Source organism: Telopea speciosissima, chromosome 1, assembly GCF_018873765.1.
Source record: "Telopea speciosissima isolate NSW1024214 ecotype Mountain lineage chromosome 1, Tspe_v1, whole genome shotgun sequence".
Classification (NCBI taxonomy): domain Eukaryota; kingdom Viridiplantae; phylum Streptophyta; class Magnoliopsida; order Proteales; family Proteaceae; genus Telopea; species Telopea speciosissima.
This window is the reverse complement of record NC_057916.1, coordinates 69511070-69583158: the sequence shown is the minus strand read 5'-3', so window position 1 is coordinate 69583158 and position 72089 is coordinate 69511070. Positions and strand designations below refer to the sequence as shown.

General features: G+C 38.5%; 2 protein-coding genes across 2 annotated transcripts; both read left to right on the top strand.

Moving 5' to 3' along the window:
- Positions 1–16361: 16361 nt before the first annotated feature.
- Positions 16362–61418, top strand: LOC122644582 (O-fucosyltransferase 29-like). The gene is made up of 9 exons (XM_043837964.1): positions 16362–16662; positions 21745–21835; positions 27542–27618; positions 35223–35311; positions 35429–35618; positions 37886–38067; positions 46217–46319; positions 52539–52867; positions 60565–61418. The coding sequence occupies exons 1-9, from the start codon at positions 16417–16419 to the stop codon at positions 60980–60982; spliced, it is 1725 nt and encodes a 574-aa protein (XP_043693899.1). The 5' UTR covers positions 16362–16416; the 3' UTR covers positions 60983–61418.
- A 4069-nt stretch (positions 61419–65487) lies between these two features.
- LOC122648596 (SKP1-like protein 1A) lies at positions 65488–65940 on the top strand. Its single transcript, XM_043841810.1, has one exon. It carries the CDS (start codon positions 65569–65571, stop codon positions 65938–65940), a length of 372 nt encoding a protein of 123 aa, XP_043697745.1. The 5' UTR covers positions 65488–65568.
- The last annotated feature ends 6149 nt before the right edge of the window (positions 65941–72089 follow it).

Genomic DNA, 72089 nt, shown 5'->3' with positions numbered 1-72089 from the left:
CAAATTTTTAAAGTCTTTATATTATCACTTGACCAACTCTATTTGAGCTGAAATTTGATGTGTGTAAAAGACATTTGAATCAACCTATTCACAAATACCCACACTTCAATGGGGGCTGATTAGATAGGCCTCTCTCAATGGATGATCTGAAAACATTCAATAATTAAAATTAGAAGTGTGGGGATTCAACTGCCCGACCTATCTATTACATGGTAATGTCTAACTATTTATCGTGGACATATCTTCCATATCATCATCTAATCATAGATTTATTTTTAGTCCAATTTGACATTTATCATATATTATATCAAAACAATGGTTTAAGATTGTTGGAAACACACAACTCTTTCTTTTCGTTTTCTTTTTTTTTTTTTTCTTTTTTTTTAAGTGATGTGAAAAATCATCATGTATAAAAAACTTCCCATTACATGTCTTTTATTTGAAAAAAAATTATGCAATTATTGTTGTTTCCAATTGAACACTTTGAAATTTCAAGTGTATTATAATTATGGAAAGCAGTTTTCTGTACGGGAGTGTGGCCTACGCCAGCACTCCCATGAGTCTATCTCTCTCCTCTTTAAAACAAGGTGGCGGAGGTGTCTTTTCACATGAGGAGGAGAGAGATAGACTCATGAGAGTGCTGGCGTAGGCTACACTCCTGGACAGAGATCTTTTTCCCAAAATTTAAGACTTAGTTTTCCAATGCAGATGTTAAGGAATTAATTTCTTTAATGGATTCCTAAATTTGTCAGGTGGTAAGCAGATGTAGCTGAAATTTTGTGAGCAGATATAGATGAGGATTTATTGTTTATATGTAAGAATTCATACGAATCTAAATATGCCAAGTGGTAAAACAAGGAATTAAAAAAACCTGAAACTACAAAATAGATGTATTAACATACACAGGATGTTAAATGGTTGAATTTTAGACTGAATTTTTTTTTTTTTTGGTAAACAATATTGACTGAAAGTTGAGACATGACTTGTAGACCATTTCTTAGATATCATTTGACACTCGAGTTTTATTTTTTTTTTTAATTTTACCTAATATTTTATTGGGAGAGATAAGCACACCGTTTGGGTACAACATCAATGGGGAGTGGAATGGGGCATCATATAGAAAAGCAATGGGTCATTTCGAGAAGGGGGAAGAGAGATAGACACAACAGGAGTGAGCTTGCAGTACATGGGTCATGTGCCAAGCTTTTTCCCTATTTTACTTAAGAAAGGGGTTTGCTTTGAGGGTTCATGGCCCCTGCACTAACCCATGACCAAGGAAAACACGCACACGAGCATCAAGGGGAGGGGAAGGGTGGTTATATCACTGTCCTATACTCCTATGTAAGAGGTTGTATGAGACACTACCAGGCAATGTTCTTTTTCCCTTAAATTTATGTAATTTAAAATTCAACAAAAAAAATGTAAAACAAAGAGAAAGAGAGTGTGCCTCTTTCAAACAGAAAAATTAAACATTGCAAATTAGTTTTTTTTTTATTTGTTTAGGAAAAAACATAAACTTATTAACAAAAGTCTAGGGGAGAAAAATTCCTCCATAGAAAAGTAGAATTAGATGTCCATGAGGTGGGGTCATGAGCCTCCATATTAGAGTCTTAGGGTAAACAAAAAAAAAAGCAACAGAAAAGAACAACAAAATGTCAAAAACAATATATCTTTTATGATTGTATCAGTTAGGGGGTGCAAGTTTGGCCCTGTCGGCCCGAACCCGCCCTGAGCCCGAACAGGGTTTGGGCTGAGATATTTGGCCTTGAGGGCGGGTCAGGGCTGGAAATTTTTGGCCCTAAGTCAGGTTCGGATCGGATCAGGATTGAGGCCTCAGGCTAAGCGTGGCCCAGCCCGGCCCTACCATATTTTAAGTTATAGTATAAAATATATATTGATAAAATATATATATTATAAACTTTAAACGTCATTCACATTTTGTTATATAATATATTATATATGAAAATAATAAGTGATATAATATATTTTATTATATTGTTAATTTACGTAAAATTGATAATTTTCTCCCCGGCCCATTATAGCCCATGCATTTTCTTCCCCCTCCCCATGATCAGGGCCAATCAGGGTTAGCCCGGCTTGACCCTGAGGGCGGGTCAGAGTTGGATTTTTCAGGCCCTGAGTTAGGGTCGGGTCGGGCCTGGGCCCAACTAAGGGGACTCAGGGTTGGGCTAGGGTTCTATAAAGCCTGGTCCAACCCAACCCTGTTGCAGCCCTAGTATCAGCAGACCTATCGAAGACACAAACAGAATCCCACAGTCTTGGAAAGACTGCCAAGCAAACGCTGATATGATCAATAGTGCCAAGAGAGAAAGATCTCGATCGAGGAGAATCTCATCTCTAATTGCTTCTGTTTCCATAGCATTAACAGAAAGGCCAGAGCTTGTCTTTTATTTCGCAGCAACTAAAAACCCAAATAAGATTTGATGAGGACTCTCCTGCTGAATTTTTATCCGCTGTTGTAATTGGAGTGCTCTTGTGTGCATCGTGCGGTACAGTAGTGATCATTTGTGCACAACAGGCCCCATTGTGCACACATGGTCGCGGCATAGCAGCGCTCCAATTACAGCAGCGGATAAAGGTCTCTCCCCGGTTTCCTTATCGAAAAGAGACATGTCGTGCCCCATCAGTGAAGATAAACAAACAGGGTTTTAGTAATCTGCATCGGTCCAGATCGGTCTTTTTTTTTAAAAAAAACTTAATTTTTTTTATAATTTATCCTTATTTATACCGATCCACCAATATAAGATCGACCAGAAATCAATGTCGCTCTTCACTGATACTGATATAAATCAATCGATACGACCGATCTAATATCGATTCCTCAAACCATGCTCGCGAATTGAAACAGCAACGGCCGCCTTAGTGCCATGTAAATCAAGATCATTGAAAAGAAGAAAATCTAAGAGTCTTATCAGAAGAATTCGTCCATCACAACTTGCATTTGTAATTTTTTGGTCTTATTTTCTTACATTTTCTTATGAATCAATTTGTTAGTGGCAGCTTTCATTATAACACCTTGACTTTAAAATTTAGACGAGGTGGTTTCAATGTCTCATCCTTCATCTTAGAGTCGGAACCTACTTAATTGCTAGATAACAAAGAAACTCGGCCATTTGATACTATATTAGAGAGTTTAACCTAAAACTGATCTTAATTGATGTGAGATTTTACCTCTATAATTCTTAGGAAAATTTTTTTAGATCTATGGGATTAAAAAAAGAATTACAAGATAAGTATATTTTAAATTTATTTTACATCCATAAATTTATATTTTAAAAAGATCTACCTGATCCCCAAATTAGTTAGTTTCCGTCTCGACCAACAAAAAAATATAATTAAACTTCCTAATATACCCTTCCTAATATAATTAGGAAGTTTAATTATATTTTTTTGTTGGGCGGGACAGAAACTAATTAATTTGGGGATCAGGTAAATCTTTTTAAAATATAAATTTATGGATGTAAAATAAATTTAAAATATACTTATCTTGTAATTCTTTTTTTAATCCCGTAGATCTAAGAAATACATCTTGACACAACATGATTAAGATTGTTTGGCAGATTGATTCTACTTTGACGGTTGAGAACCCTTTTTCTCCACTTTGTCATGTGTTCTACATATTTGTTCCTACAATGAAGAGAATGATTTTACCAAAAGAGAGAGAGAGAGAGAGGATTATACCTCATTTGAGTGAATTATGTTATGAAATTTCACACGTGACTAATCCAAACCTAGTTTTAATTATCCATGAGATACAATGAAGATGGACCACTTTAGTAAACTTACCAAACCCATGGCATTCAAATGAGTTTCACGCAATTTTATAACTAACTCTTTTTTTTTGTTTGGTAAGAATTTTACAATTAACTTGAATACTTATTAAATGTAGTGGCGAAAATTTTCAACTAAATCCGTTATAGGTTTTTTATAGTAATTATCCCATTTTTTAATTAATATCTGAAATAATGCTATTTGTTTTTCTTTTGGACAAAATGAAGGAAAGAGGGAGGAAAGGGAAGAAATGAGGAACTGGAATTTCAATAGCAACTGAGGTAAGCTACAAGAGGGTCAAGTTGGGCTACGTTTTTTAAAACCTTAACCAAAATCTGAGTCCCTTTAACTGACCCTGGGCCTAAAGAATCTAACTTTGACCCACCCTCAAGGCCGAACCAGGCTGATCTGATTGGCCTTGACCATGGAGGCATTGGGTGGGCCGGACCGGGTCAGGAAGAAGAAGAAGGACAAAAAAAAAAGAAATAACAAGAGGAGGAGGAGAAGAAGAAGAAGAAGAAATGACCTTGACTTTCAATTCTTCAGCATAATCCATTGGGGTGTTAATTGTATTATGGACATCACAATCCATATCTATAAAGATCTGAAGGCATGACCTTCCCTTTCAATTCTTTATCTTGGGAGTGCACCCTCAACACGCCTTATATGGAGAGTGGAAAGCACCTTCAAGGCTTTTGTCTCCTCCCACTGGATACTAGATTTGCCAAGGCTTTTGTCGCCATCATCTTTTTCTCTCTCTTTCTGTGTGAAACGAAAATGTAAATGTTACGTATAACTTATTTAATATTTAATTAATATTAAGTAATTAATTAGTAATAGTAAATTTAAGTAATATTAAGTAGTTAATTAGTAGTGTGTAATTAGTTATTAAGACTCGGATGAATTGAAGAGAAAATGTAGGAGAAGTTCTAAGAGTGGGAAGTGGGTAGTTGTGATAACCAATTACTCTACATGTAATTGAAACAAATCTTGAGAGGAATCATCACCTCCAATTCTTGCCCACTTCAATTCCCTCTAATTCCTCACATAGGAACGGAAATGACCACCTTACTCCCTATCCGAACACACTGGCCAAGGTGGGGTAGGGTGGTCATTTCTGCTCCTATGTGAGGAATTGAAGGGAATTGGAGGGGACAGCGAATTGGAAGTTATAAAAATTCATCCGGCTACCTCTTAACAAACCAAACGTCATTACTTCGTCTGTAAAACAAAACTCTATCCTAAATATATTTTTTTCTTCTTCTCTTTTTATCCCTATTATTTTTGGCGTCAGAGATCGGCACCGCAGAGAAAATCGACCGTCACGGGTTTATACAGATATATCCTCCTCTGTTCAACAGTTAGATTTAAGCGATTTGTTCAACAAAGATTGACTGTCTCGGACCCGTACGAGATTTTTATCAGATTATTCAAATATTGTTGGATCGACGAGTTTGTGGACGTAACATTAGCAATCGATGGAAGCAACTTGGGAATTACCCCAACAAAATTTAGGATCTGGGTGTAATTATTTTAAATTTTATTTGTAATGTAATGGTCTTGAGGACAAGATCAATTTTAATGGGAATGATTATTACGTAGTTAATTAGTAATAGTAAATTTATTTAATATTAAATAGTTAATTAGTAGTAAGTGTGTAATTAGTTATTAGCAACGGGATGAATTGAAGAGAAAATGTAAGAGAAGTTGTAGGAGTAAGAAATAGGTAGTTGTGATAACCAATTATTCTAATGTATTTATTTGTGAATGATGAAATATAAATTAGATTTTCAAAAATTAAAACAAATCTTGAGTTTATCTTGAGAGAGATCGACTACCTCCTAACAAGCCAGACGTCATTGCTTCATCTGTAAAGTAAAACTTTATCTCAAATTTATCTCTCTGTTTTTCTTTTTTTCTTTTTTTCTTTTTATCCCTTTTTTTTTTTTTGTTTCTTTTTTATTTTGTAGATTATCTTGCACGTAAAAAGGTTAAACGAAATGAAAAGTTGGGAATTGGTTCCTAAAGAACTTAAAAATTAAGAGTTAAACGTAATATGGTAATAGTGTAAATGTTAAAGGTGTCATATGTTATACCGTAAATATATAAATATAATAATTGATAAAATCAGAGACGGATTAGGCCAGGCCAAGCTCAACTCAAGACCTCAACCCTAACCCTACTTAACTTAACCTCGGGCTTGAAAAAATGAAACCTTAGCCTGCCCTCAACATTGAAAAACATTAACCCAGGCCATATTCGGGCCCAATGCAAGTCAGGATGATTTCCGCTCCACAGGGTCAACTTGTACCCTACTGAGGAGAGAAAGAAAGATAAAGAGGAGAGAGTCTGAGTTTAAATGTGGCTTTCACCTTTTATGGCATGGATGGGTATGGATGGTCAGAGAACCTAATTGTGTGGGGTCAGTCGTTGCAATAAATGATAGCATCACGTGCATTGTAGCCATCAATCTCCATCTCATGTGGATCCATAATTCCATGTGTTAGTGTGTTTGGGCAACCAAATAAAATAAAGGATAAATTATGTAACACCACCTGAAAATTGAACGATATTCAATTCAACCCCATTTATTTAAAAAAACTCAACCGTCTCCCTCTAAAATAACGGTGTTAACTTAAATCAAATAAAAAATGTGATGACAAATTTAATCTCAACTTATTTCCCCAATTTCCCACCTTGGATGCTCGACATGTGGCAAGGAAGATTCCATAGCCAAAATTGGCTTTTCATTTTCATTTCCCTTTTTTTTTTGTATTTTTCGTTTTAATTTTTAATCTCTCTCCTCTTTCACGATAATCTCTTCCCTCTCTCTCTAGATGTTGCCGCTGTGAGCGCAAGGATAAACCAGAGAAGTTGTTGGAGACAGAGATGTTGTCATTGTAAAAGAGGCCAAAAAAGACCTAATGGGGAGTGGGGTCGGGCCAGCCTAAATCGGACCACCAGATTGGGATTCCAAGCCAATAATGCAGGTTCCCAACTTCTTCTATTGCAACGAATCAGGCTGAGAGCTTCTCGGGGAACGAGGATTTAAAACTCCCGCCTTCGGGCTCCGATTTGAAACTCTCTTCTCCCAAAATAAGAAGATTAAAAAAATGGGGAAAAGAATATTCCGATTTCTGTTCATTTTATGATCATTGCAACAACATTTAAATTGAAACAATTCCAATCTAATGGTCTTTCCACAAGAACCAGATTCTGAGTTTGGCCCATCATTTCAAATAATTGAAGCTATGCTTTTGATAGGGTTAACCCACAACAATTCATTGCAAGGTAAGATAGGTTGCTTAATGGGTTTTCTTCACCGAACTGGGAAAAAGGGTTTCGGGCTTTTTTTGTTTTTTTTTTTGGGGGGGGGGGGGGTTTATCGGCATCTAAGGCCAGTGTTATGGCCGTCGAACCCTAACGGTCGTTCATTGTGTCTGAGCTTGGCCTCCGGCTTCTGGTTCGGTTGACACAAGAGACCGCGGTGGTGGTTATTAAAACCCTAAATGGTTTTTCTCCATTCGTTGTGTAGTGATTTGAGGAAAAAGGAGAGAGAATATTCCCTCTCCAATTCCTTGTTTTAATTGTAAAAAAAAGTTGTAATATAGTTGGGGGTTTTAGATTAAAGGGTAAAATGGTAACTATACATTGGTCAAGCATAATTTAGGGATTAAAATTTATTTAACTTGCTGACATCATAAATTAACCACATAAAACAAACGGTGGGGACTAATTTGTATTATAGGGCTCTAATACAGGGGATGGATGAGTATTTTCAAATAAGAGGGAGTGAGTTGAGTATTGTTCGATTTTTAGGGGGTGTTACGTAATTTACCTTAAAATGAAATACATTATAAAATGGAAAAAATGTTCTCAATGGAGGGCGGGGGGAAATGACCATCCTGCCTTCATAAAAGGCGGAAATTCCGCCCTTGTGACGCTAGCACGTGTTCTCATTGTCTGTCATGCACGCATGGCCTCTATGCTCCAGTCAACACTCTCGCTTATAGAATTTAGGAAAAATTGCCTAGATCTACTTTTAATATAACTGGTACACATAAATTTTGTTTTGCAATTACAAGTTATTATGTTGAAAAGATTTATGTGATTCCCATCAAAGTGTAAAAAAAAAAATTACACTAATTGAATAACCTAAAATACCCCTAACAACACACTTCTTCTTCTTCTAACGAAAAATTTTGCCCCTTTCTTTTAATTATGTTCCCTGCCCAAACACTCAGAAGCAGCAAATGCAACAAAAGGAGAGAAGCTCAGGGTAAACCTACGGGCTTCACGATTCAAAGAGAGGGAAGATAGGTTGCGATACACAACTATATATGGGGAAGACAAACGATATCTACCCTCATTCAAAAGCAATGATTTGAACCCAATGGAAGAAGTCACTGAAGGAAGTAAACAAGAAATCGGGCACTATCTGAAGATTATGAACAAAACAGCTGAGGGAAAACTAGAAAAAGTGAAGAATTCAAACTGTCTAATTTTTCGTGTGATAAAAAAAAGTGAAGTCCGCTAAAGAACCTCTCCGAACGAAATCTGAATAAAGCACTAACAGTCAATTTCCAAAGAAAGGGAAGTCTGTTCAACAAACCCTCCAACGAAACCTGAATAGAGTAGGGGTACAAGTTTAGCCTTGATGACCCAAACCCGCCCAGAGCTTGAACAGGGCCTGGGTTGAGATATCTTGACCCTGAGGGCAGGCCAGGGTTGGAAATTTCCGGTCCTAAGTTAGGGCCAGGCCCGGTTAGGGTTGATGCCTCGGGTTGAGCCCAGCCTAGCCCAACCCGACCCCGTCATCTTTCTTTCTTTTTTTTGTTCTTCTTCTACTTCCTCCTGTTCCTTCTTATTCTTCATTCATTCATTCTTTTTTTCTTTATTCTTCTTCTTCTTCCCAAACTGGCCAGCCCATGCACCTCCCTTTCCTTCCCCCATGGTCAGGGCCAATCAAGGTCAGCCCAACCCTGAGGGCGGATCAGGGTTGGATTTTTTCTGGCCTTGAGTCAAGACCAAGCCAGGCTTGGCCCCAAGTAAAGGGACTTAGGGTTGGGTTGGGATTTTTAAAGACCCAGTCCAACTCGACCTCGTTGCAACTTTTTTAGTACACCAGCTTTGTCTAAAGTTCTTTATTAACAAATTTTGTTCTGCATCGTTCATCAGTCCAAGTCTTTAATCTCACATGTTGATCTAAAACTGTTAATGGTAGAATAAAAAATAAACACTGCACAACAAGTACAACACAAGTAGAGGCTGTAAGGTATTCGTGGTTAATGGTAGAATAGAAAAAAAAAAAAAAACTGAAAAATGCTATGGAAGGAGAATGCTAATAGAAAATGAAAAAAAAGATGGTATCATCTATATGGGATCCACATAATCAAAATAGGAGAGAGAGTGTCAATGAATGTGAGAGGGGTATATTATAATTTACAGAAGGGCGGTGTATGCATCATTTTCCAATAATTTTAATGGAAAAATGATCTATGCACCAGGGGTGTATGATCGCCCTGCCCCCTGAATGGCTGAAATGACTGCCTTGCCCCCACCCCATGTGTTTGGGGCATCCTGCAACCCCATGCGTTGTTGTGCAGAGAACATCACCCTAATTTTAATTTAACTTGGTTTCAATGAAGCTGTTATTATGCATTAAACATTGCAATGAGGTTTTTGGGTATGCACACATCATGTAACTATTATTTGATCTGTATAGAACATCTGGATGCACCTGTTCAAATGGGACGAAAATTTGTGGACAAGTAGACCTCAAGGTCCCCTAGTCACATGTCAAGTTTCTATTCAAATAAAGTTTATTAAGTGACAAAATAGTGAAATCTCCAAGGCTACCAAAGAGATGCATGGATCCCTAGAGGTGCATATACATCAACGAAAGGATAAATAATTGAATCTAGGGTTGAAATTTGACACATGATCAATTTAAATAAGAAAAGGCGAAAAGATCTCTACTTGGTGATGTTTCCTACACCCTCTCACAGGGCACCGTGAGATGACGCCTCTGTCCCATGGGTAGATACCCAGACGTGCTCCCCCATTCGCCTACGCTTGTGTAGAGATCATGCGACCATGTGGAGATCTCTTGCCCATAAGAAATATATTATTGTAACCAAAGTTAGTTAGAACAAGATTGTGACTTTACTTTTTTGCATTTTTATTATAATAGATTTTTTTTTAGTGGGAGAAAGAATATCATCGAGCTGCATAACAGACACTAGTGCCTCATTGTGTCTCTCTCCTCCCTAGTAGGAAATGACATATTTGCCCCCAACTTTGGGAGGAGAAAACAAAAGAGGAACTAGGTACGCTATGTAGTCGGATATAGAACTTCATCCCTTTTTTCAACGAGGTAAATCCTATTATTTCACATAAAATGAAAATTAAATTTTACATTAATTAACTTTTAACTTATTAAAAAATATTTTTTTATATATTAAATAACTTACAAAAAATTTAAAAAGATTATAACTTTTTAGTTCACCAGAAAAATTTTAGGAAACTGAATTGATTCGTTTGTACTTTTTTAATAGTGAGGGTCTCTTTCTCAGACCATGTAATTTACATGATTTACACACTCATCTAATGTCACATGGAAATATGAAATATGATAGGAAAAAAGTTCTCTATCCAGGAGTGTGGCTGCCAGTACTCCCATGAGTCTATCTCTCTCTTTCCCATGTGAAAATACATCTCTGCTCCATTGTTTTGAGGAGGAGAGAAATAGACACATGGTAGTACTGGCGTAGACCACACTCCCGAATAGAGAACTTTCTCCCTATCCTATTTCATATTTCCCTGTGACATTAGATGACTCTGTAAATCATGTAAATTACATGATCTGAGAAGACCAAGAAACCCTCACTATTAAACAAGTACAAACTCTACCAAAACCAAAAAAAAAAACAAGTACAAACGAATCAATTCAGTTTCCATTTTAGATGGCGTTATTCATCCACTTAAGCCCGTTAATTCGTATGTTTGTTCTCTAGGCGACTATTTCGAGGAAATAATGCTTCCCTTCTTTTAATAAAGCGGCGGATTAGATGGGAAAAGTTACATGATTTTCAATTCAAAAGATCGTGTAACGTCAAAAGTGGCCCTACCATTTCTTCCTAGAAGGGAAAAGTGATCGGTGCTGTAAAGTCACGGATCCGACTCCTCTACTTCCATTTATGGTACTTCCATTTTATATCTGAGTCTCCATAGATTGCCACGTGTCAAAACAGTCATTCAACGTTTGAAAATGAAAGTATTCAAAAAATTTCAAATTTTCATTCAAACTCTTATGAGACTATTGAACCGTGACTTAAACCCCTAAACAACCCAACCCAATCCAACCGGCTCAAAGTTTACTCAAACCAAACCCCAAACCCATCTTCTCTCATATCCCTAAACTCTACGAAACCCAAACCCTTCTTGTTTCTCTTCTTCTTCTTCTACCTCCCAAAAACTCATCTGCTCCGCTCCGCTCTAATCTTCTGCTTTTCTTTCGGAAATTTCAAAGAAACCTTGCAATCGTTCCGGTTGGGTTACGGAAATTCAAAGAAGCCTTATAGGTGTTCTTGCTCTCTTTCTGTTTCAAACCCAACAAAACTCTGCCTCTCCACTTCAAGCTTTTCTTAATGGCGAGAGAGAATGAGAAGCCAGTCTAGCATCGACAACATGATTTATGCGGGCCCCCCCATCCTATACCCCTAGCAACCACGTGCGTCTCCAAACTCCATTCACACCAGTACACCATCTCGCTATTCCTCATTTCCTCTCCTCTCTTCTCCTCTTCTCCCTTTCTTTATTCACTTCAATCTTTCCTTCTCCTTTATCTCTTTTATTATTCCTTAAACACAATCCTTCCTTTCTCCTCGATTACAGAGACTGAATTCAAATCCAGCCTTGCCTTTCCTTCTGTTCCTATTATTTTCAATTGGATCGAAATTAAATTGGAGATTGTAGATCTGTTTTAACCCACCACCACCATCTCTCTCTTTCTCTCTCTGTGTGTGGTCACATTTCACACGAGAGAACAGACAGAGAAGATAGAACAAAGTGTGATAGTCAATGTGATTGATCTTGGAGGAACGATTTACCTAAGTTTATTGTTGGAAACAGACGTTTTGGATGACAATTTTGTTAACAATTTAATATCTCTATAGCTAAAACAAATGAAGCAATTAGCGGGAAAAGCAGAAGAGAGTAGCAGAGCAGAGCAGAGTAGTTGAGTTTTTGGGAGGAGGAAGAAGAAGAGGAACAGGAGAAACAAGATGGGTTTGGGTCCTTTGGGTTTCGTAGAGTTTAGCGATTTGAGAGAAGATGGGTTTGGGGTTTGGTTTGAGTAACCTTTGAGCCGGTTGGGTTGGGTTGTTTAGGGGTTTAAGTCACGGTTCAATGGTCTCATAAAGGTTTGAACGAAAATTTGAAATTTTTTGAGTACTTTCATTTTCAAACGTTGGATGAGGCTTTGACACGTGGTGATCTGTGAAGGCTCGAAAGTAAGATGGAAGTACCATAAATGGAAGTAGAGGAGTCGGATCTGTAAGGTCACTCACTGAGTCGTTCAAAAAAAAATATAATTTGGGACTAAAGAAAAGAATAAATTAGTAAAGAGAATAACAACCTAAAATAATAAATGACCCAATGCATCCTTATGCACAAGATCCAAAAGTCCCGAAGGCGGACTATCTATACAAAAGTGAACTTCCTGAGAAGAACGCATAAAAGAAGCCAAAAAATCATCACAATAGTAATTATTCATTGGTCACACGAGGTTTTCGTGTGGTCTTAACGTCTTATTATCGAATCGATATATTCCTAAATTCGATAAGATACACTCGATATGTATCTTGATCCTAACGTTTGTACATTGTGGTGACATACATTATGACTCTCTCAGGCACGTAGTGGTCGGAGCCTCATACACTGGATACATTTTTTTCAGATGAAAAATATTAAAGTTTCTGACATGTAAACAAGTTTTCCTTCACTGATGGGTGAAGTGGAGTGGAAAATTTTCTTCTTCACTAGCTTATTAAAGATGTTAAAAGTATAAACCCTAAACCCTAAATTAAGGATGTCAACGGATATTCGAAAATCCTTATTTGATCCGCATTCGTATCCATTTAGGAGAATTCGGATCCGTCCGAAAACTTATCGGATATGGATATGATACCCCCTATCCGACCAATTATCCGATTCGTTTGATAATCCCACAGTAATAAAATGTCTGAAATATATTTTTATGTTCGTCTATCCGATTAAAGTTATTTTATTGGATTTTATTTTTTTAATTTTATAATTTTATAAATTAAGATAATGTGATTCTTTTTCTAGATTTTTTATTAGATAAAATAAATCAAAACGTAAAAAATGTAAGAAAATCAAAGATTAAGAATAATAGAAGAAAGGGTAGTTGTTGAACTCTCAACCCTCAACCCTCATCAACAAAACAGTAAAGATGTCAACAGATAGTCCAAAATTAATATTCGATCGGTGTTCATATCCATTTAGGAGAATCTGTATTTAAAAAATCACTATCCAAAAGTTATCCGAATCCATCCGTATATAATCTAATACGAATATGATAACACCATTATTTGACCGATTTTGATCAATTTACATCCTTACCCTAAACCCTAATCGATGAGAGTTTGGGTTTTAAAAAAACCATAATGTTGTTGTAAGAAAAACCAGCATTCAAAGTCACCGAAATCCTCCTAGCTCTGTGTGATACCTTTTCCTATTATCATTTTCTTTCCATTTTAATTTCAACTTTAGAAATCATTACATAGATCATCATTTATCCAAGGAGAAGAAACAAATACATTAAGCCCCACAAGATTCAGACGGACCTAATAGCTGATTAATACATAGGGATCTTCCATCTTATGTAATTTGTCCTAATTGCCCATACGAGTCCTCTGTGCCGTTTAATTCAAGCTACCTACCCTTTTGCTAAGATGAGCTATCCTTCTCTTGTTTATCCAAAAACAAAAAAAAAAACCTATCCTTCTCCGCAAGGGTACGCAAGAATTAAAGACGGCCGTCCTACAACAACCAACTTATATGGTTCTCTCTCATAAATTATAGTACACACTTATGGAATATGGATTTAAGTTTTTCCCCAAAATAGCTTTGTCCCCTCCCTATTGATGTGAAATGTGAATTTTGAATTAAAATCCTCTGCAGTACCCGGCGGGGCGGCAGTGCACATCCGATGACATAGCAGAGGCCATGTGTGCCACGTGAGCTCTACTGTGCCATTGGATGTGCACTGCCGCCCCATCGGTACTACAGAGGATCTTGGTCCGTGAATTTTTTGGTCCGTGCACAACCTGTCTAAATTCCAAAACTTCGATACCTACGGTATATGGGATCGATCAAGGTCAGGATTTAAAAGATTGGGTCCATGGGTAGAGATCACCTGATACCGATAATAATCGGCCTTACATTGTTTTTCTTATAAAAAAAATTGATTTAAAAAACAATGTTTTTACCCTTGGTCCATACGATTACACTGATATGGAATTGGTCAGGAATTGGTATCAGCCAATATGCTCTACCAATTTCTAGATCCATGTTGGGGTTGGGTCGAGACTGATCTTGACTTTGGTTGATTTAGATTGATCGATTCGTACTAGATTTTTAGGATTAGGATATATTTTAGCTGATTCATGATCGACCTAGTAAGATTCTAATCCGATTAGAATCGGTCGGGATTGATCTGAATCCCAATTCCATTAATTTGAATCCTAATTAGGATCCGACAGGTATCGACCAAATTCTAATTGAACCTAAACAACTTGATTGCATCCATGCTTTAGAATGGCAGGAATTAGGAACAAGCTCGGCCAATTTCTCTTCGATTTGATCATTACTTTTCAACATATTTCCCCCCCCTCTTTTAGCTAAGGATGTGAATGGATCAAATACGAATCGGATGTGATCATATCCGTATATCTCCTGACTGGATACCGATACCCCTAATTGGATGCGAATGCAAATCGAATTCAGATTTTCTTTTACAACCTTGATTGTGTGTAACCTAGACCTTCCTCCCCCAATAGATATGATTTGCTCTCAATCTATGGCTCTCAGCTATTTTAATTATTTTCTTCATTCCTTAGAACTTGTTGAATTTTCAAGAATCTTCACCAATAGAGAATGAGATCCCATTCACCGAGGGGCGAGAGAGAATGGCAATGAGTATCAAGAGGGTATTTTAAAACATACAAAAACCATAGAACGGGTTTGTGAACCCTAGGATGGTGGGTGAACCATCGTCCTCGATGAGTGGAAGAAAACTTTTTCCTGTAATTTTTTAGGGAAACGGAATGCCACCTAGTCATGCGTCTGGGCGTGTACTTGCGCCCAGACATAGTCGGACACAAAATGACCACCTCACCCCCATGGAAAGGCAGGGGTGTGCCGATCATTTCGTGCCTAGCAGTGTCTGAGCGTAGGTATATGCTCATATGCACGATCCGGTGATATTCTTTCTTCCAATTTTTGATTTGAACAAGAGATCGCTACTTGGTTGCATGGTCTCTAAACAAGCGTCTAGGCCAATGAAAGAGCACACCTTAGTATCTACCTAAGGGGTACATGTATCATTTCACAATTTTTACTTCATCCTGTGAGAGGGCCTAGGGAGGAAATACCACCAAGGAGAGATCTTTTTTTCTTTTTCATATTAGTTGATAACTATTCAGATTTTCTTATCAAAAAAAAAAAATAAATTCTATTCAGATCGGATGATATAGACTATTTAAATTCGTGGGATACTCCTAAACAGATACGGTTGCGAATTGAATTCGAATTTTTAACTTTTAGCGGATACGTTTCTTTTTTCTGATCATTCCTTTACTCGTGTCGCGTGCTCGTCGTGGTGCGTAAAGTGCGCTACCATCTCTTTCAAGAATACCGTGAATGGGGTGCGCACTGTACCTAATAACTACCATTTCATTTAAGTTACCATTTTTACCCTTCGTCTTTATTGTATATTTCCGGAAAAACGGAGGCAAAGACTGAGCAACGCTGTCGTTGGGTTATGAATACAGGAAAGGGAAATATCTCTATCTCCATCTCCATCTCCATCTCCATTTCTCTCTTGCTGCAACGAAACACACATAAAACCTCCGCATTTTCCATTTTTTCCTTCATTACATTCTTAATTACCAATTATGGATTAATAACTTTGAAAAGGTTAGTTAGTCCATCTCAGCTTTCTCTTTCTTTCTAAAAGCTTCTATGGTTCTCTCTAGTATTTAAGAGCTATGGACCTTCTAGAGTTCTCTGAGCTCTGCTACTCTGCATGTCAGTAGCCCTCACCAAGTGGTAAGTTTAGGGTTTCTAAAATGGAGTATTAGCTCAGTTGCTAGTTAGTCTCCATTTGCCAGCAGAGATATTTATTCTAGTAACTGAACAGCTGGTCCGCCACGATCTTTATTGGCACTGTATCAGATGCCAGAGCTTGTTTGCTACTTTAATGAAGAAAGAATTTAAGAGCTCAGTAATAGAAAAAAGGTGTTTAATATGGTTTGGGATTTAATGTGGGGATTTGCCGTGGTTTTTATCCCGTTATTATGTAATTGAGACTAGAGTTCAATGGGCGTGGAAAAGGTGAGGAGATGTACTCTTCAAAGATTGGGCCTCTCTGAAGCTAACCTTCCCGCGTTACATTCGGAGACACAGTTCTGCTGGAGATCGTCGAAGAAATCGATCTCTTGGCCATATGTGTGCGGGCTTTTGCTCTTCGCCTTGGGTCTAATTTCGCTTTTCACTGGTCATGTTGCCTCTCATCTTGAGTGGTATTCTCAACGTTTAACTAAGCGGTCGCGGCACTCCAGACTGGTACGATTTTGCGCAAAACACACTCTTATCATAATTATGTCTTCCATATTTTTCCACTTTGAGTGTCAATCAGAAGTAAAATGTGGTATGGATTGCATTTGCATCTTTGGTTTTGTTGAACTTGATGAAGTGGATGATGGCATTTCCGTTGGAGCAGCGAGCTCTTGGAATTATCATTTGGGAAAGTGATTTGACCGTACACTCGTGACAATTTTTTAATTCCCATTCATCATGGGGAATGTGGCTGCTATAGGCTGTAATTTGGTATACTCTACTGTTTTTTCATGTTTTCAGACATCATTCATGTGTCTTCCCTCGAGGAACCTTTGTTACTGTTCAAACAATCTGCATAGAACTGGCTGGTTTCTGTTTCTATGTAGCATGTCCATTCATTTTCTATTGTTTTAAAAGGCGAAGCCATCTCCTTGGCTTTCTGTTGGAACCACCAACTGCGCACCGTAGATTTCTTAAAGAGAAATTTTGTACTAGGCGAGTTGACATTCTTTTTCTCCTTCTCGAATATCTTTTTCTGTGGTGAATTCATGTTAGGTCGACCTCAAAATTTAGTTCTTATACTCCCATGAACGTCGGCATCATACAAGCATCTTTATATCTTGGTCAGAAAGGTAAAATTGTCGATGGAAGTTTGGCATAAATGTTGCTTCTGATTGTAAAACCTATTTTACTGACAATTTTTATTATTCAAAAGAAAATTAAAATATAGAGTCATGCCCAACTGCATGTCTAAAGGATAAAATGTACTTCTGGATCTAAGGAAACTAAAGTTTGGCAACCATGGAAATGGGATCGTAAAGCTTCTTCATGTGTTGCTCCTATGAAGCACAATCCTCAGTTGATGTGGCCCATTACTTGACAAAGTTTAATGAATCCATTGGTGCCCACTAAGGTAGCTTTCCCCCCCTTCTTCTATGAGCTGCTCCTCCAAAAATGCTTACAGTGGTAGGTCTTTGCATTCTATCAGTGTATGGGCTCTCAAGTCTCTTTTTTCTAAGTTATTACTGGCTATTTGGTAGCATTTTTTGAGTCTTTTTGGGCTGTATAAGGTCCTCTTGAATGCATTGAAAGAGTGTCATCTTCAGGTGGTTTTTAGTGAGCTCAAGCCAAGGTGAAGCTTTCCTTTAGGATGGTTCTATCTATAATCATTTGGAATATCTAGAAGGAAGGGAATAGGTGAATATTTGAAGCTAAAGATGTATCCATGAATTATTTTTTTAGTCGGGGGCTTGAAAACAAGGGCAACACTCTTTCGCAAGATATAATTTTTTTTGGCCTTCTAGTCTAAGAGAGGTTTTGTTTAAAGTATGATATATTCAATGCAAAGTACTCGCACTTTAAAAGGATTTTGTTAGTCTCCATGTGAATGTGTTCTGTAGTTTTTGTATCTACAATCCTTTGATCCTTTTTAGTCACCCTTCCTTGGGGAGGGGGGGGGGATATTGTTCTCTATGTTAGGTTTGGTAAAACTCTGTGTATTACTGTATTTCATTATAGAGATGAGTATAAATACACAAGAATGCCATCTAATATGGTAATATGTAAACAAGGAAAGCCAATACAAGGAAAGAGAATATTTATAATATTACAACTGACACCCCCTCAAACCCAAGGTGTATCAGAGAAAATGCTCTTGAGTTTGGATACCAATGAACGAGAACGACCAGGAGGATGCGTTTTGGTAAACAAGTCTGCAGGTTGATGCACTGATGGAACAGAAGGAAGAGTGAGAACACCACAAAGTAAATGATGATGAACAAAATGTCAGTCTATCTCATTATGCTGGGTGTGTTCATGAAACACATCATTGTGAGCAATCTGAGCAGCACTCTTGGGACCTGTTTGTTTAACGGGGCTTATGGGGTGGGAAACCTGGTTGGGTGGGTCCCATGTGTAGTAGGGTGGGAGAGCAGGAAAGGAAAGGGAAAGGAATCACAAGGGAAAGATACTGTAGCATCCCACCCTTGTCGTTTGGTTGGGTGGGAATGCCCAAGGAAGGGAATCACAGACTCACAGTGAAGTGGAAGCAGAAGAAGAACAGGGGACGAGAGGTCCTGAAGTCTGATAAGGGTATCTACTTCAACATGGGCTCTTGTGTTTCAATGCATAAGAACCCAGATTCTGCCATGAAACTGGGCTCTTGTGCTCAACATTTGCAAAGAGAGGGGATGGGTACGAGGAAGTTAGAATCGGGTGAATGTGGGCCTTAGGATCGTAATTGTGAGCCAACCGGACAGTCGAGTTAGGTCAGTTACAGCTTTGATGATAGTTTTGTAATCCAATTTCCATACCCTTCTGAGCAGCTAAAGACTCGGAGAATGCTATGGACACAAGGTTACCATTGGAAGAAGAAGAAACCACCGGACAATTTTGGAAACCCAAGTTGTTATTTCTTTCGAGATTGAGATTCTGTAACTGCTGCATATGTTGCTGTTAAGGATCGTGATACAAGTCATGAAACCCACCACCATAGAACAGAGATAGATGGAAGAAGGGAAGGAAGAAGAGAGAGTTACCATGTTACCGTTGCAAATCTCGAGCAGAAAAATAACAATGAAAATCACAAAGACGAAAGAATTGTTCTCTTATTCGGTCTAAGATATCAACGAGAAGGGCCAACAAAGGAATCTAGAGACGGGTTAGGACCATTAGGTAGGAGGCAAGCAGTCGACGAGTCTGCATCCGGTGAGTATGTAGGCGGGATGACAATGAAGGAGTCAAAAGCAGGTGGTGTGGTTGTAGGAATGCCATGAACAATGGGCAGATGGAGGAGGAGGAGAGCTAGTGGGTGGGATAGACGGAAGAAAAAGGTCTAGTACAGGGTCAGGCAAGAAGGCGGAAAGGTGAGGAAAATTCAGGAGAACTCTGAGAGACAGTAAAGAAGAGTGTTCTCTTGAAAGACAACATGAAGAGATATGTGGAGATGACCTGCAACAGGTTATAACATCGATTTCCCTTTTGTTTGATGCAATGACTAAGGATACAACATTGTGTAGTATGAGGAGAGGAGGAGAGAGTTTATTACGCTCTCTGTCAGGAAGAAGAACGTAACAGAAACAACCCAAAACACAAAAGGATAGAGTAATCAGGAGTATCATATAGATGTTCATAAGGGGAGATGTGTTGAGTTACCGGAGATGGAGTACGATTGATAATGAAGATAGAGGTTAGGGCAGCCTCTCCCTAGAAAGATGAAGGTTTGGAAGAGAAAAGAAGAGCTTGAATTGTGTCTAAGATGTGATGGTGTTTTCGTTCAGCGACACTGTTCCGTTGGGATGCATCTATGCAAGAGAGTTGACTAAGAGTTCAATTTTGTTGAAGAAAAGTACGAAATGGGTGGCAAGTGTATTAGGGACAAGATAAACATCTGAAATAGATAAGTGATGTATGGAAACCTGACCAGTGTGACTATCGTGGAGAGAGGACCCATTGGCAGTTTGGATTTACTGAGTTGGCAGAGAGGGCAGTGACAGAAGGGATTGTACCAGAATGAGAGAGAACTTGGTTGAGCATAGCCTGAACGTCAGCAACAGAGTAGCAAGTGGGTGTTGAAGAAGCAGATTTGACTGCAGGAACAATGGTAGTGACAGTAGGGTGAGATCCGTTCTGGTTCTGTTGACTAGACATCGAGGTGGTTAAAATCTCAGATAGTGGCAGGGTAGGTTCCATCGTAGGCAGTGACATTGGCGATGGAGATCTCAAATAGTAGCAGATCTCAGAGCACAGGAGGATCAATCTCAGTAGATCTCCGCAGGGCGCAGGATTGGGACATAGGGTGCACGAGCACGTCGTTGTCAGGGCAGGTCGTGACGTACGGAAAGCTCGAGCAGGTGCAGACCGTGACACACAAAATCACAAATAGGGTGCGAACTTGTGATGAGAAATTGGTGATGCGGTGATGAGCTTAGGTGGGTTTTTGGAGACTAGTATAATTACACAAGAATGCCATCTAATATGGCAATATACAAACAAGGAAACTCAATACAAGGAAAGCTAATATTTACCCAATATTACAGCTAACACTATACACCTAATGATGAGATACACCATAAAGAGGGGGGGGGGGGAGAATGTGACTGAGTGGGGTAATTTTATAAATGACTTGGTATCTTGTCTATTCTCTCATTTTCTTTTTGTCCAATCCCCTCTTTCCCAACATGATTAGCTCTACCTTAAAGAATTTGGATATCATGACATTGCATGTTATGCATTGCATATGCATGCGCAGTTAAGTGTAATTTTCATCCTTGTTTCTTCCAGTATTTAGCTTGTGAACAGGGATTTTTAAAATAGAAAAATATAAAAAATGGAATTGCTTACTTGTCCTAGTATAATTACTAGAAATCTAAACGCATTTAGATAGATTTGTAGATGTTGACTTGGAGAAGTAGACTACATGGAACACTGTTCTGCTTAACTCAACTGAACTAAGTCTTGTGTCAACTAAACTGGGATGACTGCATGGACCTGTTTTGCCATTCAACTCTATAAAAGATCATATTTTTATAACCTGAAGTGCTCCATGTTTTCTCTCACCGGTAGATGAAGAAATAAGAAAAACTGAGTGGAAAAATGTACTTTAAGTATTAAGCTACAATCTACTAGCCTTATAGTTGAGATTTTGACCATTCGTAAAGTACAATTGTTGTACTGAAATGTTCATAACTACGATATTTTTACACTTTTGATGTACCCATATTAAAATGTTCATAACTACGATATTTTTACATCTTTGATGTACCCATATTGATAAATTCCTATCCTCAAAAATTCTGAAGATCACATACTGCTCCACGATAACATCTCTCAGTGTAGTGCAGTTTTATGTCACTTATCCATCTCAAATGTGCTGTCTTGTGGGTTTCTAACTGTATTGAGGACCACGTGGATGAGAATTAGTTGCAATTAATTTATCATCTGAATTTTTTAGCTTTTTTCTTGATTGTTCTTTTGGTGGATTAAATCTGCATTTTCTGCTAATAATGATAGTTACAAGTTGGTTTTACCAATTCATTTGTTCGAGCTAAATAGCTGTGCTTTAATATCACCAATTTGAAATTATTGCAGAATGAGAGAGATAGTGCAACTACCAGTTTATGGAAATCAAGATCTTCAAATTTCTACTATGGATGTAGTAACAGAGGCCGTCATTTCCCACGTAAGTTATTTGATTGATATTTATAGTTACGTTAGAAATAGTTATATGCCCCTAATGATGCATGAGCTCAGTATATTTATAGTTACTTGAAAAATAGTTTATATGCCTCTTATAATGCATGAGCTCAGTAAATCTTCTTTTTTATCTCCCCTTTGGCTTGAACTGTTGTTCATGTTCTTTCCTATGTTGACTTCTAATTGCACAAAGTTAAATCAAAATGTTACTGACACTAGTTGCATCTTTAAACAGCTGTAAATGTATAGGATATGTAAAGAAATATATAATATGTGGAGAGTTGAATGGTTATTTGCAATTGCATAGACATTGTCTTTCATATGGTCTTTTGTCCTGGTTCATTGTCTTAGCTATTGGGGAATATTTATGATCTTTAAGAATTAGTTTCCTTTAATTATTGATATTGCCTATTGTTTATCATTGTTGGTGAGAAGTACTGAATCACTACCCCTATTGAGTGAGATGTATTGGATTATAAAGCGAGAAGTACTGGATCAGTCCCCTACTTTAGTAGGAGCATACTTGTCATCTTAAAAGTTTTTTAATTGAATAAATACTAAGTGACCAGATTGGTAGGATAATTTTTTCCCTACTAATCGTTCATTTCTTTCTTTTCTCTGTTCTGCCCTATTCAGTGTCCAGATATGCAACATGGTATCGAAGTGCTGATCTAGGGCACATTACTGGTCACCATTCACAGTACCGTTAACGGTTCTGTTCCTCTCTTCTTTCCAATTCTTCTGAATGGATCTGGTTTTCCTCTGTGCTGAACCAAAAATTGATTTTTCCGTTCTATTCCTTTCTTGTGTATGCTGCAACCTAATGGTTGTTGGCTGTGTTTGTGGTGCGTGTCCTTATGATGTGAACTGTTACCTTCCCTTTTAAGTCAAATCAATTATAGAAGGGAATGATCTGTGGAGTGCCCAAGTGTGGTGGTGTCTGTGATTGGAGATTCAACTGTTGATGATGCTGTAATTAATCTCTAAGAGTAGTTGCTGCTGTAACTGAGTAACAATGAAGTTGACTGTGACTGGTTGCTGTCTGCAGTATGAGTTCTCGACCCTGATTGGTATCTGTGGTATTTGCACTTACTTCGTCGTGAGTACATTGGTTGATTTCTGCACTTTCTTATTGATGTTGGATTAGTAGGATGGCTAATATTAGTGAGGGAAATCTGCCTAGTGATGCCAATACATTCCAGATTTCATCTATGAAATTGAATGCATTTCAAACTTTTTAACATGGGAACTAGCTGCGAAGGCTTATATTGGTTCAAGGAGGAAACTTCATATTTTGGTTAATCCCCCCTCCTAGTAAAGATGATAAAATTTATTTGGACTGGATGAAGGATGATTATTTGCTTAAGTGCTGGCTATGGAATAGTATGGAACAACCTGTTAGTGCCAACTTTAAGTTCTATCCATAGTTAAAAATCTCGCCGAAATTTCGGTGGGTCTGAAAAGATTGTAAGTCGAAATAGGAAATGCAATATTTCAAAAATTTCGGTGATTTTGGTCATCTCGTTTCGGAAAATTTGTAAATTTCAGTAAAAAAAATGCACCGTTTCGCGAAATTTCGATCATTTCGTTTCGGTATTTCACTCATTTCAGCATTTTGCACCCCAAAATGGCCAAGCAAAACTTATAGAAAAACTACAATGTTTCACCAAATTTCGTATCTCGGAAATTTCGGTCTGGCCGAAATGGCCTTCCGAGACGAGATTTAGTCATATGGTTCTATCCAACTGCCAAAGAGGTTTGGGATGCTGTATATGAGAGTTTTAGTCAAGACCAGATTATTTCTCTTGTGTACCAGATTTATGAAGACATTTTTAGATTGGAACGTGGTGACAAATCTCTTAGTGAATATTATAGTGCTTTAAAAGGAAAGTGGGAAGAACTAAATCAGTATCAGTGATTTACTGCTGATATCAATGGTCTCAAAAAGCAAATGACAGATTTCAAGTTGCTAAATATCTCTTTGGACTGAATTCTGAATTCAAAGGAGTAAAAAACCAGATGTTATCCAGTGACAACTTGCCTTGTTTGATCATTGCCAATGCTAGATTGAAGCATGTACATGTTCCTTCATCCTCTACTCCTACAACACAACAAGTTCTAAGGAGAATTCTACTCTTTTCAATTTGTGGGATGTGGTAATGAAAAAAGTTATCTCTGCACCTTATGTTTATCCTTCCGATCAGTTGGGTGATAGTTTCACCAAGGCTTTGTGATACAGATAAGTCACCTAAAGGGCTTATTTTATTGGAAATAAGTGTTGGGTTGGGTTATGTAGGTGTTGGGCCTTCCCATGGGTTTACTTTGTAATGGACCACTTTAATGTGGCTTAAAATATGGGTAGAAAGTAGGAAGAGGGAATTTACTTCATTAATTTAGTTAGAGTCCTGTTATGAGTCAGTTTCTTTCATTATTTTAGTTTTCTAATTAGTTTATATTACCTTATTAGTTAAGGATTGGGTTAGGCCTTTCTTTTTTAGTGTTCGAATCTGTTTTTGAGTCTTCAGTCTTCTATATAAGTTTGTAAAGGGCTACATGATGCAGATCCAAGTTCACGCAGGAAGAAGAAGAGCAGCCTTTGATTTTCGTTGGAGCCTTTACTTGTTTGTTCTTTTATGCTAGGGTTAAAACAGCCTTTTATTGCTTAGTTCTTCCCTCCTTTTCAGCTACATGAATCTGCCGTTGTCGTTGTGGGCAGTCCTTAGCATAGTGTCCCTTCTCATTGCAGCGATAACAAGTGTTGGACTCACTGGTAGTCATTGGGGCTTTACCCTTGTCCACACGTGAAGAGCTGCCAGGGTAAGGGGCTGTCCGTGTAGAACCAGCAGTGGTGTTATTACCTCTATTGTAACCATTAGTTGGTTTGGATGCTGGAAAAGATTTTCTGGTGTCGACAACAGTAGAACCAAACCTTCTAGTAGTGTTCAATAGGTCTTCTGCCTTCAATGCCTTCTCAAAGCAATCCTTGATGTCCAAAACATCCACAACGCCAATAGCTCTGAGGATGTCAGATCTCAATCCCAATCGGAATCGGGACAACATTTGAGTAGCACTTTCTATTGTGTCGGTGCGAGATGAGAGAGAATCAAACTTCTGCATGTACTCGGATACAGTCATATGCCCTTGACGAAGGGAGTTGAATTGGTCTTGCATCTGAGCTGTATAGTGTCTTGGTAAATACTTCTCTTTCAAATCATACTTCATATCCTCCCAGTTGGTAGGTGCTTTACCTTCACGTTCCATATCCCTCGCTGTCTTGCGCCACCAGTCTCGAGCAGCACCAATTAATTTAGTGCGGGCCAGTCTCATCTTTTGATCTTCAGGCAAATCACACCAATCAAAGTAGTCATCTAGGGCAGCAAGCCAGTCGTAGAATTTCTGTGGATCACCAGTCCCATCATACTCTTTCAATTCTAGCTTGACCTTTTGTGTATCAAATCTTCTGTTCTGGGCTTCATCTCCAGTGAAGTAGGATCTCAAATATTCCTCAAAATTAGGTCTTCGAGGTGCTTCAGTAGTTCTGTCCCTATCTTCTCTGTAGTCATCCCTGTCATATCTTCTTCAATCCCTGTAGCCTCGGTCATGTCTAGACTGATCTCTGTGGTCCCTGTGACGTCTGGAATGATCTCTGTAGTGCTCATTCCTTCCCAGAGTGCCATGAACTTCAGAATGGACTTGTAGCCGATCTTCCTCTACGTATAGAGGGTTGTTTATAATAGGTGCAGCTTGCTTTTGTTCCATGGCTGTCATTCGATCACCAAGAACTTGCTGGTCTGTTGAGATCTTCTGCAGCATAGCCATGATTGCAGCAAGGGAATCAGGTTGGGGTGGTCGTGTGGGATCCATAGCAGGGCTGCCATGTTCAGCCATGGCTCTGATACCAATTTGATGTAGCCTAGGTGAAATAACTTCCACTTAGGACCAGGTTCTGTCTAAGAGTTGGCCGAATGGGCAGATTAGGGTTATTAGGGCAAAATCTAGGGTTAGGGCTAAGTAATGACAATGGGGTTTATAGGGTTTTAAAAGGCAGGTTTCAGAGATCTTAATGGTATAAAGATATTAGGGTTTGGAGAAGTCTTGAGTTTCTGCAATTTTGGGCAGAATCGGGTCACAGGCTTTAGGGTTTAATGGAGTGAAGAGATGAAGGGGTTAGAGTGGGAATTATAGGCTAGGGCTGAGGTCGAGTGTGGGGAATGATGTAGGGAAGGTGGACTGAGAATAGGGTTTGAAGGTGATGGTTAGATCTGGAATTATAATGGAGTCCTAGTTGAAGTAGGAGTTGCAGGTTTAATGGGGTTGAGGGTTGAATGGATAAATTGCAGGGTTAATGTGCAGGAGCAGCAGCAGCTTGAAGATTGAAGAAGACCTCCTGACCTTCACAGTGCAAGGAGTCGTAGGAGAACCCACCCTTTAACCACCTTGAGTCCACAAGGATGCAGGCTCGCAGATGGAGCAGAGGCAGCAGCTCGATGGCAGCAATCTCAGATCTGAAACACAGTTTTTTTATGCAATAATAAGTGGGGGAGCCTGCCCACGATTTATCTTATTTATAATGAAAGGGGGGGCCAAAAGGCCTTACAAATAATCAGACTTGAACTGGGAGTTCCAGTCCTAATCCTAGAAGCAATCCTAGTCAGATTAGGAGTGGTGATTCCTAATCTGATTCCTAATTACAATCAGCATACTTGTACTCTAAATGGGAGTACAAGTTTAAACAAATAAAACAAACAAATAAAGCAACCTATCCCTCTAAAATCGTGGAGGGATGAACTAAGCAATAAAAGACTGTTTTAACCCTAGCATAAAAGAACAAACAAGTAAAGGCTCCAACGAAAATCAAAGGCTGCTCAAAGGCTGCTCTTCTTCTTCCTGCGTGAACTTGGATCTGCATCACTACAACCTTGTACACGAATTTGATTAATGAGATTGAGAAGAAAAACATAGCTCTGTGCTTTGCTCTGTGAGAGAGTATGGTGAGAGACTAAAATACGGTGAGAGGCTGTGGGTAAGAGACCCGAGTCTGAGAGAGACTACCCTATCTTCTTCTTCCCTTCCTCAATTTCTTGTTTTTTATTTTATTTTATTGTTCTGAAATTTTCTGCAAATCTGAGAACCAATTGAAGTATTTACTGTTGCTGGACCTGAAGTTTGCAATCTTCTTGTGGACTGGTTATCAGTTGTGACTGGTCTACATTACTTTGAGCCGAGGTCCATAATTAATCATGTGTTCCAAACTGGGCATGGGAGATGTATATGCTCCAGCATGAGGGGGAGTGTTGGTCAGTAATATTGAATCACTAACCTATTAAGTGAGATGTACTGATCATGTTGTGTGAGATGTATTGGATTTTAAAGTGAGAAGTACTGGATCAGCCCCCTTCTTAAGTAGGGGCATACTTGTCATCTTAAGAGTTTTATAATTAAATAAATACTAAGTGACCAGATTGGTAGGGTAACTTTTTCCCTGCTAATCAAACACTGCTCTTCTCACTTTATTCTTTCTTTCTCTGTCATGCCTTATTCAGTGTTCAGATCTGCTACAGTCATTAGACAAGAGTCAATATTGCTGAACTTCTGTTTTCAGGAAGAGAACAACATATGTTTCAGACTTTTGATATTGGCTTTCACTTTTTACTGATATCAACTTTTTTTTTTTGCTTTACTCTAATTCTAGCTGCGGTTCGTGAGCGCATGTCAAATGGCTATTTGCTAATTGCGACAAGTGGAGGGCTAAATCAACAAAGAACGGGGGTAAGTCAAAATTGGAAATACTCTTTATACCATGTGGAAGAATATGTTGAAGTTTCATCTAGTAGTGTCAAAATAACCATGATTATCTCAGATTTGGTTGAACTTGTTTAGTGCTAGAAAAGGATACTCATGTCTCTATAGAACCATGAAGAACATAATAAAAGCTGAATATCCTCATCTTGCCAGCCCAAATTAATTAGTTTCATTTGGAAATTAATAGCTGCTTTTAAGTGCCTGAACAATTTCTAGGGGAAATGAGTTCTGATAATAACATCTTTGATGCATAACATAATGAAAACCCTGTGTGCATTCTGAAACTGATTTAGTGTACTAAGGTTTTGGGTGGTATTTTGTCATGCTCAAAATGGAGGAAAAGTAATACTTATTTTTGGTGGATGCTAATTATTGCCAGAAAAAAGAAAGTGGTTCTGGTTGTTCTTGGTGAAAAATGTTAGGTGCCCTGGGCCATATATTACTTTGCCGTTGGCCCATGATGAGCATTAAGTGGGATGGGAGCTTGAAATGGGGGAAAAATGTACCATTTGTTTGCTACCGTTTCACCCAAAGGCTCAAACTGTTAGGGAAGGGCAGCGTCAATGTACACATCAACACTCCCCCGCACTTGCAGCCCAAGATCCCATGGTCTTTGCACGTGGAGCTTACGTGGCATTTTCTTCGTGTGGCACCGAGGGAGAAGAAATGTCGGGAAAACTCTTCCGATGCACTTCCCAGGATTCAAACACTCGACCTCCCAGCTCTGATACCATGTTCGCTACCGTTCACCTAAAAGCTCGAACTGTTAGGGAAGGGCAGCATCAATGTATACGTCAACACCATTATGGGAGCTTAAATGAGGAAACTGCACCATTAAGATTTATTGAGTACACACTCATGCAACATTAAAGGGAACGAAGAAAGTTTTGTTGTTCTCAAGGGCTGAAATTTTGACCTACTTTCTCTATCCCTGCCGAGTTCAGCTCCCCTGTATTTAGGCTGGGTCTCGGAATGAGATCCCCCCCCCTTCCTTTTTATTGTGAGCAAAATGGCAGCCCAATTATTAAATGGCTAAGGAAGTTGGGCATGGATCTCAGACTCAGTTGGTCATTATACCCCTGTCGCACCTTGCTGCTGCACAGCAACCAACGGGAAATTTTATTTTATTTTTTGATATGCTTGGATGCCTGCCCTAATCCTCTGTTGTTAATAACTGGGTTGTGCTCCTTTTAACCTGTTAAATAATGTGAGGCATACAGCCCTGAACGCCCTACATAAGTCTGGCCCAAACCTGCCTGGTTGTAACCCCTAGTGATGCAGCACCAAGTGCCCACACCCGAAGGAAGAAGAAGAAGAAGAAGAAGCAACCCTGAAATTAGGGTTAAGTTTGGGAGCCGTAGCTTAGGTTTGCATTTTAGTATTTTCCATACTTAGTTTTTATTTCAGTTTATTTGTAAACTTAAATTGAACCGGTTCAAACCATGGTTCAATTTAAATGATTTAATTAAGTCTTTTATTTTAAGTTGTTAGGGACAATTAGGTCTTTTTCTTATTTTAAGTTTTGGGTTGTTTATTTAGATCCCCACCCCTCCACGATTTAGTGAGGGAGTGTTACTTAGATTAGGATTTGGCCATTGGCCTTTTATTATAAATATTGAATATCGTGGGAGGCTCCCCCACAGTTGATGAATTAAAAAAAGGGGAAATTTCACGGACACCCCCTGTAAGTATTCAATATGTCACGGACTTCCCAAACTTGGTCAAAATGGCAACCTTCCCCCTGACGTTAAGCACAGTTAGTACCCAAAGGTGAAATATCCATTTTATCCCTTTTTTATTTAAATAAAAAAATTGTCATTTCATCTTCTTCCCTCTTCTTCCATATTCTTACCGTTTTGAAGAACTGCTGCAAATCCATTTTGGGCAAACATCACCTGCTCCGGCTCTGGCGACCATTAACAGCGGCAATTCCAACTCCGGCGACCATTACAGCGGCCTTCCTCAGCCTTCCTCAGCCACGTTGATTCCATCCCAAACCCATACGCCTTCCATTTTTCTAATCCAATCTATTATTCAGATTTCCAGATTTTCAAATGGAAAAAAAAAATTGCAAACTTATATTAAATAATACACAACTTCGTCAGCCGAGCCAAGCACACCGGATTCCAACTAGCAACACCAGACAGTTGCAGCCATTGAAGCCTTCAAAGTTTCAAACCTCGGACTTTTGCAGAGGAATCTCTCTCTCTCTTTCTCTCACTTCCTCTTGAAATTTGTCAGATCCATTGCGCCAATAGATCGTAAGACCCAACAAAAGAAGAGAAACAAAACCAGGAATCCAAATCTTACCAAACGATTTGGGGGAAAGGATGTAATTAAAGAGACGAAAACCAGATTAATTAATGGGATCGATTCAGATTTCAGAAACATACTCTCTTAACGTTTCCAATAAATCTTTCTTCTCAGATCGGCAATTGTTACAGTAAAGTCGCCATGAACAATTCGCTTCCTCCGTCGGAACGAAAGAGGAAAAAAAGAGAAAAAAAAATCTACAATTTCAAAAAACAGGGAGAAGAAAAACAAAAGAATCGTAAATCTGTCTGTACAAGTATCGATCTTTGTTGTCCATCGATTTCCAACCTTATTCCTTCCTTCTTGGACGGCAAAATTGGGTGGGTTTTAACGGAACCCCGGCGCTCATCTCACATGAAGGAAGGGGATGAGAGGAGGAGACTCCTTGATCCTTCTTTCTTTGACACTTCCATTTCTTGTCCAAGTAGAACTGTGGGGCAGCCGCTGCAACTGCCATTATGATGATGTTGATGAGATACACTTCCACACCTTCTTTGAGTTTGATGTGTCAGGGTGGAAATCCTTTCCTTTTCTAGAATCAGAATCACGCAGGCTTCAAGAGTCTTTGTGGGGTAACGGGTAGTGAGTCTCTGAGCGAACGAAAGAGAGCGAGAGGAATTGAAGAGAACAGAACAGAAGAGACACAGAGAGAGTAAGGTGAGAGGTTGAGAGATGGAAGAGGGAAGTGTGTTTCAGTTTCTGCATTTAGATGTAAGGGTATTATAGGGAGTTCACCCTGTGGTAAGGGTAATTTCGTCATTATAAAAGATTTAACAGCAACTTAACTGCACAGTGGATTAAGTTGAAATAAAAACATTGTCTGTGATATTTTTCCAAAGTTTGGTATGTCCGTGATATTTCATATACTTACAGGGGGTGTCCGTGAAATTTACCCTAAAAAAAAAGACAGAATTGTGCTGTCGCCATTGTTGCTGCTGCTGCTCCTTGAGAGCTTGCATCCTTGTGGTTCTATCAAGGTGGATCTCCTACGACTCCTTGCATCGAGACGATCGAGAGGATCTCCATTGAAGGTGGTTCTATCCTTCTCCATTGTTCAAGCTTGCTGCCAGTGGAATCTGCTGTAAGATTGAGTTCAATTTCTGTTTCTAACCCTCCAATCCCTCCCCATTGATCCCCTTCTATTTTATTTGAATCCCCTCAAAACCTTAGATCTTCTTAACTCCAGTCAGACTTCATCCTTCATCAGATTGAACCCAAATTCAGACTACAGCTCCCTCTCCACACCCCTTACACTCGACTTTAAGCTCTGCCCCATTCCCCTCCTCAAACCCTAATCCACATTGTCCTTGTAAAACCCCGAAAGTCCTAAATTTCTGTCTAGACCTAACCAGCCATCAGAATTACACCACACTACAACCGAACCTCCTTCCCATTGCCCCTAGCCCTTGGCCAGAAGCCTTGGTCCAGATTCCCATCTTAAACCCTAGTTTTAGCTACTTTCCTTGTTTCCCAAAACTCGAAACCCTAACCCTAATTTTCTGGAATTTAGAAACTCATTCAAACCTAACTTAACCTATACCATTAGCTTCCCTTAGATCTGCCTATCATTACTAAATAAGATTAAACCTCAATACCCTACACATAACCCTAGTTTTGACATAAAACTACAATTCTGCCCTAATGCAACTGCAGAACCAGCAGCCCCTTGGTTCCTTTATTATTAGATCCTGGATATTTGGCCTCTAGCAGGTTCTTTGCCTATCTAGGGCTACATTACCTAGTTCTAGGCCTAGGCCAAGAATGGACATTGTTAACATAAATTTTGGTTCCCTTGGCTTATGAGAGATGAGTGCTTGAATGATGGATAACCTGCCACTAAAATCTCTTTATTACTTGTAGTATATATTATTTTCTTTGGAGAACATGCAACATGGTAGATTTTCCAAAAAATATGGTATTTACTTTAATAATTCATGAATAATATACGAGTTACGAACCGAGGGAGGGTTGAGGCATGAAAGACTTTTCTATGATCCGGTTATTTCCAAGTACGTATCATCTGCTGCGTTATCCACGGCTTTATCTGCCGTCTCTGCGGATGCCAAAAGCCTACTGTTCTCTCGGATATTGATTGGGTTGACCTGGGAAGAGACCCTGACGAACCTTCCAACAAGCAGAATAGAAGTTGTTTACTACTCTACTTACAGTAAACCTCGTAGGTATGGGGGATTAAACTCATTTTCATTTTGTATGTTGCAGACACGTTATCCAATCTTTATGTCAAGTAACAACATGATGGTAATTTAATGTATTTTTTACTTGTAATAAAGAAAAGGAAAAGAAGAATACTAAACAGTACGTGAAGATACAAAAGGTAATTGGTTTTTTGGGTTACCAAAAATAAGAGAAAAGTGAAGGTTTTTTGGCTGCATATAACATACTAAGGCACTCTCTAAAGCAACCCAGTGCAGAGTCTCCTGCTACTGCAGGGTCTGGGAGGGGCAAATGTACGCAGCCTTACCCCTTACTTCGCAGGAGAGGCTGTTTCCAAGTTTTGAACCTGCAACCAACAGGTTGCAGTAGCACAACTTAACTGTTGCACCAAGGCTCGCCCACTATAACATAATAAGGCACTACATAAACAGAAAAGAGTACAATTAGCATCTATATGTACAATCATTGTGACTGAGATGCACTAATATGTGATAATAGTTGTAGATGCACTTCATTATATAGAAAATTGTAGGAAATTTTATAAATCCAATTAGTATTTGTCTTTTATTTTTCTTGTTTTCTACTACTATTGACCTTTGACATATGTGATTGTGACATAACAAATTTTTTGAGTATCAGATGGTACTATAAATGTTATATTTAAAGTAACTAGAAATTTGTTTATTTTATCTTTTGTCTTGTCACCAAAAAAATAAAAAAAGGTGGTTGGGGGGGGGGGGGGACACATTTACAGTTGGATAGGACACACTAGCACTCCTTACAACTAAAATAAATTATCCCATCTTGCCGTGTATATAAAGATACCCATCTTGAAAAGCTTTTTCCTATACAACAACAACAACAAACTCCGCCTTATCCCAAATGGGGTTGGCTACATGGATCCAAACAAAGCAAAGTAGGTAAAATTGCGGTCTAAACAAACAAAGGAGAATGAAGAGAAGGGAAAAGAGGGATGTGGAGAGAGAGAGAGAGAGAGAGATGGGATCTGCTACACAGATCCTTGCCCTCCAATAGGCTTTGTCTGAGGTCATACTTGGTACAAGACCTAGACTATGCATGTCCTTCCTATAGATTATCTATTATATAAATAAGGTAATAAAACTTTGTGTATAATATGCTTCTTTTTCCAAACTTTTGAATTGTAAGCCGAATAATATGTCTCGTGAATAATACTAAAAAACTTCAAATAGAGAATGTGAATCAACTAGCTAGAGCCAAATATTTTATTTAACATACCCAAAAAATTATGTATGTGTTGGGCCTTTGATCCCACGTGTTTTCATTGTAATGGGCCACTTTAATGGGCCTATAATATGGGTAGAGCCTAGGCATCTGGGATTAGTTAGTTAAGTGTCTTTATTTCTTTATTTTAATTGTTATTGAGTGTTTTAGTTTGGCTGGATTAGGATTCTATAAGCCCAGTCCTGTTTCGAGTCAGATTCTCTTTTTATTTCAGTTTTCTAGTCAGTTTATGTTACCTAATTAGTTAAGGCTTGGGTTAGGCCTTTCTTTTTTGGCGTTTAAGTCAGTTTTTGAGTCTTCTATATAAGTTTGTAAGAGGGTCCAGCATTGTACATGAATTTTCATTAATGAGAAGCTGTCTTTGCTGCTTGTCGTGGTATACTCTTCCTTGTGTGTGATCAAGGCATTGATTGTGTTTGATCCAATCAAACACCTTGTGGTGAGAACCCAGATTGTTTCCTCTCAAACATCTCTTTTAAGGTAGGTACTGTGTCACTATTTGTTCGTTTCTGCAATTCTGTCCATCTTTGATTTTCCAATTCTTCAACTCAATCATCATTAGATTATTGATTTGGAGGTGAGTTCATAATCTGATTCAAGTTCTATTTTCTGCAGTCATCAGTTAAAATTACCTGTTTTCAAATTCTGTCTTCAATTTCTGATTCTGTTGATTAAATCCAACAATCCCACTCATACTGAGAGTGTCTGACTTGGGTCGTTTCATTCGACCAATGTTGAATTCGATTACTGAATACTGAAATTAAGAATTTTCTCTATCATCCCTGTTTTCAATTTCAGATTCTGTCTAGTCTTTAATAGAGTCCTATTTCAAGTAGTTCTTTCTTTCTTGGGTTTATTGCTGAATTCGATTTGTCTATTCTGCTGGTTTGTTTATTTTGATATTGATACTATTTATTGATATTCTGTTCTTTATCCTAGTTCTGTGATCTGTTCATTGATCAGAATTATATTTTGACTGATTTGCCCTTCTCCTAGTCTAACTAGGATTCCGTATTATAATCTGATCCAACCATTGGATCCTGCTGAAACTATCAGCAAGGTTTTCATTCACTAATATGAGATCTTGACCTGAATATCAGATCAATTTGATTGCTGGATTTTGTTCTAGATATTTCGTTCTAAAACTACTTGCATATCTCTCTATTTTCGATCCTATTTGGGTACTGTTTTATTCCATTAAATCAGTATTGCATTACCATGTCTTCTGATTGACCACCAAATATATGAACTTTATCCTAGTATTGTTCTTCTTGAATGTTTATCAAAGCATCATCTTTTCAATCATTTCTTAGTGTTTATTCTGCCATGTAGTGAAATAATTTTAGACTGAAATTGGAAGCAAGTAGCTAAATCTGGGTTCTGCCTTTGCAACAAATCTGAGCACCACCTAAGCAGTAGGTGGAATATATCCATTTTTTGTATGTTTCCCTATGTTCTAAATGCTTGTTTTTCCTTACGTGTTAATGGATTGCTAAATATCTTTATGTCATGAAACTGAACTATACACAATCCTGTTGTGCCAAATATTTGCTGATACAAAATCACCATTTCTTCAACTAAGCATCGAATTTTGTATGCTTCTTAGCAAAGAAATTAAAGAAGAAAAAACCTTTCCCTCTCTGTAGTGGTTTCAGGCCACTTGAAGTGTTTCTTTGCATCATTTTTTTTTGTGAAGCATTACAGTTCACCATCCACTGTAGTATTGTGACGTTCCATTATTGCCATAGCATCTAGAGCATGATAATAGAATGTCTTATGTGTTATTATTTTCTTCTTTGCTTTGTCTCCATGGAACTCAGATAACAGATGCAGTAGTTGTTGCACGCATTTTGAATGCTACACTAGTTGTACCAGAGCTGGATCATAATTCCTTCTGGAAAGATGATAGGTGAGTTGGCTGGACTTTATTGTACTTAAATTTATTATCTATCTGTTTATTCTTTGTCATAATCATTATAATTACTATTTACTATATTATGACAGATAATATCCCCTTTGCATGCAGTGACTTCATTAATATTTTCGATGTTGACTGGTTCATTACGTCTCTTGCAAAGGATGTCACCATTGTAAAAAGAATTCCTGGTAAAGTAATGAGATCAATGGAAAAACCTCCATATACAATGCGTGTGCCAAGGAAGTCACCTCCTGAATATTATCTGGACCAAGTGCTGCCTATACTCTTGAGGAGGCGTGTAAGAAGTCCTGGAACTTGTTCTGGCATCTTATTCTTACTCATAATCTATGTATTGTTTAAAAAAAGGGTGTACCCAATGCATGAGACTCCCTCCACTGCGGGGTCTGGGGAGGGTCATAATGTATGCAGCATTACCCCCGGCTTCGCGGAGAGGCTGTTTTCCGACTTGAACGCACGACCACTAGGTTGCAATGGAGCAACTTTACCATTGTGCCATGGTCCGCCCTCATCTATGTATTGTTTAATATATTTTATATGTTCTGTGAATTATCTGGTATAATTTGTAAGGGAGAGGGTTCACCATGCTGCCAGTGTGGGAGGAATCTGCATGCCACACAAATGGGTCTTGAAAAAGGTATCATCTATATGGGACGCACATATTCAAAGCAAGAAAGAGAAAATCATAAACTAATCATGTGAGAGGGAAATTGCACCCTTCCATCATGGGGAATTTTTTCCCAATTTGTAAATATTTTGTCCTTTGAAGGTTTTGACCTTAATTTGGTTCATAGGAGTAGTCATGGCCTTTTTGTAGGTGACTTGGTGTCAACCTTCATCAGGCCTGTGTTATTGCAGTGGAGTTAGCTGATCTGCTGATTTTCTTTTAATTTTCTTGGAATTGTGCCCCATAATGTTTGTGGATAATTATATCTCTCTTCTTACACCCCTCCCCCCCCCAAAAAAAAGAAAAAAAAGGGAAGCTTCATCTTCTTTCTGATTTATGAACTGGGTGATGCAGATTTATCACCAAATTGGGCTTCTTTACTTAGGAATAAGTCTAGGGTTGGGTTATATACATGTTGGGCCTTTGATCCCATGGGTTTTCAATTTAATAGGCCACTTTTATGGGCCTAAACTATGGGTAATAAGGTTACATACGGGATTAGTTAGTAGCTTTCTTTTTTATTTGGTTAAGTGGTCATGTCACTATTTAATTGTTTTGTAAGTTGGGCTGAATTAGGACTCTATTAGTCTAGCCATGTTTTGAGTCTATTTCCTTCAGTATTTCAGTTTCCTAGTTAGTTTAGGTTACCTAATAGATTAAGTATTGGGTTAGGCCTTTCGGCCCTTTCCTTTTTAGTGTTTTGACTCTATTTTTGAGTCTATAAGGTTGTAAGGGGGCAAAACATTGGAAACAAATTTTGATTAATGAAAATCTTTTTGCTGCTCTTCTTGTTCATTGAAGAATTTTGTCTTGTGTTTGATCAAGGCTGAAGGAATCTTAATTTACTTTTATTCATCCAAAAAAAAAAAAGGCTAAAGGAATCAGTGTTTGATCCGATTGACAGCTTGTGGTGGGAAGCCCGGGTGGTTTGTGGTTACTTTTATCTTCTGCATTCACTGTTCTACATTCAAGTTCTGGTTCAAGTATCATTCTTCATTAGCAAAAATTCTTTTCAAATTGTTCTTCAATTTACAAGTAAGGGTGAACCTGAACCAAAACCCTAACCTCTTCTTCTCCTCTTCTAGACCACCTACAACCCTCACAGCCAATTCCAACCGTGAGAACGGCTCCATACTTGGACCGAGTCCTCTACTGCCCATCTGGGAAACTCGATCCAAGGCTGGTGTAATTCTGCCCAGCCATTAACCATAAATCTCCAATTTCCCATCTTTCCAAACCCCTAACGCTAGATCCCATAACTTGCTGCCGATTCTGTCCAGTAGTCTTAGACTTGTTAAAACTTAACGAAACCTTCATTGGAAGGCTCCCCTACATCAACTTACCCTAACCCTACCATCAAACCCTAGACTACACAAAACCCTAACCCTAATTTGACCAAAATCACATAGTTTGACCTAACCGAATTACAGTTCAGATCAGATCCTGGTCATAGTTGTCAAGGTGTCTCCTAGGCATCTGGGCACCTTGGACGGCTTGGACGCCTTGGTCACCTTGTTGGTGTCACCTTAATTTTTACCCTCTCCAATGCCTTGGGTCACCTAGACGCCTTGACAACTATGATCCTGGTTATTTGACTCCTAGTTTGACTATTCAAACTTAGGACTACATTACTGGGTACTGTTCCCTAACAGTTCTGTACTTCCAAAAAAAAAGGGGTAAAATCTCATTAGCAGTCTCTGCAAATTATCATCTTGTATTGTTACTGTTTTGGTTATTGATTTATTAGGCTGTCTTGCACATATCTGATTTGAATTGTCATGCCAGTCTGACAGTACCTTTGTGAACTTGGATTCTGCTTTGTTTTAATAGCAAATTTAAATTAAGTTCAGAAAGAAAAGTAACACTTAGAATATTTGCAGGCTGTTCAGTTGACAAAGTTTGATTATAGGCTTGCAAACAGCCTTGACGATGAACTACAAAAGCTTCGTTGCCGAGTGAATTATCATTCTTTGAGATTTACAAAACCTATACGGGAACTTGGTAAAAAACTTGCAATGAGAATGCATAAGATGGCCAAACGTTTCATTGCAGTTCACTTGAGGTATGTGCTTATAAACTAAGGCTGTTGGAATGTAATACAAGAATTACTAGATAGTGAAAATAGAGATTTCAAGTGCAAGCCATGTGAATAGGGGTTTGAACTTTCTCATAAGAGTGGTCTTACTATATAGTTGGATGTTTTTTCTCTATCTACAGTTGGTTTTTTTTTTTGTTTCTATTACAAAATGTCATTTGACTATAAAAAAGAATCTCAAATATTGGGTACTAAACCATATGACTATCCATTAATGAAAGAATTAATATCCAAATGTCTATCATATGACAATTTCTTCACTTGCATTTCAGATTTGAATTTATCAGATTCTATTGCTAATGACTCAAAAGCCAGTTCCATTCAAAACATTTTCTAGACATGGTATGTTTTGATGGATGGTGTCTTCTGCTATGATGTGGCTAATCCAACTGTTTGATTGATATAGCACCATTTGGATTGTCCACGTCTTATTTTGTTACCAATCTCAAGCATCTGGCCCACTATCTAATGAATTTTTCCTACATCATATTTTAAGCCATTATATCAACGGAGGGCTGATGTGGCAGTTCTGAGGTTGGATAATTGGGGAGGGGGCATGTGAATTGGCCATCTTTCAAATTTCAAGGTCAAACTTGATCATATGGCCTACCATATATTGAATCTTTTTCCCAACCATCCAAACCTTGACCAAATTGACCTGTTGATTATGCCACATGGTGACCTGCTGTTGAGATGAATTTATCACACAACTCTGAGATGACATGAATAACTTATTCACAAAATTTGAGGACCAACTAAGCTGCCATGTGGCAGATAAAAGCACAGAGTATCCGTCTACATATACTAATGTAGTCCTAGGTAGGAATAGTCCCACTAGGAGCCAGGGTACTAGGATCACTTAACAAGGCTGCTGGTTGGGACAGCTTAGGCTAAATAGGGCAAAAATTAGGGTTAGGGTTGACTAATGGTAATAGGGTTTAGAGGGTTTTAATATGCAGGTTCTAAGGGTCTTTATAAACTAGATTTGGTTAGGTTTGAATAAGTCTTAAAATTCCAGAAATTTAGGTTTAGGGTTTCAGGTTTTAGGTTTTAGAATCTAGCTGAAACTAGGGTTTAGGATGGGATTTCAGGGCTGGACTTCAGGTCGAGTTTTACTGGCAGTGAGAGGGTGGTTCGGCTGAAGTTTGATTGGATTTTGATGGCTGGTTAGGTCTAGACAGGTTTTAGGGTTTTAGGTTGTTTGAGCTAAAATAATATCGCAAGCGTATGGGTCAATCGTAGCTACGGGTCGAATACGAGGAGATATACGCCATTCTATTTAACTAACTTAAAAGTAATGCAAAGTGAACCAAATTAAAGTGTTAAATTAAACTAATTAAACTAACAAATTAACACATCCTAACTCACAAGCATCTAACGAATTAAATTGGTATGAATTAAATTGGCGTCCTAACACATATCCATCTAACCACAACCACATAAAAAAAATAAAAGAAATAGAGGGAGAAGAAGAAGAAGAATGAGATGGAAGAAGAGAGAATGAGATAGAAGAGAGGGAGAATGAGTTTAAGAGTTTAGAGAGTAAAAACCTGGATACTTGAACGAACCTTGCATGTCTTCTCTTCTAAATCTCCAAGTCTTGTCATCAACTTAGGAACTTAGACTAGAAAGCTTGAAACTAAACTAGAATTATTATAACCACATTGAAGACATAAAATTAAAGCATGAATCAAAAGCATTACAACCGTAGAATTGAAAGCATGAAATCAAACTAGAACTTAGAAAGCCAAAAACTAGAAGAAGAGAAGAAAAAATTTCACTAATTAATTGAACTAAAAACTGAATTAAAACTAAACTAAAACTAACTTAAAAACTGAACTAGAACTAACTTATTACAACCCAAAGGGCAAGGGGTATTTATAGGGGGAAGGGAGAAGAGGGAAGTGGTGGGAGAAATATTCCCTAAGAAAAGAGAATATTCTCTTCTCCTTCCTCCTTTACAATGCCTTGAATCCCAAGAAAAAAGAAAAAAATAGAAATAGGGAGAGAAAAGAATCCTAGATACATAAACCTTTTATTTATTAAAAAGTAATTTTCTAATTCTAACGTGTGCTTCCTTTTCTTTGTGGGTGTCTTCTCCAAGCAATGAGATCAAGGCATCTTTGACTTTTCAACCTTCCATAGATGAGAGAATATCTTTCAAAAGAAATCTATCCCAAGTAGAATTCCAAAAGTGCCCTTGAAAAGTTGGAGGAGAGAGAAAGTGATGACTAGGATTCTACTCAACAAATAATAAAATACACATTCTGTCCTTAAAAAAAAACGTGGAGCATGGGGTGCTTATATAGGCCTCACTATTGCATTCCTTGTGAGAAATCACCCAAAATAGACCCAAATTTCGTCCAATTTGGAATTCGGGAGCCCAAGATATCTCAAGTTGAAGTTGGACTACTCCAGAGCCTTCCAAATGGAATCTTTCGGCTGACAGAAAGATAACTTCTAATAATTGCGCTAAGGCCCCTAGAATCCAAACTTCTGCTTTACTTTGTCCCCGGCCGACTATCAATAATTACAAATAAACCCCTATCTACGGAAACGGCTGTAACTTCTTCGTTTCAACTCGAAATCAAGTGCCGTTTGAACCGTTGCGAAGTTGACTCGACGGGCTATGCATCCATACTATTAACACCTCAAAATTATGCTAAGGGGCCCACTGTACTCACGTTCAAATTTGACTGATTGGCTTGATTCTTTCAGTGCTCAATCCAAACTTGATTTTCTTGACTCCTGGGCGCTTCCAGCTATTCTTAGCATCTTTTGCTCCATTTTCACAAGAATTCACCTAAAACCTGAAAAACACAAGAAAGCACCGAAGTAACTCTGTCCAATGTGGTAAAATGTATGCTTTATGCCCTAAGATTGCACACATAAATGTGTTCATCATAGGTCTTAATGGTGATGGAGGGAATTAGGGTTTTTAATGGACAGTTGAGGCTGCAACTAAGATCGAGTGGGAGGGTTACTGAGCAGGAACTGTGGTTGAAATTTGAGTGTAAACTGATGAGGGAATAGGGCTGTAGTGATTATGGATGCAGCTAGGGTTTGGGGATCAATTATGGTTTTAATGGAGGAAGGGAAATAATAAAACAATAAATTAACTTACTAAATTGTAGGTTCTTCAATTGCAGCTTGGAGAAACTTGATTGAAGAAGAAGAAGGACCTCCCGATCTACAAGATGCAAGGAGTCGCCGGAGTTCACCAGCCCTAACCCTTGATATGACTCACAAGGGGTCTTGATATGACACACAAGACATGTCTCTTGAAGAGAGAAGCAGCAACAGAAAAGGCTAATAGCAGGATACGATTTTTTAAACATAAAACTTGGTGGGGGAGCCTCTTCCACGTTTCTATTAAATAAGGGGCCAAAAGGCCTATTCCTAAATCTATTACAATTTAAATCTCCAACTTAAATCGTGGAGAGGTGGACCAATTTAAAAACAAATTAAAAACTAAAAAGAAAAGACTCATCTACCCCTAATGACTTAAAAACAACTTAAACTACTTAAAATAAAGAAGATTCCCTAGTAGCCAATAGGATATAAGAACCTCTTAGCCAATAGGATCACCTCACTTAAATTAGACCAATTGAACCAATTGGATGCAACCAATTTAAACCGGTTCAATTAAAAACACAAAATAAAAACTAAGTGATGCAGAAGCCGAAACCATGATTTAATTGGCTGTTCTTTGATTTTCGTTGGAGCCTTTTTACTTTTCTTATGATAGGGTTAAAACAGTCTTTTTTTATTTATTTTCTTAAGTTCTCCCTCCACGATTTTAGAGGGATAGGTGTTTTTTTAATTTTATTTGTTTAAGCTTATACTCCTATTTAGAGTATAAGTCTATTATGTTTTATGTTTGTGATTAGGATTCAGATTAGGAATTCCCACTCCTAATCTGACTAGGATTTGCTTTTATATTGATTATTTGTAAGGCCTTTTGCCCCCCCCCTTTTATTATAAATAGATATTTCGTGGGAGGCTCCCCCACCTATTATGTTTGAAATTTTGTTTCTTCTTGCTGCTGCCGCCATGACTGCTGCTGCTTCTCTGTCTTGTGTGTCATATCAAGACCCCTTGTGAGTTATATCAAGGGCTAGGGTTGGAGAAATCCAGCGACTCCTTGCATCTCGCAGATCGGGAGGTTCTTTTTCTTCTTCAATCAAGCTCTTCGAGTTGCTGCCATTGAAGTTCTTCTATTACAAGTAAGCTGTTCCAGAATTCTGCAATTAATTAGTTTCCTTCTTATTCCCTAACCCAGCCCTACATCTTCTATCAATTTCCATAACCCTAATCTCCATTAAATCTGCAACTCCTATTTTAACTAGGATTCCTTCGTAACTACAGATCTGACCATCAGTTTTCATTAAACTTCTAACCACAGATCCCTCACAGCAGACCTTCCACTCGACCTAACCTGCAGCCTTCATCTCAACAACTAAACCCTAATTTCCTCTCTTCTCCATTACACCCCAACAACCCTAAACCTGCCTAGACTTAACCAGCCATCAAAACCCAACCATATTACAGCCAAACCTTCCCCTCACAGCCAGTAAAACTCGACCTGACTTTCAGCCCTTAAATCTCATCCTAAACCCTAGTTTCAGCCTAGTTTCTAAAACTGAAAACCTGAAACCCTAACCCTAATATTTCTGAATTCTTATTTCTTATTCAAACCTAGTTAAGACCTATCCTAATAGACTCCTAAGAACCTGCAGACCATTACCCAATAAAACCCTAACTCAATCTCCCATTCCTAACCCTAATTTTGCCCTAGTTACCCTAAACTGCCCATTCGGCCAACCCTAAAACAGAACCTGGTCCTAAGTGAGATTTATTTCACCTAGGCTACATCACTAAGTATAGAAATAAACTAAACTAAACTAAGGCTCCTACTAAAACCCTAGGTTTAGGGTGGCTTCTTTAAGTCGAGGAGGCTAGGATCTGCATCAGATACTCTTTAGACATATTCATCTAGAGAAACTGTGCTCTTCTCAATTAAGTGCAAGTTTGTGGTGTACATCTGTCAACTTGCAAGATAGTTCTCATTTGCAGGGTTCTTTTCCTCTTTTAGAGAATCTTAAAATCTCGTAACTGTAATTCAACCTCATACCCATCCACAGGATGCAAATGCTCACTTAGATTCTGTATGGATCCATATAGCTGAGCGATTAACCGCTGGATGACTGTATATGCTTGTACAAACCTCATTGCCATCAAGCTTTCAGAGAAACCCAGGTCCTGTGAGATTGGGGGTTGCCATTAGGACATACAAGGAACAGTTCTTTTGTTCTTTTCTGGTCCAATTGGAAAGGCAGATTCAATCACTGTGGAATTGGAAGTATAACGGGGCTGAAGATTGCAGTCTCTAAGTGCTGGTTGCATAGCATCAGTCAAGATGATTCATCTCTGGCAGTTGGGTGGCTGCTGAATTAGACATATGGAGGTTTTTGGAGATACTCTCACCTTGTTAGGAGAGCAAGATTTCTATCTTCCAGAGGGTCCTTTTCTTTTGTATTGAGAATGAGAGCTAACTCTTTGGGTTTATGGCCCCGGCCTTTGTTGTTACATTATTTCTGCGGCATTGCGTTCCTGAATAAAATTCCCCTTGTCACTTACATAGTTGTCAAGGCGGCAAAGCGACCCAAGGCGTTGGTGTCTAAGCGCTTAGGCAACAAGGCGCCCGCCTAGGCATTGGCTAGGCGACCAAGGCACCCCCAAGTGTTAATTTTTATTTCCCCCTTTTCTAACATTATTTAGTATGCTATAATATTTTAGTATGCTAAAATATATACCTTATATCATCAAAAATCAACATTAAGCCTTCTCAAGTCATCAAAAATCAATATTAAGCCACATTAAGTCACATCAAGTCATCAAAAATGAATATTAAGCTACATTAAGTCATAAAAAATCAACATAGAACTAGAAGACAACATAACTGAAGAAGCAAACTCTTGGAAGTTTGAAGCAATCAAACATACATTTGGTTTATACTAGTCTCACATTTGGTTTATACATTGTTCTTAGAAAATATGATCTTATCTATAAGTAATTAAATTGTTCTCGATTTAGAGAAATGTTCTTGTTCTCTAAGAAGTTTAACTAGTTAGATGATTTTATTTTTACATGAGACTTTAGTATTAGGTAGAACACAAAATCAGCTTTCCAACAAATCCAAAATTGCTTAAATCTGATTTATATTGAAGATGTTATGTTCCGGTCAAACCTTATTTGGTATGCGCAAATGCTGTCAAAATCGCTCTGAATGAAAATATTTTTTTAGATATCAAAACAAATGAATATTTTATTGCACTTTTGGTGTTTAGCAATGTTTACCGTATTAAGATTTATAGAATTTTTAGATTTGAGAAAAACTCCAGCATTAAAAAGTTGAAAATTTTACCTACCGTCGAAAATCCAGTTTTTGTTCTTGAACTGGGGGGTTGAATTTTTATCCTTTTCGAATTTTATTTTTTAACTATTTTTATTGGATTCAAATAGGGGGGGTATGTGCTTATTTATGAATAATATCTTAAGCAAATGAAATACCAAATATAAAACATTTACTTAAATGATATTTAGCATAAATAAGGGCCAATACTGGGTTTGATACCAATAAAAACCAATGCAAGGCACCTTACAATAAGGCGGAGATCGCCTAGGCCCCAACAGCACCGCCTGGACGCCTAGGCGGCGCCTTGACAACAATGGTCACATGTCAAAATAAAAAATAGAAAAAAAAAAAAAAACAAAAAACAAAAACCTCACTGCCATTGAGGTCGTATGGTGTAAATGGTTTAGCTTTACAATCATAGTGGAACAGGCTATTAATGACTTTTGACTTGAACCAGCTAGATGATACAAGTAAAGCATGTTAAATGTTTCTTAGGTTTCATTATTTCCCTGATGTATGCTGATCCTGGTTTGTTAGATTGAAATGCATATGATTTCTTGTTAAGGGACTTGTTTCTATACTAAACTCTAGAAATGTTCGGTGGGTATTCAGTTACCAGATGCCCTCTTCTATTGTAGAGCTTGCGTACAATCCATTATTGAAACATTGTAAAACTTATACTGGTTTCAGTTTCACATGAAGAATAAAACATGCATGTAGAAATTGTTCTTCAGTGGGTAAAAAGAGGGATGGGAACAAGGAAATCTGAATCTTGCTTCCTATTTTAAAATATCTGAACCTACAACCAGTTTCCTAATTTAAATCTTACAATGGTATCAAGGGGATGCATCCTTTCTTGCTGAAGCTAAAGCAAGACGCCTTAAGAATGAGTTTTCTTTTCTGATAATATGGGGGGATTTTTATTTTCGAACAACTAAATGTTTCTAACTGATAAGCCCATAATGATTCAGAGGACGAAAATATTATGATGTAATGTTGTCTTTGTTCACTGCTATGCCTTATTAAGGATTAATTTGTTTGACTAGGTAAACTTGAGAAGAGAACGTATGTGCTGCCTTTTATTGTGTATGTCTCACCTCAAGGATGTACCCTTTAAATTGCCTTCAGGTCAAACCTATTTCATTTAATTACGGTGCCCAGTTCGGTATATATATATAAATGTCAGTCTTTGTTGATGCATTGGACATATATACTGGCTTCTCATATATGAAGGAAAAGCATTATTTGACATTCTTAACAACCTTCCCTACTTAGAAGGAACATCTGGTTTCAAAATCTAGGATGTATTTCACTTCACCTATCCTGTATGTATTTTTCCCTTCTTTTTCTTAATGTAATCCTTTAATTCCTATATTAAAGAGGAGAAAAGGCTGCAAACACCGCCTGCGTGCTGCATGCTAGCGGGTGGTGTGTCTATCTCTCTCTCTTCCCCTTTTGACATGACCCCTGCCTCTCCTGTATTATGCCCTGTCCTGTGCCCTCATTGGTGCGGCATGCGGGCAGTGTGCCTATCCCTCTCCCATACAAGAGTGATCTGGTAATATTTGTGACTCTGCTTGGTCGTATGGTTTCAAATGTATCGGGTCACTTAGGAACCATAAAGTCTTGAGCTTGAGATTATAGTATTTTGTTTATATATCTTTCTTCTCACTGGTATGCCCTTTACCTTACTGGCAGGTTTGAACCTGATATGCTGGCATTTTCTGGTTGTTACTACGGTGGAGGTGACAAGGAGCGAAATGAATTAAGTCAAATCAGGAAGCAATGGCCTACACTCCCTGTGAGATTTCTGCCCTTTGTATATCCTGTAGATCTTCTATAATTCCTCGGAACAACCTGGGTTTTTGGTCCAACAAGGGTTGGAAGAAGTGTAGTTGTTTTATGTCTTTTATTTGCTTGGATAGGTAATATGTTAGTTATTTTTGTTTGAACACTAGTTAGTTTTAGGGTGGGTTTACAAGTTAAGTTCAGTCCTAGAGTCTAGTAAGAGTTGTTATTTTCCTTTGATATATTCATGTGTATCCAACTTTGAAAGGTTGAATGGAATAGAAGATATTTGGGTTTTTGCTCTGAGTGAGATGTGATAGTGAACTTCCTTCTTCCCCCCCCCCCTCTACAACTCTTCTTCTCTACCTCAAGTTTCTCTTCTTCTCTAACTGGGTCCGCACCAATTTGGTATCAGAGCCGAAGGATCCATCTCCCTCCCTATCAATTTCTCTCCTTTTCCTGCTCCCTGTTTTCCCAGCCGCTGTTCCTCTCAGCAACGAAACCACCAGCAATTAGAGTCACCAGAAACTCTTCCTACATATCACTGCCCAACCCCACCCTACATTACACCCATTGCCCTTTCGGTTCCCATAGAACCACCCTTCTAGTTCCGTATATTCTTCCCAAATCCCATGCTATTCCAACAAAAAAAAAAAACCCCATCCCTGCAACTCCCGCAACATTTCCATTCTTTCTTCCCCAACCTACAACCTCCACTAAAACCCCAATCCCCAGTATCACTTCCTTTTTTTCTTCAATCGAAACCCTCCTCCAATTTAGGGTTCTGTTTAGGGATTTAAATGGATATCCGAAAATCCGGTCCGCATCCGTATCCGTTTAGGGACATCTGTATTCGTTTTGAGAAAGCGGGAAAAAATCCAAATACTCCGATAAAAATCTGTTCGGAAAAAAATTCGAATACTTAATAATAAAAAATTAAGTAAATATATTCACCACAAAAAAAAATTAAAAAAATTAAGTAAATAATGATCTTGAGGGTTTTTGAAGATTCAACAGGTTCTAGAATATGAGGAAAAGAGAATCATGATCTAAGAGATATGGATTGAGAATGAATTGTATCTGCTAGAGGGAGGAAGATCCGGGTTACACAAGGCAAAGATGTAAACGGATGGACGAAACTCCGAATTTGATCCGTAACCGAATCCGTATGTATATATATATATATATATATATATATATATATAGGAGGAGAGAGAGAGAGAGAGAGAGAGAGAGAGAGAGAGAGAGAGAGTCACGCTTGTTTCTAAAAGGGTGTACTCAGCGCACGAGGCGGGGTCTGGGGAGGGTCATAATGTACGCAGCCTTACCCCTGTTTTGCAGAGAGGCTGTTTCTAGAGACTCGAACCTGTGACCACTTGGTCACAATGGAGCAACCGAACCGTTGCAGTAGTCACGCTTGTTCTATTTTAGAATTATTCTCTTAGATATTTTGTGGTTGTCTATCAAACAACCTTAGTTTCTATTTTCAGTTTCTTTCCTTTTTTTTTTTTGTCAAGATCTTAGTTTCCTTCTTATTAGTTTCCAATTTCAAGTTAGTTTCTATTTCCTGTTTTCTTGAGGGGCAAGGTATTGCTGCCTATATAATGTAAAGAGCTCCTAGATCCTCCCCACGATTTATTGATGAATGAAAGCTTGATATTTTGCAGTTTACTGTCCTGAGAGAGGCTGAGAGTGCTGACACCCTTCCCCTAGCTATATATCTTTTCTATCTTTTTCTTCACCCTCGAATCGATCTCATCTGCTGCTGCCATTGTGAGACTGCAACCAACTGCTGCTGCAACACTTTTGAAGACCTGAATCAACTATTAATCATCACCAAAGCCTGCTGCTGTTGCACCTTGCCGATAGGAGAGCTGCTACACACCTGCGGTTCAGATTTCCTGCCCAGATCTGCTGCAACTTCAGGCTTTAATAACTCTGCAATTAGCCATTGGGATTTGCTAAATTTTGGAGCACAAATCCCCCTTAACATCCTCTTCACTCAATCCAAACTTGGAGAGGTTCTGCTGGCTAGTTTGGTTTTTATCCAATAAGTTACTAATTCTGAGTTTACTTTCTATTTTGATGTCTAGCTTTACATTACTTCCCTTTTATTTCTAGTCTATCCTATTTTTTCTTTAGCTTCCAGATTTTCTCCCCACTTTTGCCTTGTTTGATTTTTAAGTTGTATTTCTTTCTTTCCCACAGTGCCCCTGCCCCACTCTTTAGTTCCTTCTAAGCTCTTATTTTCATGTTGTCCAAGTATACCCCTCCTATCATATGTACTACACTTGTTGGATTTGTTTCCTTTATTAGCTCAAGTTCAGTTTATTTACAGTTCTGCCACCTCTATAAGCCTTCGTTTATTTATTTTTTTGCTGTTGATACCTTGACTTGAGTGTCCTATTGCTCGTGTGGGCCCATAGTGTTTCCGAAACCCGGGACCACCACCAATTTGGAAATTCTATCCTTTTAACCATGGTGGCCAATAGTGAGATTCTCCACCAACTCAACTCCTATAAAGGTGAGACCAATTCCAAAATTGACATTCCCACTGAATGTGTTGATACCCTCATCACAACTATTAGTTCCCTCCATACCATGATCATCACATCCATGCAAGCTTCTAGTGACTGACTGGTGGCTTCTGACAAAAGAAAGAGTCCATACAATCTGGGGATTCTTCGAACTTCATTCCACAGGATCTGTCTCATGGTACACTGTCACCAACACCACCACATCATACCCCACCACTGCCACCACCACCATAATATGGAACTGGTTGATATGATGATTATGGATCTGAAAGAGGAGCGAAGTTGGACGTCTTCGATTTTCTTAGGGATAACTACCCTGAGCAATACCTTGACTAGGCTCATAGTTTGGAAATATTTTCAGGTGGTACGGGTTGACTGAGGCCAGAAAGTTCTTATTTGCAAAGGTTAAACTGAAGGGCACAGCTCGAGCCATTGGGGTAGTTACTACTTGGGCTGGGATGAGTGAATCCATGAACCAAAGATTCTTTCCTACTGACTACAAGCAGCACATGCGCCTCAGGTTTGCACAGTTGAAACCATAGTTATCAAGGCGGCAAGGCGACCACGGCGTTTGAGGGCCTTCCTAAGCGCCTTGGCGATAGGGCGGCTGCAAGGCATCGCTTTGGCGAACAAGGCGTTCTAGTGTTCTTTTTTTATATAACCATTTTATTTGGTACAAATAGCATAATAAAAATTATATAATTCTACTTCTTTGCCAAATAAATATTAAACAGTCAAACCAATGCAAGATATTCATCAAAAAAACAAATTGGCAAACTAAGTTCATCATATTATCATAGCAATATAGCATATAAATATAAAATATAAAGAATAAAGGGTTGGTAAATTATTATACTTACCTCTATGGTGCAAAAGGAAGAAACAGAGAGAGGTGGTTAGAAGAAAAGGGTTTAGACTTTGGATTTTAGAAGAAGAAAAAAAAAAAGAATGCATAAGTGCACAACAGTACAATACTTACCGGTGGAGGCAAGAGATGTCGCCGAAAACCGGTGGGGGTGGAGGCTAGACTCTGGAGATGGAGATGTTGGTGGAGAGTGGAGAGTGGAGAGTGGAGAGATAAGACCGTTAGAAAGGGGTTTAGAAAATTAGAACTTGTTTAGAAGGAAAAAAAATAGCACGATACTTACTGTCAAGGTTGGAGATGTCGCCGGACGCCAGTGGAGGACCGGAGGTTGCTTCTCTCGCCGGTGGGGGTAGATGCTGGAGATGGGGGTGTCGGTGGAGAGGAGAGGTTAGAAAGGGGAAAGGCGTTTAGATTTTAGAAGGAAAAAGGGGGAAAAAAACCACGATACTTACAGTTAGCCTCATCGGACGCTGGTGGAGGATGGGGATTGAGAACTTGAGAAGGAGTCGAAGGACTGAGGTCTGAGCTCTGACGGAGTCGCCGCCTCGCCGCCTCGCCGGACGCCGGTGGAGGATGGGGATTGAGAGAGAGGACTGAGAAGGAGTCGAAGCCTCGAAGGACTGAGGCCTGAGCTTTGTCGGAGTCGCTGCAACGCCTGCAAGTCGCCATTGCTTCTTTTCTCTTTCGTATTTTTCTTTTTGATTTTGGTATGTCCTGCGAAGGTGAATCGATTTGGTAATTGGTATTTAGGTTTTGTTTTTTTTAAGTTTAACATATGATTCCATGCTTCTCAGAGCATGGAACCAAAAATGTACAACCAATGAAATATTTTCAATTATAATAACTTAAAGTTCATAAAAAAAAAAAAAAAGGGCCTAAGGCGACCGCCCAGAAGAAATGGTGTCCTAAGGCGCTTAAGGCGACGCCTTGGTCTCTAAGGCGCTCGCCTTTGTGCTATACTGTAAAGCGTCCAATCGCCTAGCCTCTGTATAACTACTTGGATGCCATGGCGACGCCTTGATAACTATGGTTGAAATAGGAAAGAATGACAGTGAAGAGTATGTCGCTAGGTTTTACTATTTAGCCACTCGATCTAATTTTGAGTAGGATGAAGAGGTATTAGTGGCACAATTTTGCAATAGATTACACCCTCAGATTAGTGCTGCACTAGCATCTAGATGACTGCCTACAATGGAGGATGCTGTACAAGTGGCATATTAGGTAGGGGAAATTCTGAAGCGGTTGTACACTCGGAGGACTTTAACAGATACTTTCCCTAGGGGTAACAGTGCCAGTCAGCAACAGTCTACGCCCAGGAAAAGTCATTCAGTAAACTATAGGCTAGTGTTTCATCTATGGCATCTTCACGACCTAACTAACCATATTCTCCACCTCTCGGCATGGTTACGACAGGCCTCCTATGAAGCGAAAGGCTGCCATTCAGTGTTTATGTGCAAAGGATACAGACATATTAGTGTTCAGTGACCCAATCGTTTCGTGGATTATATTGATAAGGATTCTTTTCTACCTTATGTTCCAAAAGAGCACCTTGTTTTTTAGAGAGTTGATTTGGAGGCAGAGAGTGAAGCAGATGAAAGTCAACGACAATGACACTGATGTGGAGCGACACCCTAGTTATGTTCTTCGCCCTGTTTTGACAACTCACAAGGTTACTAAGGATGAAGATTGGTGCCGCAACAGTATCTTCCAGACGCACGTGAAGTGTAATGACCAATTATGCAACATGGCGATCGATAGCGGTAGTTGTACTAATGTCGTCTTAGAACTCGCTGTTTGTAAGGTAGGATTGCAGACGTAGCCACATCTAAATCCTTACAAGGTTGCATGGGTGAACAACACTAATCTCAAGATTATTGATAAGTGTTTGCTCACCTACTCTATTGGTGGATTCGTGGATACAGTACAATGTGATGTCCTCCCTCTGAAGGTGTGTCATATCCTTCTTCGTCGACCATGGCTGTTTGATAAGAAGGAACAACATTGTGGGTATGCGAATACCTTCTCTTTCAAACACGAACAAGGACATGAAGTTTCTTCTTGCTAAAGATCTTCTCGACATTAAGCTCAAGAAGGTAGTGGGATCATCTCTCCTGCAGCGTGTTGACTCAGATGGCCTCCTTGGTCCTTATCCTAACTCGATGGAGTCAAGTTCTTTTTAGAGGAGGTGAATTGATGTAGTAGCACTCTGTTGGTTGGATAAATATGACCAACTTTGGAAGCCCAAGCCCAGATGGAACCGGTATAACCCGGGTTTTTTGTCGAACAAGGGTTGCAAGTAGTCTAGTTGTTTAATGTCTTTTATTTGCTTGGGTAGGTAATAGGTTATTTATTTTTGTTTGAACTCTTGTTAGTTTTAGGTTTGGTTTACAAGTGAAGTTCAGTCCAAATATTTGGGTTTTTGCTCTGAGTGAGCTGCGATAGTGAGCTTCCTTCTTCCCCCCACCCCACAACTCTTCTTCTCTACCTCAAGTTTTTCTTCTTCCCTAACTGGGTCTGCGTCAAGGTTTTTCTTGCAACTGTTTATTCTTCATGTCTTCGATGGAATTCCTCTTTGCTTGTCTTTCTGGAACTCGTTGACAAGACCATAGAGCAGCTATTATAGATCAGCTGTTTGTTGGGCTCCATGTGTGGATAGATTTTTCTTTTTGGCTAACTTCAAAGTGATTGCAGATCTTTTGCATGGGGAATGTTTTCCCCTTACGCCCCTACATCTTTTCATTCCATTTTAATTGAATTTTGTTGTTGTTTATAAACAAACTTATGTTACCAATTATAAAAAATGTAATCATATTTCCCTTAAATTTCTCAGCCTTTGAGCCCTGATGGAGAGCGCCAACGAGGGAAATGTCCACTTACTCCTCATGAAGTGGGTCTCATGCTAAGGGCACTAGGTTTTGGAAATGATACCTATCTCTATGTTGCATCTGGAGAAATATATGGTGGAGAACAGACTCTGCAGCCCCTCAGAGACCTCTTCCCAAACTTCTACACCAAGGAGATGCTTGCTGGTGAAGGGTTGAAACCCCTTCTTCCCTACTCATCTCGCCTTGCTGCCATTGACTACATTGTATGTGACGAGAGTGATGTATTTGTCACCAATAACAACGGCAATATGGCAAAGATTCTTGCTGGTCGACGGTAAGGACCTGAAACCCATGATCTTAGTTGCTTCTGTTTCACTTTGAACTTTCATATGCTGATTTGCCATGGCCTACTTTGATAAGCTAAATGCATCAGAATGATGGACAAGATGTTAAGACTTAAGACAGCATGATTGCATGAAGCACAAGCATGCTTATGATCAATGAAGAATTAATTTTCTGAGGTTAATTAAGTGACTAATCTAACCTTAAACCACCAAAAAATGCTAATGTAGGGAATCACCTAATCAACATAATATTAGCATTCAGATGAATGTCTTAAAATTTGAAGCCCCCCCCTTGTTCTTAGAATGACAAATATGAAACATTATCTCTATGTCGGAGTTGCTGCTAGGGAAGCATCAGAAGCATCATTTATCTTTGTTGTTGTGGTGTTTGATGAAAAACACAGGACCTCATGGTTGAGAGTTTCTGGGATGAGTTTCTATGCTAAAGCTTCATTGTTTCTCATTTGGAAGCCAAACTACACTTACGAAACTCACTCTAAAGCTCCTCAATCTTCCCGTTGCTCTTTAACATGCTAGCAACCTGTGCCCGATAGTTTGGAAAAGTATATGAGATGTACTTGTGGGAGTGAACTTGGAGGATTTAGATAAGTGGCTGATAATTTGGAAATCTGAGACTTTCTGTGGTTAATTGACTATGGAGGCTTTGCACAGATTCGTAGTTTTTCATCCTCGGAAAGTTTGGTGGTAAGAATATTTACTGGGATAATGTGGAGGTTGAATGTTGGATATTAGTATATTTATAATGGACTTTTGAGAGTATTGACTTTGAAGGTATTTTTAGAATTATGTATGCATGATCGGTTCAAATTGTGTGGTTTTAACTCTTGGAAGTGTGCACTGTTAGTTTTTGTGCACTTGAAAAGCAACAGAAGTCCTAGGTTCCTCGAATCCAATTTTGAGTTCAATATAGAGAACGTAACTGTCCAGATGAGCTTATGTCGAGAATGCTAGTCACCGTAGATGAGAGGTTGATATCTCTTGATAATATCCTGGGGATCTCTGTATTATTTTAGGTAGAGATGTCTCAAGGAATTGTTTTGTGTGCCTGGAAATCTCTTTGAGAAGCCTATTTCTATTCCTAATATAGTATATTCTTTCCTTATCCCAAAAGTGGACAAAAAGAGGTCTTATATTACCTATTTTGGTTGGGTTGGTGCTGACATTAGCATGCATTAATGTTCTGGCATTTCTTATGTCTTGTGCATTTTCTCTTTAATAAATATTTATTCAACAGCAAAGGAAGGAATCAACAACAATTGGTCACAAAGACCAGGGTATAAGTTGACATGTACATAATAGGGTTGGTTCTTGAGGACAAGTTCTGGCAATTAACTCCAATCCTGGCTAGGTCATGTTGTTAGCCATTAGCAGATTTCATCCAGGCAAAAGAAACTTTTCCAGAAGGCACTGAAGCTTCTAGCTTTTCTGATAGGTGCAAGTACCTCCAAGGGTGTCCGGAGTTAGAAGACAACCACTTGATAACTAAGGTTGTATTGCCTTCAATAATCAACTCAAGCCATCTGTGGGAAGAATAAATTTTTAGCCCTTCAATGATAGCTTTCATCTCAGCAGTGATAGAGTCAGCAAAGCTAATCACACCTGAATAAACCTGGATAGCATTGCCTATGATCTCTAAATGCTCTTTACTCCATGCTTGCCAGGGGGGGTTGGTTTTGACATCCAAATTTTTATGAACCTAGGAATAACGATTGTGTTCGCAAAATAGGGAGAATTGATCATCCAAATCTTTATGGGCATGAGATTTGCCATGGTGGGAACTCCCACAATCCTGATAGTACTAGGAACGGGAATATTAATCCAACGAGGAGAAGAAAGCTGAATCCTAATCCTACTAGGATTAGGTGAAACATAATCTTAATCCTTATTGGACAGGAGATCACTGTCCTAAGTCCAAATTGGGTAAGGAGTACAGAATATAGAAGTCAACTAGGGACAGAAGGCATGGGACTGTGGATTTAAAGATGTAGAAATAAAAGATTAGAGTGAAGAAGCAATTTGAAATAAGATATTGGAATAAGACAGAGGCAGATGGCTCTATGGGATGCAAGGGAGGGGACAGTAACCTAAAGCGAATAAATTATCTATGGTTTTCCAGTGGTGCAGTTCTGTCCTGCAGAACAGATTCCCAGTGATGGGCTGATGGATGAAATATGATGTGGACAAAACTACACCAAGGAACAGAATGGAAGATGAGGTGAAAACAGAGAACAAACTCCTAATATGACTCGGACAGACCCATTACTAATTAAATAATTTCACCCAAAGAAACTCAGGAAGGATCCATATTTTGGACCAACCAGACATAATATGGCTGTTAACAGCTGCCAACAAGTGGCACAGGGATATGATATTAAGCTCTCTCGGCTTGCATCAGGTTTATACCTAGGTAAGTTAAAGCTGGAAATTCAAGTTGCAGTCAATATTAATAGGGCAGTTGGCAGTGAGCTGCATAAGTGGCGCAGTTTCAAGGATCAGCAAACACCTATCTTTACAAACCCATTAGGCTTATACTCAAGTCTTCACTTATCTTATGATTCGATGCGAATTCATAGAAGCCTCATCTGGCTGATGATCTAATATGCAGGTTCATTATCAATCCAGGATCCTGAGTCAAACATGTGAATCATGTGATTGATCCCGATCCTTAACCATGGTAAGTGGTACTCTATTTCCACACTTGACTACTTGTGGCTGCACACATTTAACTGTTACTAATAGATAGAGAATACTGAAATTTCTCTATTCCACAAGTCATTTCACCTTACGTTGGTGACATTTTTATAAAGCAATTTTTTTTTGGGTGGTTCTAAGAGTCCAAAGCAATTGTTGTAGTCCTTCAAATATCAAAATTGAATTGGCTGCCTATGATGGCGGCAGAAGCGACTTGCCATTAACTTATCCAATAAAAAATTTTCCAGTGAAGGATCTCAACAAACACAACCATTGAAATCAAACAACTATAGAGAAGGTTACCTAGAACTCATTGAGGGTAAGTTCCTCCAAAGGAATGTAGCACTTGGAGATGATCCTCGTCAATTGCTCATTCTCCAATGGCCGTAACCCAAGCTTGAAGATGAAGAGACTCTCTACTCTCCAAATTCAAAATACAATGTTCTAATGCATTGTGCAATTAAGGTTTCAACCGTCGCCTTTTTATAACATAGCTAATGATGGAGATTACAATCTAACAGACATGATTATCCCAAGTGGTGTGATCCTAAAGGGTGGTCATTAAATTATCCTTAATTCCACAAAAGGACAATCTTAAAATGACGTAGCCTAAAACCACCAAAGGTAGAAAACTTTCATTATGTTTGCTACCCCACAACCAACATCCACAATGGAACTATAGGCATTAGGCAGCGATGCGAAGAGATCTCAATGTACCGAATGATTCAAGATCCTGGAAGTGTTTATTCATCCTTATCAATGCACAGAGACGATGGGGACAAATGGAGAAGACAAGACTTACATTGAAGCTTCAACTCGATTAATTGCCCTTGAGGCGACAACCGAACCCAGGAGAGATACAGAGATTGCTTCGGCTTTCATCAATCTCGTTACACCCATGGTTTCAAACAAGAGGAAGAAGACGAGGTATGAGGTTAGGATTTCTGAAAATAAAAGAGAAATTGAACGAGTCAGGGGATCTGATAGTGCGAGACAGAATCGGGGTCTTACCTCGTGCTACTCTAGGCCATGAATTGCAGAATCAAGAGGATGACGGAGGAGAGCCTTGCTCATCCAATCAGTGTGTTGATCACTGGTTCAAATCACTAGTTTGCGAGATATTACTCCAGCATAGGCTTGGGTACGACAGAAATGGCTTTTTCAGGGAGAGCGACTAAGAAACCCTCATAGACTCTGCTTCGGTGAGACGATGGCAGCTGAAAGAAGCCCCGATAGACCTAAAACAGGGGCTGATAATGGACTGATGGATCATAGCAATGATCCCGGAAAAAAGTGAATGTTGCAATGGGTTCTGTTATCACTGTTGCCACAACACGAAGGAGGAGGGAAGATAGAGGTTCCCGAGAAAGGGAAAAGGGCCTATCGAAGGTAAGGCTTGGCATCTCAGAGTTGATGGCCGGTTCTCTGCTTTATGCTCCAGCCATTAAATTTAGTGATCAAATCCTTGAGTAATCAATTTTTTAAAGGACATGAAACTTGAGGAAGAAGATTCCAAATTCACAGTTGGTTATTAAATGAAGGGTTTCAAATCAGTAGAAGCACCCCAACCAACAATTTATTTTTCAACGACTGTGGTAAGTAGATGTTATGGAACAAGTAGGGAAATCCTTGCGCTCATGGCAGTGCTGTTAACAGGTAGACGACGGCGCTCGTCAGCAAGGGCGATACCAGTGGTGAAGACGGCGATGTTTGGTTACTTAGAGGTGCAGAGGGGTGGGGGCAGGTGAGGTTGCAAGAGGAAGAAGAAGAAAGAAAGTTATTTTGGGGATTAAGGGAGTTACTCCTTACGTCACGACTTAACAGACAGAAACTAACGGCCTGGGTCTTTTTGTAATAGATTACCACCAGTAGGGGAGGGGGTGTAATAATTGAAAATAGAGGGGAGGAAGTTGTAATTGGGTAAAGTACTGGGGAGGGGTATGAAATTTGAACTTCTGTTTCAATCTCTGATTTCAGCCACTTGAATGATTGAAAGAAGTATTTGTTGGTTGAATTTGAGTCGTATTTGATGCTTGATTGTAAACCTCGAGTCAATAAATTGGAAAAGAAGAAGGATTTGGAGTCTCCGGTGGGTATTTCTGCCTTCAGAACTCGTTTTAGAGTTCTGGAATGTGCACACGGGGGTTTTAATGGCTGTATCGATTTGTATCACAAAGTATCAACCGTATTCCATAGTTTTGAACTGTATCGGACGATACATTAATGAATACACACCATACTTAATTTGTCCCCCCAAACCCGGTATGTATCGATAGTATCGTACCCTTTTTGGGCCGTATTGGCCAATACAGTGCGATACTTATCGATACATACTATGTTTGAATTAAAAAGATATGTATCTCATTGGATCGTATCGATGCCGATACTTATCAATGATACGATACAGTGCGATACTTTAAACCATGCTGATAGCACTTGATGTTGGTGAAAGCGATTTGCTATTAACTTATCCAATAAAAAATTTTCCAGCAAAGGATCTTGATGAATAGAACCAGTGAAATCAAACAATTTGGAGAAAAGGTTACCTAGAACTTGCTAATGGTGAGTTCCTCCAAAGGAATGCAGCACTTGCAGATGATCCTCATCAATTGCTCCTTCTCCAATGGCCGTATCCCAAGCTTGAAGATGAAGAGACTCTCTCTACTCTCCAAAAACAAAATACACTGTTCTATTGTGTTGTACAATTAGGGTTTTAGCCTTAGCCCTTTTATAACATAGCTAATGATATAGTTTACAATCTAACAAATATGATCATCCCAAGTGGTGTGATCCTAAAGAGTAGTCATTAAATTATCCTTAATTGCACAAAAGAACAATCCTACAATGACGTAACCTGAAAATCCCTAAAGGTAGAAAACTTTTATTACTTTTTCTCCCTCATACAACCAACACAATGGACCTTGTAGGCATAGAATTAAATCACCGCCACAAACCATAAGCCATTATGCATTATTCCTGGAGCATCATGACATGTGATTGGACCTAAAAAGGTTTGAAGCACTTTTCAAATAATATTTATTTAATATAATAATAATATAAAGGGCAAGAGATCCCTGTCTGGTTGTGTAGCGCCCACACTATTGTGGGGGCCAATAAGAGTGCGCGTAGGGGGATCTGCCTGAATGATATTTTTTATATCACTGGGATTGGACAGTAATTTCACGTGGTCTTGTGTCTGGGTGCAAGAACCACGTGACCAGATAGCGTTCTTTTTCCCTAATATAAAATCCTTTTGCAAGCACATTACAAAACATGCACAGTGCCTTGATTTTGACTAGTCACGATCTGAGGACTCACTCACTTGGATGCTCTCCTTGAAAGGGTAGTGGTAACCATATTGAACATCACTCCCATTCACTGCCATACCCCGAATGCTGAGCAAATTGATATATAGCCAGTCCTATTGATAGGTGTCAACCATTGGTATACCACAAACACACAACGTATAAATGCAACAGTAAATGCCTCTTACGCAAAGGAAGAAAACAACTACCAAATGTACCTGTTGCTAGGGGTGTAAATGAATAGCTGAAATCCGTTTCCGTATCCGTGTCCGTATCTGTTTAGTACTATCTGAATCCGTCCGAAAGCTAAACGGATGCGGATATGGATAGGCTATAGCTATCCGAAAAGCTATGTTTACATGTAAACGGATAAAATATCCGATCCGTATCCGTGTCCGTATTCGTTTAGCACTATCCGAATCCGTCCGAAAGCTAATCGGATGTGGATGTGGATGCGGATATAGCACTATCCGAGCCGAATCCGATCCGTTTACATCCCTACCTGTTGCCAAACACAACTGGTGGTGAACCATTCAGGAATTTCAACAGATCAATGTTTAACACACAAATGTACCCACATCTTTATTTCTTTGCCAATCCCCATTGAGGAAATATACAATATGACAACCTTAGAATAGACTGCCCATATCTGTCCATAGTTGTGAACCAGTAAATGGTAGCTTATGGGTTGTTGCATATGAAATGATAATCATAACAAGCATATAATCATGAATTGCAATTAGTTAATTAATTTAATCAAATTAAATTGGGTTTGACGGACACACATCGTATGACATAAATCCAACAGCCTATAGATTCATTGCTAGGTGCAATCTTTTGCCAAAAGTTAATTGAACTGTTAAATCCTAACTAGGTTAGAAGTGGTCAATGGGGTGCCTGTAGGGGATTGAAGCTGTTACCAAGATCTGCAGTTTAGGGAAATCAATGTTCTCTTCCTTTTGATGGGAGTTTCAATTTTTATTGTTAATTAAAATATAATTATAATAGGATTGATGAAGCAAGTATTGGATGGATTTTTTTTTTTCTTGAGGTTTTTTGAATTTGGATTCTGAAAAACCAAAGCATTTTGTATAATCATCTTATTCAACTGTTTTTTTTTTTTTTTTAATTTTGGGCTTAAAGGAGAATTAGCTGCCTTGAATGTTGAAAGAAATTGATCTATCTTCTGTTTAATGGATCCTATAGAGGAAATGGTGCATCTGTTCACATACTCAGTCTTACAGCAGACTACCATACTGGTTAGGGAGAATGGTAGGAGGGTGGAATTGGGACCTTGAAGGTATCCCTTAATAAAACTCATCTAAACTACATGTTTTGGGAGATTACAAACAGGAAATCATGTCTACTAGTAAATTAATTGATGATTTTCAGTGCTTGAAAGAATGGAAGCCTTTATGTGTACTGCGGTGAATAAAATTCTTGGAACTGGCCATGTAGACAGAAATTTGCAAATTTATAATGTGTTTAATGGTTGAAGCTTTATTTTAGTTACTCACTGCATTTAATGTTAGTTGATGGATATTTCCATGTAGCCAGTGAATGATGATTGTACTTGTTCCCACATCTCCGTTTTTTGTTCTGAATTTCTTGATGTTACTTCTGTTAATACATTTGCTTAATCCCTTTTGATTTCACATTGCGGACCAAAGGAGGTACATGGGCCACAAGAGGACGATCAGGCCAAATGCAAAGAAGCTGAGTGCATTGTTCATGGCACGGGAGCAGATGGATTGGAATAAATTTGCCAGGAAAGTGCGATCATGCCAAAAAGGTTTCATGGGGGAGCCAGAGGAGATGAGGGCAGGACGAGGTGAATTCCATGAATTGCCATCCTCTTGCATCTGCCAGAAACCACACCGCAAGAATATTGTTGGTAATAGCAGTGATGTGGAGCCACCAGCAGAAATTGATTTCTTGGGCTCAAATGGGGATGTTGACTTGGATGACAATAGAGAGAACAGAGGCAATCAGCAGCTGTTGCACATATTTAAGAAGGAAGGTGTAGGAGAAACCCAAGTATCCACTGTAGATACTGAGGAAGAGGAGTTTTTGCCAGAACAGAAATAAACTAAAGAAGAGGAGGCGAGGTCTCAAACATATTCAAGGCAGGACTGGCTTCAACAACTCACGATCCGCATTCCAATTTTCCTTTCCTGCACAACCAATTTGAGTTAGCATGGACGTCAAGTAGACGTACCATGTCGCACAATCTGGACCTGACGCATCCAAGCTTTTTCATTCTAAACTTCTAACCGACTTTGACAGTGATTGGACAAGTTGTAGTGTGTACAGAGGGAGAAAAAGAAGAAAGAAAAAAAATTGAAGTGCATCTACACTTCAAATTGTAACATACAAATTGGTTCTTCAATGAAATACAGTACTGTATAATGTTGGCTCAGTTGACAAGATTTAGCAAGCCACAAAAGAAGGTTGGCAAGCAATATATTAGAGAAAAAGAGATGGGCCTTTGTTAGAATCACCTCCATTCTCCTTCAATCCTCAACCGTGTCTATCAATTCATCTGGTTGAACCGTTTAAATGATTGGACTGTTGCATGCTCCATCTTCTTTTACTTATTTATTTTTTGCGTGATCCTTGTTCATTCCATCTGTCACACCGTTATAAGTTCTGGTTTTACCAAATAACTATAAAGCTAAAACACAAGTTTTATGATTTTAGTTTTAACTTCATCTTTTCTGCCTTCGTCTTTGACGATTGACTTTCTTCACTTCTCTTCTATGGTTCTAGACTTCTGTTCGTTTCCTTTTTTTTTTCCTTGCTTCTTCAAGGCCAATAAGTGATATTCCCAAGTCTCGTATGAATAGAATTACCGAAGCCATATATGAACCACCTAATATTACTGAATTGGAACCAAATAGAACCAACTTACTGAATGCAAACTCTTTGCTTCCATTAGAAAGAAAGATGATGGAACAACCAATATTAAATCCATGGACATATGGGATATCAGGTCGTCCAATTTACTCAAAATTTTTGCTCCATAAGTTGCCTTCCCCTGTTTTATGTAATCCATGTTGGAGTTTATAATCTACAGATTTTTTTTGTTTTTTGTAGTTGTCTACTTCACTAGGATGTCTTATTACCTTATCATTGTTGCATTATCATGCAACTCATGACATGGAGAATGGATTAGTAGCCCTCCTAACAGAGAGATAGACTGGAACTGACTGCAACAGGCAGTGATCATTCCAAGGGAGCTCTCACAAACAGCTTTATGATTACAGTTTATTGAAATAGTGTTGTGGGGGGAACCAACACACCTGATTATAATAAAGGGTAAATTACACGACACCCCTTGAAAATCGAACGATACTCAACTCACTCCTTATTTTTTGAAAATACTCACCCGTGAAGTTTAAGCGTATTAGTTTTGCAATGCCACTTCTTTTTCACTGATAAATTTGACTCCACTCTTTACTGACAACTATTCAGTCTGCCTCCCTAACCCCAACCCCCCCCCCCTCCCACTGGAAAATTATCGTCTCCATTTATCTGCCCTTCCAGTTACTCCATTTCATCTAATAAGGGGGAGTGGACCCCACCCGGACAGCGTGTTCGGGCAGGAGGTAGGGTGGTCATTTCATAACATGCTATGAAACTAGATAGGCCTGAACATTCCCAATTGACTTTCTAAATTAACTCTGTAAGACAAGAAGTTATCGAACCATACCGCTTGTGCAAAAGGGCACTTTATCAAAATATGGACCGGATTCTCTATGTCTTCCTGCACCTAGGAAAACAATAATCAATTCTAAGGTAATGATTTTTAGTTGGATCCATACCCTTGGTTATATGTAACATTTCTAAGCTAAGCAACCAATGGTGGAGAGCAATCTGGTCTGGGTATATTGACTTTTAGTAATTGCATTTGGATTAGGCCCGACCGGGCATGACCATTGACACCCTTATTTCATAAGGTAATGATTTTTAGTTGGATCCATACCCTTGGTTATATGTAACATTTCTAAGCTAAGCAACCAATGGTGGAGAGCAATCTGGTCTGGGTATATGGACTTTTAGTAATTGCATTTGGATTAGGCCCGACCGGGCATGACCATTGACACCCTTATTTCATAAGGTAATGATTTTTAGTTGGATCCATACCCTTGGTTATATGTAACATTTCTAGGCCCGACCGGGCATGACCATTGACACCCTTATTTCATAAGGTAATGATTTTTAGTTGGATCCATACCCTTGGTTATATGTAACATTTCTAAGCTAAGCAACCAATGGTGGAGAGCAATCTGGTCTGGGTATATTGACTTTTAGTAATTGCATTTGGATTAGGCCCGACCGGGCATGACCATTGACACCCTTATTTCATAAGGTAATGATTTTTAGTTGGATCCATACCCTTGGTTATATGTAACATTTCTAAGCTAAGCAACCAATGGTGGAGAGCAATCTGGTCTGGGTATATTGACTTTTAGTAATTGCATTTGGATTAGGCCCGACCGGGCATGACCATTGACACCCTTATTTCATAGAATCAGATCAAAATCAATGAAATTAGGTTGACCTCAATTACGTTCTTGTCCGATTTTCCAAACCCTTCTTTGAATTGGCTTTGAATATTGATTGCACATATGAACATTTTCTTTCTTTTAATCAATAAAATAGTAGAAAATCAATGAAATTTAACTATATCCACAATACCTTTGAATAAAAAAAAAGGGAGAATGTTTTCTCTATCGCAGTGCAGCCTGCACCCAGGCACATGGGCAGTCTATTAGGGGGGCAGGGTGGTCATTGCGCCCACCCCCATGTGCCTGGGCGTAGGCTGCGCTGTGGCACAGAGAACAGCGCCCAAAAAAAAAACTCCAAAAATTACAAATATGTGGGTATCAAATCCTATGTCCGATCCCAAGTTAAACTTTTATAGATTATTGAATTGTCAGTCAGTCGGTCTATGTGGGCTTTCAAAACTCCAGCTCTATAATTTATGTAATGTTTGATATACATTCTAAGTTGATTCGCATTCTCGGATGATAAAAATAGTTGTTTTATTGTCTGAAAAATGAGAAATCGCCCTAGAATGCATGCCAAACACAGCCTAGCTAAGAGAGAGATTCTATTTCCATTTTATTTTTTCCAGTTGTTTGTTTCCTATTTTGTTTCAAGTTGTTATTCCTAGAAAGTTACTAAACTGGTTGTTTAGTATCCGATTCTATAGGGAGAAAGGAGGAATAAAATTATATCTCGCCTTTAATTAAATCAGCTTTTTTTTTTCAAACCTTAATTATATCAATTGTTACCTATTGGGATCTGGGATTGAGATATCGGTCTTGATTGGTCAATTTTTATCCCTATTAAAAATTGAGTTTTTTTTTTTTAATGATTTTACTTTTGATCCGATACTGTATCGATACCCGACCCAAGATCGATCAGGTATTGACCTCGGCCGATACCGATACCGATACGGTCCGGCTGATCCGAAAAGATACCTCAATCCATAATCCGGATTCTTATTTAAACATAGTAGGTAGCTAGTATTGATATACGAATGGGATTCTTATATTGAATAATCCGTCCGAATCCGAACCAAGTTCTTCTTTGTCCCAATTCTTTTGTTTTTTTAACAACTACAACTACAAGGTTTACTCTAACGATCCTAGCTAGGACTCATCAATAGTACTAAACTTGTTATACAAGTAACAAGATTTCCCTTCATCACTTATTATTGGTATATAAATATGTGTGATTTGCTCGATCAGATCAGAATATTGGATCTGAAATAGTTGCTGAAACGTCTCCATTCTGGCTCTTCAGAAACTCCATGTAAATTCTCAATCTCTCTCTGTCTCTCTTGTTAGTTTGTTACTTTAATATTGTTGTTTCTGTTGTAACATTGGTGAACATGGTATTTGGTAGAGTTGATTACTTTGTAATTGTTTGGTATCTCTCTTGGGTCCCCTCTTTCTTATGATCCTCTTTCATCCTCTCTCCTAGACTGATATAGCATGCATGAACCAAAGACCCTAATTGATATCCTTTTTAAATTGTGTTTTCCTGCAACATTGATTCTTCTTCTTGTGAAGAGAGAATAAGAAGATTAATGGTGGTGTAGATCGATGTCAACTTCGAAAGAAATTTCAGATAGAACCCACAAGCAGTTGCCGATAAAACCCTAAACCCTAATTCTGTTTGTAACTATATTAAACAATACCCTAAACCCTAATTGCTTTTAAAATCAATCAATCTAAGATATTATATTATGGGTTTATTAATTTATACGTCTCGATCTTCTTAATTCCTCATATTTTCCTCTGTTTTTTCTCCACTTGAATAGGAAATTATTAATTAATTGGAAATTTAATAGAATATTATTTAGTTCATGTTTTTTGTAGGATTTTTTTAGGCTTTGTTTGGTTTCTCTAATACACACAAAATTCTGTATTCTCTCTCTTTATATTTTGTTTGATAAACCCTTATCAAGATTTCTTGTTATCTAACTTTGTCTTTTTTTCTTTTTTATTTTTCTTGGATACCAGTTGAAGCAACTAAGCATGTCTTCATCGATTAATGAAGAATCACCAGCTGCAATTGTAGTTCTAAAGTTGAAAAGCTCTGATAATGAAATCTTTGAAGTGAAGAAGGAGGTGTGTCTTAAATCAAACACCCTAAAGACCATGATGGAGGAAGATGATTATGTAGATACCATTATCCCTCTTCCTAATGTGGAAGGAAAGATTCTATCTAAACTAATTCAGTATTGTCAAAAGCATGTTGAAGCAGCTGTTGCTGCTGATAGTGAAGAAGAGATTAAGAAATTTGATAAAGAGTTTTTGGAAGCAGTTGAAGATAACATCCTATTCGAGATCATCTTAGCCTCAAACTACTTGGATATTAAAGATTTGTTGGACATATGTTGCCAAAAGGTGGCTGATGACATCAAAAACATGTCTAAAGAAGATGTTCGTAAAAAGTTCAACATCAACAATGACTTTACACCTGAGGAGGAAGAAGCAATACGCAAGGAGAACCAGTGGGCCTTTGAATAATATAATACCTACCCTTCCTTCCTTCCTTCCTTCCTTCTAGATCCCTAGCCAGTAGCTATTAGGGTTTACAAATTTTGATCAAGTAGCTTCTTCTTCTAGTTCAGTAGTAAGGTTTACAAATTAATTTCATCTTTAGAACTTTTTGGTAATTTATTTGAGAGTTTTAATTTGTCCTTTATTTAAGAGAATTATATATAAAACCTAAGAAATATGATGGACACAATTGCCGGCTAATTGAATACGAATGGCTTTTATGTACATAAGTAATGAGGGTAAAATGGACATTTCAAAATTTACATTAACTTAGAAATTGAGTCCGACTGGGTTCACACTTTAAAGCCCACATCGATTCTAATTGGTTCATACTGATTTAACACCCAAAATATAAATATAATAAGTCAATTATCTATCTGGATCTGTCCAACTTTGAATTCGAGACTCTAAACATTCAAATCCATATGAGCAGAAGAACCAAACTAAGATTGGGCCTTTCACAAGTTCTATTCTCCATACCCAGTGGGTCGGATCAAATCAACACATTGGGCTCGAGAGTTCCCCATTATTCCTATTTCACAAGTTGTATTCTCCATACGTACCCAGTCCATATATGCTGAAATTATCACTCAAACTCTGATTTCAGCAAAAACCAATTCGGAAAACAATATTTCTTATTTTTTATTTTTTATCAAACCCCTAATACTGCACTACAAGATTGATCGCAAAGGGGAATATCACACACATCTCAGGAAGCAGATTAGGGGGGGAATCATATTTGTGCAACGAGCAGAAAGAGGTAACCGACAGAAAAAAACATACCAGAAGATCTCAATATTTCTCAAAATTACTCTCAGAATACAAGATCCAGTAAGGGAAAGTGAACCAATAAGTTGCCATTTGTTCTGTCGTGAGGATGATTCGAACCCATCAATTGATCGGGCTCAAAAAATGGGGGGAGGGATTTTATTACATGTCGACTCAGAATCAGATCTCTAGAGTTGCAGAGATATTCAAAGGTTGTAGAGGTAGGAAGAAGTCCAAAACTTCTAACCTGAGAACCGTCTACTCCAGAAGCGGTGCTCCTCCAGAAGATGAAGACTAGCTTTCTTCATGAAAAATCAGATTCAAAGACCTTCTAAAAACTCTTCCCTGATTTCTCTGATCAATCGGTCTCGCTTTCTCACTCTATTCTCCCGATTTCCTCTCCAAAACCAAACTGAAACTGTCTCGATCTCTTTGATTTTTCTCTCCCCTATAGCTATGAAACATTTGACTCTGGCTTTGTAAGAAATGTAAATAGATACATATATCAAATTTTCTGACTAGGGGAGGTTGACCCATTTGATATTCAGTAGAAAACTTGGCATTCTCATTTCATTTCAAGGTATCCGGACGTACTTGGGACTTAACTTGCATTTCTTTCCGAATCTCATGATGGGTTACCATCTCAAATTTGCATTACTTTTCAGCCTACTTTTCATCCTTTTCTGTCCATCTTTTCACATATTTGTTGTACCAAGTCTGACCCCAAAATTTGCCTTTCCCCTACTTTGGTAACTATTCTCCATGCTTTGAACCAAAGATAATTTGCCACTTCTTCTCTATTACCTTTTCCTTTTTATAGATTTTTTATTTTTTGTTTTCTTTCTCTTTTTCGTGTTTTGGACTCTTGGGGGTGAGTCAAGTGGGCCCCATTAAGTCACTATTCATGTGCTTCTCCCTGAGTGGACTAAACAAACTAACCACTTGTCCTAACCGAACCCACATGTCTTCCTAAACGTATCATGAAAAATTCTAGATCCCTTCTATATGAGTTAAAAACACCTTCTAAAGGGATCCACATCCTCTACTTCCATCAGTTGTACTTCCATCTTACTTCCATGAGTTCTCAGCGCGCCACCTGTCTTTATGATTATCCAACAGTTGTACTTGAATGAATTCAAACTTTTTTGAATTAATGATGAGACCTATCTAAACCACCATAAATCCCAAAACAACCCAACCCAACCGGTTCAATCTCACTCAAACCTAATCTACTTCTAACCGAACCATTTTCGCTCAAACTAAACCCATCTCCATTTCACTCATCCCCATTTCATTTTGAATGAGAAGCCCTAAAACTAAGTTGCAGAGCTTCTCCACCGTTCCATATCCGGGAGAATCTCTCCATCGCCCCATTTTATTTCAATCAAACTCACACTCAGCTAGGTTTCAAATCGATTTGGGGCCATCATCGTCTTCTTCCCACAGACTCTAACCTGGGTAAGTCTCTTTCCACACCCCTGGCGACAATGGAGGTGGCAAGGAGGAAGGGGTTGATACGGTCAGTGAACCAGGGTACCATAGTTCACACCCACTCCTGAAACATTATGGAGAAGTTGCAAGAAGAGGAGGAAGGAGAAAAAGGGTACTTGGAGTAGTTGGAGAGAGAGAGAGTATTTTAATCCTTTCTACGAACGGATCCCTTGAGGTTGTACAAATGTTACAGGAAATTCTCTTAAATCGAAATTGGAGACTCGGACTTGCTTTAGTTTTTAGTCCTCTGAAATGCTTTGGCTTTCAAACTCTCTTGACATTCATCCACGTAAACCTAAAATTTAAATCTTGATTCTCTTATAATTTTGTTTAAAGTTACATGACTTCACTGCTCAAAATCAAAATCAACTTCTGTAAAACACATAGTCATCATCTTCAATTACAGATTGAATCAGTTATAACAGTGTACAAATTTTTTTCTGCATCTCTCGTGCATTTCAACCAAACAACCCATCACAGATATGACCAATGTTAGATTAATCCGAATAGGGACAAGATCCCAAAAGCCGAATCTCCATAGGGCGTTCAAGAACACAATCAAATAAATAATAGAAAATAGGGATAGAACCACCAACCTTGTTTCGCATCCATAGTGATGATGATCGCAGTGGAAAATAAAGAACAAAGATCTAGGTGCTTCCCCTCTATTCCCAAGAGTAAGGCTGATGAGAATACCGAATGCGCAGGGACGACGAACACCGAATATCTCCTCTCTCTTTCAAGAATGCACTCCTCAATAGTAATTGAGAATAATAAGTTGTGTTGGGTAGAGGGGGACCTAGCTCTCCTTATATAGTAATCCCTATAGGTCCGACTCATCACATCCAATAGGAATCTATCCGCCCACACTAAGCCAATCCACATTAGACTTCTAATATAACTTAATGACCCCACTTTATTAGACCAAAACCCTAATTAGCCTGGTTTAGGGATTTAATTATGTCCATATAGAATTTTATTAGAACTAAAATTCTAACATTCTCCCACTTGGACTTACATTAAATTTCTTATTTTTAAAAGGATTTAAAAACAGTTTTGACCAAAACAAATCACAGGCTAACAACTCTTTAAGAAAACTTTATGTGCACAATTTTTAAAATAAATTGGTCTAGAGGGCATATTAGAAAGTCAATCCCATCCCATAGAGTTTTAGACACCGAATCATGGCGGTAATCGCATCTATGATCAAGCGACACGAGCCTTCCATGGTCACGAGAGCCCTCAACTCTACTAACATGGATGTAATGTGGTAGTGTGGCAATACTCACATAGTGATTCCTTATGTATTATCAATTTGTCACCAAAATTTCTCTTCTTTAAGTGGCACAGGCTCACTAGAGAAATAATCTTTATGATTCTAACGAATCTGTATGTCTCATCTTGAATAACTCGAGTTTTACTTTATGTGTTACAAGACATACCTTTAGGCTAATAACTTAATGTCCCATGCCTTGCTTAAGGTTAACACATTCCTTAAGTCTTTAAAACTAGATATATATACATCATGTCAATAAATAAAACACCCAAGTGTTCAAAAGAATTTTGCATGCAATGACAACTGATACATATAAGCCAAGATTTACCACACGGTAAAAATTACAGATGAAAATAAATTTTATTTTACAATGGAGCAAAACAACTCCCACTAACCAACCGCATCCCATGATGCACCTAAACCCATGCTTATGACATGTCTTTCAAAACACAAGGGCGAAGACCTTAGGTTAGGGGATCTATAACCATATCATCTGTATCAATATGCTCCACTGCAATGTCACCTTTCTTTACTGTCTCCTTTATGGTCAAATACTTCACATTCATGTCCTTAGACCCTCTAAGTTCTTTATTGTTGTTTATAAACAACACAGCAAAACTGTTATTACTATATGTCTGGATGGGTCTATCCACAGAATCTAAAATGGTCAACTACTTTATGAGATTCCTGAGTCAAATGACCTGAGTAGCAACCCCATGGCATGCTACAAACTTTACCTGTATAGTCAATGTGGTTACCAATATTTATTTTGTACTGTTCCATAATACTACCCTTCCTGCCATTAGAAAAACTTAACCAGATGTGGATCTCCTATCATTCTCACAGCTAGCAAGGTCGGAATCTGTATGACCCACTAGCTTGAGTTCAGGAATGTGTCTTTATGTTACATATAATCTTTTATCCCCTACAAGTACCATAATACTTTCTTGGCAGCAACCCAATGGCTAAGACCAGGATCTGACTGATATCTGCCAAGAAGACCCATCACAAAGGTAATATTCGGTCTGGTACAGACCTGAGCATACATGATACTACCTAGTGCGCTAGTATAAGGCACCTCATTATGTCATCCTTCTTAGCTTCATTTTTTGGACATTGTGTCGAGCTCAGTTTGAGAACATGAACATTCTCAGGTTTGCAATCCAGCATACTAAACCTCTCCTGAATACGATCAACATAAGCCCTCTGAGAAAAACTTAGTAAACGATGAGAACGATCCCTATGGATCTCAATGCCAAGGACAAAAGAAACCTCACCAATGTCCTTCATGTCAAATTCCCTAGATAATAGTTGCTTTCATTTATGCAACATCCCTAGGTCACCGCTAGCAAGCAGGATGTCATCCATATAAAATATGAGAAAATAGAATTTGCTCCCATTGACCTTGTGATATATACACTGATCCGCTTTGTTTTCCACAAAACCGAATGAAGTCACGATACTGTCAAACTTCAAATACCACTGCCTGAAAGCTTGTTTGAGACCGTAAATAGACTTCTTGAGTCCACGCAAGATGGTCTGAATCATCCACCGCAAGACCCTCAGGTTTAATTCAACAAGCTCCCAAACATCATTATGTTTCATCGATTCCACATCATCTCTCATTGCATCTAACCACAAATCTAACTGAGAACTAGAAACAACGCCTGAAGAAGTAACTGGATCAACCACACAACCAATGTCGTAGTCCTTATGTTCTCTCAGATAGACCTCATAGATAGATGGTATTTCTGAATTTCTCCCCTTGATGGATTTCCGTGATGGTGCTACCACTGCCTCACCCGAATCAGAAATCTCAATAAATCGCATCAATGATAGGATCTCAATCGCATCCCGATTGAGAGGAATCTCATCAAAGCTACATGAATGTCAAGGATAGTTATCAATATCAGGCTCCTGAACTCCAGCAGGTGTAACTAATGGCGTGGTATGCCCCACATCCGTCTCAATAGGTAGAAGAATATGTACCAATGTACCAACCATGTCACTATCTCGAACACCTGAGAACAATCATTCCTTTTGGCCATATCAAATTCCAAACTTCACGCCTATAAGTCCATAATTCTAGTGTCTCCGTAGGGGTTATAAAATTCATATCCCTTCGAATGATCCGGGTAGCTAACAAAATAGTAATGAGTAGTCCTGGGATCCAACTTGTTCAAAGTCGGATAATATAGTTTTACTTCCGCAGGCACCCCAAACTCTAAGATGATTTCTGGTTTAGTAACTACATGGTTAAGGATACAATGAGTAGTTTTCAAAAACTTCTCCCATAAGAACTTAGGTAAAATTTGTCTTACTAATCATACTCTTCACCAGTGCAGTTATGCCTTTCGGCGACACCATTTTTCTCGTGGACTTCCTGGCAAAGTAAATTGACCAACTATCGCAGAGTCCTCTTAGTATTTGGAAAACAGTGCCCTTAAGCTATCCAAAGATCGCCATGTCCGCCATAATACTCACCCCCACGATCGGATTTAACAATTTTAATAACTTTCCCCAATCGTTTCTCAACTTTAGTCCCAAAATCTTGAACTTGTCAAGAAATTCAGACTTTTCT

Excerpts from the sequence above, each read along its gene's own strand:
- LOC122644582 (XM_043837964.1), top strand. The coding sequence starts at position 16,417 with ATGGGCGTGGAAAAGGTGAGGAGATGTACTCTTCAAAGATTGGGCCTC. Across the intron at positions 21,836-27,541 it reads CAGAGGCCGTCATTTCCCAC|CTGCGGTTCGTGAGCGCATG; the intron begins GTAAGTTATTTG and ends CTCTAATTCTAG. Across the intron at positions 27,619-35,222 it reads TAAATCAACAAAGAACGGGG|ATAACAGATGCAGTAGTTGT; the intron begins GTAAGTCAAAAT and ends CATGGAACTCAG.
- LOC122648596 (XM_043841810.1), top strand. The coding sequence starts at position 65,569 with ATGATGGAGGAAGATGATTATGTAGATACCATTATCCCTCTTCCTAAT.